At 49.2% G+C, this 70,599-nt stretch overlaps 3 protein-coding genes across 8 annotated transcripts in view; 1 reads left to right on the top strand and 2 right to left on the bottom strand.

The window, feature by feature from the left end:
- C12H1orf159 (chromosome 12 C1orf159 homolog) overlaps positions 1–10,429 on the bottom strand; it is a 22,161-nt gene extending 11,732 nt beyond the window's left edge. Inside the window, exons 1-4 of one of the 4 annotated variants that reach the window (XM_031044317.2) lie at positions 10,398–10,429; positions 6,499–6,676; positions 4,467–4,581; positions 62–152 (exon numbers count right to left, since the gene is read on the bottom strand). In XM_031044317.2, coding sequence (XP_030900177.1) covers positions 62–133 — 72 coding nt within the window. In that variant the 5' untranslated portion in view covers positions 134–152; positions 4,467–4,581; positions 6,499–6,676; positions 10,398–10,429. Of the gene's footprint in view, positions 1–61; positions 153–304; positions 381–4,466; positions 4,582–6,031; positions 6,132–6,498; positions 6,677–10,397 lie in introns of those variants that run through there. The other 3 variants (XM_031044316.2, XM_005143642.3, XM_031044315.2) reach the window with 3 other exon arrangements.
- Positions 10,430–26,273: 15,844 nt separating this feature from the next.
- Positions 26,274–30,814, top strand: RNF223 (ring finger protein 223). 3 transcript variants are annotated; one of them, XM_031044229.2, is made up of 3 exons: positions 26,274–26,439; positions 28,752–28,773; positions 29,116–30,814. In XM_031044229.2, exon 3 carries the CDS (start codon positions 29,154–29,156, stop codon positions 29,961–29,963), a length of 810 nt encoding a protein of 269 aa, XP_030900089.1. In that variant the 5' UTR covers positions 26,274–26,439; positions 28,752–28,773; positions 29,116–29,153; the 3' UTR covers positions 29,964–30,814. The 3 variants fall into 3 exon arrangements, with proteins under 3 accessions (XP_030900089.1, XP_030900088.2, XP_005143700.1); XM_031044228.2 differs by having other exon boundaries at positions 28,642–28,773; XM_005143643.4 differs by lacking the exon at positions 28,752–28,773.
- Positions 30,815–31,850: 1,036 nt separating this feature from the next.
- Positions 31,851–69,715, bottom strand: LOC101878327 (tyrosine-protein phosphatase non-receptor type 11-like). The gene is made up of 16 exons (XM_034068085.1): positions 69,617–69,715; positions 48,248–48,370; positions 41,666–41,860; positions 39,355–39,547; positions 39,153–39,272; positions 38,755–38,868; positions 38,450–38,546; positions 37,853–37,932; positions 37,290–37,445; positions 36,362–36,493; positions 36,023–36,177; positions 35,748–35,815; positions 34,824–34,975; positions 34,529–34,629; positions 33,404–33,516; positions 31,851–33,133 (listed from the first exon to the last, which is right to left on the bottom strand). Exons 1-15 carry the CDS (start codon positions 69,628–69,630, stop codon positions 33,432–33,434), a joined length of 1,785 nt encoding a protein of 594 aa, XP_033923976.1. The 5' UTR covers positions 69,631–69,715; the 3' UTR covers positions 31,851–33,133; positions 33,404–33,431.
- Between the last annotated feature and the right edge of the window lie 884 nt (positions 69,716–70,599).

The following is a 70,599-nucleotide window of genomic DNA, read 5'->3' as shown; positions in this document are numbered from 1 at the left end:
ACTGCAATGTTAGAGGAAAATAATCTGGTTTATAGTACAACAAAAAACATGAAGCACCTACCGAACTTTCAGTAGATTTGCTGGCAACTTCTGCTACAAGTCTAGTTAAGAGAAGCACATATGGCACCTCCATGCCCAGGAAAGACAGAGATCTAAATAAGAACAGGGAAAGAAATCAGAATGTTTTATTAATGACAGAAAAGTTACGCTTGCCCTTTGTTAAGGAACTTTTGCTACCACATTTATTTGAATGCAGAGGCCTTTAAGCTAAATCTGCTGGAGGGGGTGGGGGGGAATGACTTACCTTAGGTTCAAGATACAAATTTGAGGCATTCAGAGTTTTCCCTCCAGCTGCAGAGGGGCAGGTTTCTGGCTATGGCAGACTGTGGTTGCTAAGGAACAAGGAGCCTTATCAGTCTGCTCCAAACTGGGCCATGCAGAGACTACTCCACACCCAGGCTCTAAAAATCAATGTGATTGCAACAGAACGGTTACCGCCTGGCACCGCTGCTGATAAGCCTCCCCACAGCTACAGGCTCCTCTCTGCAGCAGTCAACTGTGATGGATTTGGAGCAGGACAGAGAGCACCCACCCCTCTGAAAAGGCAGTAACTGCAATCATTTTTGTCCATGACAGCACAAGCACGAAGCATTAAAGAAGTCTGTTAATAAGCAGGGTTTCTCAAGTGCCCAAGAACAGCCCTTCTCAACATGGAACAGAGTATCACAGCCAGCCTTGCTCTTTTCCCCCCCTACTTTTGTCATGTAACTCCACACATCACCTAAAGGAAGTCCACGTCCTTAATTAAATTATTTGGATAAACTAAAAAGCACTATTGTTCAGACAATCCCTATGTCAATGTTATATCTGCCTATTCTCTAGTCAATGTAATGCTGGAAGCCACATCCAGTTCTCAGAACTACTGTACCTGCAGCCTGGTAGCTTTAGGAAAACATAGTCTTTCATATGATAACTAAAACATAGGGACAGACAAGACCCTCTAGCCAGGGGTTAATAAGAGGAAAGCATCTGAAAGAAAGGAGGGGGAAAACTCCTTTGGTGACTCATTTCACAAACTGAGATTTGTGGCTATTTTTGTTAACTAAGAATCCAGTGGATGCATTTTAAATGATGGTAAAAGGCGCACCATGACCCTTGGCAACTTGCTTTTCTGAGGAACAAAATCATTGAGCATTTCCTATGATTAATTTCCTTTCACTTTTTTAAACCATAGCCTGTTGCCCCACCCTCAAAACAAGCTTCATGGGGAAACTTCGTCTCATCTTCCACCAGCTCTAAGATCAACAACTGAGATCCTGGAAGCCAAACTCCAGCCTTAGTGCTACAACTAATTTTGACAGTTAGTGCACACTGGAGCAGGGGAGGAAAGGTTTGCACTGTCTAGACATAATGGATGTCGAGTCTGATTTTCTCAGTTTACATTTACATACCCTAATGATACCTATAGTAAAATCAAAAGCAGGAGATCGATGTAAGTGCACTGTGTGCAGTGTTACCTGACGAAGGTTCAGACAGCACCTGATCAGCCATGCTGTTGGAAAGGTAGATTATAGAAACCAAGGAATGTAAGCAGCAAGGAGCCTTTGTACACACAGATTCATCAGAGTGAGATACTAAGAACTAGTCAGCTTCAGGAATGGCACTACCACCACATCCTGGGTGAAAATGAAGATGGATAATGGCAGTTAATACAACTGCTGGAAAGTGATGGCACTGCCAAAACCAGCAGGGAATGTTTAGCTTTGGGAACCTTATACATATGGAAAGATACATTTGTAATCTACAGATAGCTTATACATTGCTGACTAAAAAGCTTTGATGTTATTTTCCAGCAGTACCTGAGGTGACAAGATACCTCAAATACAAACACCTCCTTTAACAGAACGGTGAAATCATCTCAGAAGATGAAAGGAGAGGACATTTCTAGAATGCAGCTCCTACACCCAAAAGCCAAGGACACCCAGCTGAGAGCTTTGATGGTAACCATTTCTTCTTGAGCACATCTGAACACAACAGAAACTACTCACAGCTCAGCAAATGATTGCTGAAGCAGGCACTGCACTTATCTAGTTTGCCAGAGAGCATTCCACTTGTGTCTAAGAGTACTTATACAAAGGCTATGAATAATTCTGGTTTAGATTACATCAGGTGTAAATTCATTTACACATTTAACCTCTCAAAACCAGGGGGTTTCTTTTCATGCCTTTCTTATGCAGTACAAGTTGAGTAGCACAACTTTAAGGTTCTTCAAGGCAGTCCAGTGGAGTCTAATGTTAAATGGATGTATTTTAAAGAAATACACAGTTTGCCTTATTACCTATCAGTTTTCTATAATCTATCTTCAGAAATGAGATACTGCTGCTTGGCTGAGAAAGAGTTCCTCTGGGGAAAACAGAGTTGGTAAAGACATTTGCTGACACATTCTCCATTGTTTTGGATGCTATGCAGGGATTTTTGTCAATACCTGATTATTATAATAGCTGTAAATACTTAGAAAAGGCAGAAGAAAATGGAATTTGTTTAAACAAGTGTATTCTTGTTATGTAGAAAAATACTTATTTGCAGGAACAATTCATACTAAACAAGAAAACATTTGTAAAACTAAACCTTCTAAGCACCTGAACCTTCTCTTTGTAAATGCAAATAGCTGTATAGCAAAAGCTCAATAATGGTTCTATTTCCATTCCTGAAATAAATCAAGACACTAATCAACAATACTGCTGCATTTATGGGCAGATATTTGTTCACAGCCACTGGTGATTCTATCAAAGTAGAACATGTGCCCTGGAGCTGTTCTAAATAGAAATAGGACACAAGATCTATCTGCCCTCGATTCATCAGCCAATATTTTTTATTTCAGTGAGAGAGAGACACTATCTAAGCTTATATGTATAAATATCTCTCTATATATATCTAAGCTTATGTATATACACACACACATATATATGCGTATGTGGCTGTTTGGTTGCTTTTCTGTTTGAACCAATTTTAATCACATGAAATGAAAGCAGAGATGAACAAGCTGCTTTAAAGCTTCCAAACATAGGAGATGTATGTCATATTTCCTCAATTTACATTTTACACCAGGTCCCAAAACCACTTCTTCACATCCTGCTGGATTTGCTCTCTGCCGGTAAAAATTAGAAGCCTATTAACATAATATATAATATTAATATATAATAATATATAAATAGCATCTGTCTGTATGAGACAGAAATTCAAGCTCTTTTTTTAGGCTAATAGCCATGAAAGATATCAGACAAACTTAGGCATCCATATTCTTTATATGTAATCATCATATATATATATGTTATATATATATATAGTGTTCCTAAACATATATAGTGTTCCTAAAGTCTGGTTGTGCCACATCTCAGCAAGGCTGAAAAGAGCTTGTAACTTGTAAGTTCTGCACTTGTTTTGTGCTCTGACTTACAAGACAGCAACCTTAAGTAGGGATTTGTATTGTTAATGAGTCCCTAAAGCCATGGAATTAACACAACCCATTTTACTGCTTTCCAGCCACAAGTCAATCATAACTGTTCTACCAATGATATTTTAGACCATAATTTTAACTTTAGAAAGGAAAAAGCCCTAAACCTCCAAGACATTCAGTATACACAAAGTATGCTTCTGACTGAGGCAGCTGAAGCTTTAGTCTTTAAATTAACTACGTGAATATGATCAGGATCAGACACAGCAAAACCCACACAAATTGTTTTGCACACCCACATCAGAACAATGTATGACCCCTAAAATATGTTTCATGTTTGGCAGCATTTTCTCTTTGGATTCTGACAAAAAATAGGAAGATAAAGGCATGCACAAACGGGAGCCCAGATTAGAAAGTATTTATGCTTGAGATGCCAACACAGTTTTGGGAACACTGACTTTGTAATTAAAACACATATTTCACACCAGAGTTCCACATTTGAAACAAATTTCAAATCACTGTCAACTTGGATCTCAAGTGCCACCACATACAAGCTAAACACATCAAGATTCACTAACGGAATTCTTCCTCTCATTGCTTTTAAAAGGAATTCAATTCATGAGCACTCAGCGCTAGAAGGCATTTTCCTCCCACTCCTGGAATCAAGTGATCTTTAATTCATCTTTCTACCTACATTTTCCATACTAGAGCTGTGTATCTATTATTTCTGTTGTATCATCAGTGTCTTTCTTGCTTAAAGTGCTGCTGGAGGATTGCTTGAGTACAGTCATTTCTTCAGGTACGTGGAAAAGGAAACACTACCTACATTTCAGGTGGTTTTATAATTCACTCAGCAGACCAAAGACTGAAACTCTATCACACTCATTCCGCTGCCAAAGGCTCCTTAACTCTGACGTGACCTTGAATTAGTCACGATGAAACAGCAATACCTGGAAAGTCAAAATGCAGCCTCACAAGCAACAGACTCGTAAAGGCTTGAATTCTCACTCACCAGCTCCTTCAGAGGCATGCACCAGAACACTGCATCTTCCCCAGATAACACCCAACTTGCGGTATGTGGTTTACTGCTAATTTCTCATTGACGCTGCAAGTGTTTCACAATAAACCTGCAAGGAAGAAGAACAGATAAGGTTGTGCTTAGAACAATCTTTTATAAATTAGAGCTGAAGGAGGACTTGTTTTTCCAGCTTTCTTAGCATGCACCCATGCAAAGAATGACTATCCCTCCCCTTACATCCAAACAACTGGGTAACAGGCCAGCAACCAGCAATTAAAACCACAAGCACCTTCTGTTTCAGACAATGAAGATATCTACTTTAAGCTGGGGCTCTGCTTCAAAAGCAGTTATATGCTTAGAGCAAACACCAATTAACACCACCAACAAACTTCTTGTTGTTCTGTCAACAATAAATCTGGCAGTAAGGCATTCTGCTGTTACAACAGTAGTGGCAGCCTCTAAAAACTGAAAGCAGAACTGAATACAAGTGCAATCTGATTGCCAATAGTATAACTATACACTACAGGGAAAGATGCTTTGGAAGCTGAAGAGATGCATGGCCTGAATAGTGCAACAAAACTGTGTTATAAAAGTACATATTTGCTTGTTTATCCAGAAAAATAAAAAGCCAAAACCCCACAACCCTAAAAACTCTCCGATTGACAAAAACTGCTGAACTAAGTTAGTTTATTAGGAAAAAAGTATCAAATGTTTTATTGGACCAAAAGTTTTACTAAAAAGGTTTTATTATGATAAAGTTTTATTATCTCCTACGGAGCCAGGCTGAGAGAGCTGGTCTGGGGAAGCCTGGAGAAGGCTCCTGAAGGGGAGACCTGAGAGCAGCTCCAGTGCCTAAAGGGGCTGCAGGAAACCTGGAGAGGGGCTTGGGACAAGGGCCTGTAGGGACAGGCCAAGGGGAACGGCTTGAACCTGCCCGAGGGGAGGCTGAGCTGAGCTCTGAGGCAGAAGCTGTTCCCTGTGAGGGTGCTGAGGCGCTGGCACAGGGTGCCCAGAGAAGCTGTGGCTGCCCCATCCCTGGCAGTGCTCAAGGCCAGGTTGGACACAGGGGCTTGGAGCAGCTGCTCCAGTGGAAGGGGTCCCTGCCCGTGGAACTGGATGAGCTTTAAGGTCCCTTCCACCCAAACCATGCTGGGATGCTGTGACACGGAGGCGGTTCTCTGCCTCGAGAACGCCGCACCTCAAGGTGACTCCCATCATGAACAAGCGGCCTTGGTACAGGTGGACACGACAGGAGCTGGAGGGGGTCTCTTCCCCAGCCTCCCCCCTCACAGCAGACCCCACCGCCGCTCCCTCAGCCCGGAGCGGGTCTCAGGGGCTCTCCCTCGGCCTGCTCCTCTGGGCCAACACGCTTCACCCGCCCCTTGGCACGCAGCTCTGGGGCCGGCCCCACACCCTCCCCACACCGCCCCCGAACAATGGGGCAACGCCCGGGGACCGGACAGCAGCCGGGGGCTCGCAGCCCTCCTTCCCCTCCACCGAACCCCAACCGCTGCCGCCGCCAGCGGGTCCCCGTCCGCCCGGCCCCGCCGCTTGCTCACCTGAGGAGACAACCTCCGGCAGCACCGGCGGCAGGCTCCCTTTCGTACCCCCCGCCCTCAGGCGGTGCCCTGCCCGCTCCTTCCCGTGGTGACATGGGAGTTGTAGTTCTCTGCTGCCGGACAGCAGCCTGTGTTCAACGTACGGACCGGCCGCTCGGAACTACAAATCCCAGCAGCCCCTGCGCCACGCCCTACCTGAGCCCCCCTCCGCGCAGGTGAGTGCCCTGCCCCGACCAGCACTGCCCGCCTGCGCGCAAAGGATGCTGGGAAAGGGAGTTCCGCGTCCCCGAGCGGGTGCTGGGACTGAAGGGTCCTAGCACTACAACTCCCAGCGTGCCTAGCGCGGCGGCCGCCATTTTAGGCGTTGCTTGGCAACGCGGACGCGCAGGGAGGGCCTGTCCTTCCCTGTCTGACAAGCGGCGATGTCGCGATCAAAGGATTAAATACTTCATTAAAGAATTAAATACCTCATTAAAGAAGTGTCCGGATAGGGAGCGCAGGGGGCTACAGGACGTAGGGACTCCTTCCAAGCCTTTGCACCTTACACAAGCCCCTTGGTACCACCTGACAGCAGCCTCCATCCCGTCTCATGCCAATGAGCAAGTGAAACGTGGTCAAGGGCAGGGTCTTGTGGCAAAGCCAAGGCTGAAACAGGAGGAAGGATAAAAGCGAAATTCACCTTCACACCACAGAAGTTTCCAGGCTCTTGAAAAAGGGAACCGAGATTTGTTCCATTAAAATACAGTAAAATACCAGGTTATGGGCAATGCTCAGCATCACTTGGGTGAAGATCTCAACCCTATAAAATGCTTTTTAGGGGGGAATGATTAAATCCTTTGACAATTGCTCTCTCCTGGACCACGTTTTCTCCACGAAAAACTGAGTGTAATAAGGATAAAAACATTGACCAAGAACACCCAAATTCAGCTTTGCTGAATATTTAAAGCTCTACAGAGAGAAACTAAACACAGCTCTCCAAAGAATTCCTCATCTGAATGCATCCGAGCAAGTGCAATCCACTGTGATTTAACCCTTTCAAAGTGGGCGCAACGCTTCCGAGCAGGAGCTAGAATCCCAAAGAAGGACTGAAGTGCATCACTTACAAAGAACCCAGGGGGAATTGGAATGCAGCAGTCCTAGAGCTGCTCCCGAAGTGTGGAATGATTCAGTTCGCTCTGCTGAAGAGCTGAAGGTGGGTGGTTACATGTGCTGCTGTCTGTGTGCAGCACCCAGTGATAGGATCCTAGAATAGGCAGGGCTGGCAAGGACCTGAAGCTCATCCAGTTCCAACCCCCCTGCCATGGGCAGAGACACCTCACACTAAACCATATCACCCAAGGCTTCATCCAACCTGGTCTTGAACACTGCCAGGGATGGAGCATTCACAACCTCCCTGGGCAACCCATTCCAGTGCCTCAGCACCCTCACAGTAAAGAATTTCTTCCTTATATCCAGTTGAGGACCATATATGATGTTGAGGGCACCAGAACTACACACAATGCTCCAAGTGAGGTTTCATGAGAGAAATACCCAGAGTGCAGCTTCTGATGAGTTACTATGAAGTGCTGAAACTGCAAGTGAATTGTCATCATTGGTTTCGTCTGTGGTTACTGAGCTTAGAGATGCATCATTTGCACATAAGCAGAACAGCTAAAGCAGTTCACAAATACCTTTGGATTCGGTGATTTGCTGCATGTAAAACCACACAGTTATACTATAACAAGGTGTTTGGACTGAAAGCACTACTTCTCGACATCAAATTCATCCTTATCAAAGATTAAGCCTTCTGTTCAGTAGCTTACAATGACTTCATAGCCAGGAAGAACACATCTCCATAGCTGGGTATTGTGGTTTGGCATCACTTTGGATCTGTTCTGCAGCTTGGGAAGTTTGTGTGAGCCCTTCCTGCTACCAGCATTCCACTAAATAGGACACTTGGCTCAGTGCAGAGTGTGACAGCACGACAGGGAATCTTCCTGCCTCCTGGATCCAATGCATGCAAGAGGCTGTGATTTCAATCCTATGAATAGTTTAGTCGTTGACACCCAAACTTATTACATTTCTCCATAACCAGTTATGCTGTGTAGCTCTTCTCTTTCTCTGTAGCATGCCAGTGCAGAACTAGATGAGCTGCTTTCAAGTGTATAGATGGCAGAAGGAAAGGTAGAAACTGTGAGGCTTGAATTTAGAGCTGAATGTCTTAATTCAGAAGGCAGAAAACAGTTCTGCACATAGACAGGCATAGAGAGGACTTTGGTTGGTTGTTTTCCCCCATAATTCAGAGGGCAGCACTTCTATGGGATAAAATAGCTGGGAAAGAATTGTAGATGCTGGCAAAACAAACGATGATGCTAAATATCTTTCTGGTCCCACAGCTATTGCCACTGCAGCACTAAAACTGCAGTCCCTCAAAACTAGGTTGCTGCTCACAAGCACATATTCAAACCAGAACAAAAGAATAAATCAACAGGACGTATGGTCCAAGCAGCTTTCTGCAGTGACCTTTCCAACCTGAGGGGGGGGAAAAATGGGATATGAGAAGTTTCATGGTAAGCAAAAGTGCAAGCTACTATCATGATTAACCACAACCACATAGATAGGCTAATAATACAGATATAGGTTTTCTTAATCTATATAGGTTAGGTTTTATCAATCGATTAGGTTTTATTAATCTATGTATTATAGGATTTATTAATCCTGTTCAAAATGTGTCTACCTCAACAGTGCTTTCAAAATGCTTCTTTCTGCATTGAAGTTTCCCATTCAGCTCTATTTAAGGTTTTTCTCACACAGTAACATGTCCAGACATCTCTTCAGAGTGATGCTGGCAGATGTAACTGCAGTGGTTTTAACTGCTGCACTGTTTGGAGTGCTTGGCAGGAAAGGTGTCAAAATTAACATTCCTTTAGCAAGCAGAGAATTACAAATTGCCTCAAAATAAACAGCTATTATTGTAGGTTACTTGACAGAAAGAGCTCATCTATCAACTCTATTGTCAAGCTGTGAGACAGGAACAAAAATACTCTTTTAGATCACATTATCTGTTTTCTCTGCAGGGTATTTCCAGTATATCTGTGCAAACGGAGTTTGTAATGCTGGGAAGAAACCACACTGCTTCTGCTGTGTTGAGGAGGTTCATCCTGCAAGTGTAAGTCAAGCCTTGTGGTTATATTAGTTAGGTTTCTGTACTCAGGCTCCTGACTCGCCTCTTTCTGTGCACAGAGACCACTACAACGTTCTGGCCCTGTGACTTCCTGACTTGTGGCTTTTAGCAATTGGTTGAGGCAGTTACCAGGATTTCCCCTTAGAGACAAAGCAGAAGCACTCTCGCTTTGCATGTTACAGAGCAGCTCTGAAACAAAGCAGAGAGCACAGGGCAGTTACAGAGGTGATGGTTTTCTTTGGAGATGTTTGTTCTGTGCCACAGCTGCTGTTACAGGAAGATGCTCTGTGAAGCTGCTAAAGGCACCCTAGCAGGTAACCAGAATCCTTTCATCCATGGCACAGCCAACTGCTTTCTGATACTGCCATCTGAAAGGATGCTCTGATAGATTTGACAAAGGGGAGACTGAGCTGAGCTCTTAGGCACAAGCTCTTCCCTATGAGGATGCTGAGGCACTGGCACAGGGTGCCCAGAGAAGCTGTGGCTGCCCCATCCCTGGCAGTGCTCAAGGCCAGGTTGGACACAGGGGCTTGGAGCAGCTGCTCCAGTGGAAGGGGTCCCGGCCTGTGGGGAACTGAAGGAGCTTTAAGGTCCCTTTCAATCCAAACCAGTCTGGGATTCTGTGATTTGGGGAATGGGAAGGAGAATACAGGTTTTTGTAGAAAGCTGGATGCCTCTGAGTAAAGAAATAAGAATTTCTTTGACCATTGCCATTTTTCAGGGAATACTATCTCCTTAAGGAAAAACCTTGGAATATTGCCTCACGTGGAGCATAACACCATCTGCACCAATGCTGACAAGTTTTCCTAGATCTGACCTACTATGCTTCTAATAAATTAAAGCATTAGCTCTTATATGTACTCATTCCCATTCAAACTGCTCCAAGTGAGCCATGTTCATTAATCTTTTACTCTGGAATTCTATCTATTAGGCTGCTTGCCCTGGCAGTGCCTTTAAATGGCATCAACTCAAATATATCCAGGGTTTCTCTTCATTACACAAGCACTGATTTCATCCTGACAGTTTCAAAGGTCTGCTTTGGATCAGAGACGGAATAGGAAAGCTTAAGCCTGTTTCAAACCAGCTTTAACTGGTAAAAATCTATTAGTAGATTTGCATTAAGGAAAAGCTCAAAATCTTTGTTTTAAAGAAGAATAGAAAAGGTATTTGTAAAACCTGCAACAGGACTCAGACAATGCATACAGATGGCAGACGATGCTCCCCTTCGCATACATTTGCTCATCCCATGGTGTTCCTGGAGGAGGACCTGGGTGACACACAGTGAGGCGGTCAAGCAGAAAGTTATTGCTCTTGAGCAGATCTGACCTACATAACACAAGTAAAAACATTGGTTGCCTTGTCAAGAGAAAGCAACTGCTGGTACTGACATAACTTTACGGTCTGCTAATCCAATGGCAATGTTTCTGTTAACCAGGGAAGCATCTTGATGGAATCCTGACACGGAGAACAGCCCTTTAGGAGAACTGCATTTCCAGTGTGACTGGTTTGATTGGGGCAGTTTAACAGTTGTCATTCTGAGACTGCTTAACTGTTTGTTGAGAAGTGTGCGGAGGATTCTCTGACTTCTCATTGTACTATGTGGGAATTTAAGACCTTGAGGAACACCTTTCAGTCAAGCCAAAGGATCTTTCAAATTGAACTGAAACACATGGGTCTACCTACTGCTATGTAGGATGCTCCTATCGAGCAGAAGCCTTTAGCTTAAGATTTTCTGCTCCCTATACACCCTTTTCATCTTTCTTTTGCTAACTTCTTAAGGGAGTAGGCAATGCCAACCCAATTTTCATGGACAGTTTGAAACTCAATATAGTGCCACCAAAGTAACTTGCTCTCCTATTACCATTAAGCTGGGATTTTTTATACTACCATGATGAATATGCACCTCACTTGACTTACCAGCTATATTTTCCCTTTTTTCCCCTTAAAGCAAAGAAAATGAAATCACAGCTGCTTTTTAATGGTAAATCCTGGAAGGTAGCAAGTAGAAGAGAAACGAAGACCAGGCACAGACTTGAGGCACACAGGGGATATTTCCACAGTTCAAAAAGCAAACAACAGATGGACATAATCTCTGTCTGAGCTACAGCAGGGTATGAGATAAACAATTTGCAGGCTACGTGGAGTCTGATAATGAACAAAAGGCGTTCAAAAACAACCAGAAATGATTCTTATGCCCAAGGTTGCTTTAGCTGACAACAGAAGAATGAAAGTCCTTTTCCCCAGGCTGGAATTACTCTATATTACTTTCTTGCCTCTTAATCTCACAGGGCAAACTTAGAAGTACCCTTCCATTGAAACTGTTTTCTGAGACTGTGTTTAAGGTGTACCAGCTGCAATGCAAGTTTTATACTCAGGAATACAACTAGAAAGAACTAAAGATAAAAGCAGAGGAGAACAAAAAGCAGTTCAAGACAATACACCAACACATATTAAGAATATTGCATCAAATCTCAACTTGTTCCTGCTTAAACCCCCCCCAAATCTCAAAAACCTCCAAAACAAGTTTAAATATTGTCCTTGTTGATGGTAAACCTTCTTTCTGTTCAAATATGGAAACCAGTGCTCTGTGTTTAGTGTAAAAGCATTGCCACACTCTCACTGGTAACCTACTGCTCTGCTGTGGCTTTATTGTCACCAGTGTAAAGCAAGGAGTTGCAAATGCACTGCTCATTATGGAGCTAAATGGCTTTGCCTGTGTAATCACACTACTCTTACTGCACTGTACAAGAGGAGCAGCTTGGAAACCTCTGCTTTTGTGCAGTGCTTTCAAACCTGTTCTGATTTTCTAGTCTCTAATGAAGATGTGGAGTCCTTTGTGAAGGATTTCCTCTACAGGAGAAAATACCTTTGTTTTTCTTAGCTAAATACTGATATATAAATCCCTTCAAAGTAACCTACACGTTCTCAGATATCTGCAAGCCACAGATTAGGTACCACAGGCACAGGTTTATTCTGTCATTATTATGCATTGCTTTTATTGTGTGGTTTATTTCCCCCCTCTCTTTAATCAGTTGCTATTTTACATGTGTATAAGGAGGAGCAACTTCCCCAGTTCTAGAGCTCTCCTACCACTTTGCAGCACCTATGTATTTAAATTTGGCATTTCTAAGTCAACTCTCATTTGCCTCAGGTATTTTGCCATTAGGCAAGGGTTGCAGGTTGACAACAGAGTTATGGCATGCAAATAAAAACCTTTTAGGCTTCACCTGGAAGTTAGGCATGCCAGGAATTGCTCAGCACCTTGATCTTGCCTCTGCCCTATAGCTGCACATGCTAATAGTGAGCTTCTGTTTCACATTTCTTACTGCTGTTCCATGCCTTGTCCCTCATTCTGAGCAAAACTAGCATGCTGTAATGTACTGCTCAGTGTATATGACCTTGGCAACCAGAGCCAGGCTGCATGCTGTAACCTCGTGATTTGGATCATTCATTCCTGCAACCAAATGTCATTTGTTAGCTTTGTCTGGATTTGTGATAGACCCTTGGCATATAGTCCTAGGAATTTTATATAAAGCTTTCTCCCATATTGCAATACAATGGTCCCACGTGCTTTTTGACCATATCTTGAGATTCCAACACTCTATAAGTGACAAGGGTAAAATGCAGCTTTAAAAGCATAAAACCCCCTTAATAGTTGAAGGTCAAAACATAACAGGTAACCACTATTGTATTTCCTTTGGTAAGAAACTGTAATTTCTGCTTAGAAACCTAAGGCCGTAAACATCACCTAGTTTAATCAATCTAAACACCTATGAGTAATCAAATGGCCATAACCAAAGCAGATTGTCCCATCTGAAATATTATATGGATGAAAGTATCAATAAGAATCATCCAGGTACAGAACTAGCCTATAGAACCAAGCGATTTGTATAGATTATTCTAATACTGATTGAAAACTCTGTAGATTTCACTGTATTTGAACAAATTCCCTTCCTCCACCAACTATCTGCTGATGTGTAACACGAGGAGAATCTAGTTTTCCATATAAACTCTTTCTATGCGGACATGGAAAAGACTCACAGCAACTTATGGTGTCTGTGACCTAAACCTCCCTCACACTAGAAGTTGTACTCTGCAAACTGCACAACTGTTACTATATATTTGGGGTTCATTTCCCCCCCTCTCTTTAGGTGCTAGTTCTTTGTTAGGAAACAAAACACCATCCTCACATGCAAATATTTGTAAAGCACGCAAGCATAGGATGTGGGAAACCATAAATATTCATCATTCTTAATGAAACGTTTATTTCTGCGTGTTTAGTCGCAGGTAAATTCATCAAATATGATAATTATATGAATTACAGCTAATAAGGTTTAAGTCTTTCCATGCCTTTGCAAACATTAGCTACACCTTTCACACAGGCAGAAGGGGAGGGTAGGAAACCTCACTCGAGGCTCTCGCTGTGAGCACAAAGATTATATATAAGCTTTATAAACACATGTGAAAGTGCATCAAAGTTTTAATGCTGCCAGTAATATGTAGCTCTGCTTGTGGTCCTATTGAAGGAAGATTTTCAGTGATAGATGGACTTCCATTTCAGTTTTATTAAGAAGTAAATTGCTTTCTACATCGGGAGGATTTCTCATTTGGCTTGATAAGCCCCAAAACTGATGGCAGTGAATGTGGATTTTAGCAGTCTGAAGAAATCAGTGTATGCATAGGTGTCCCAGAATGGAATATGTGCCAGCATCCATCCTGTGCTATAAAGTTAACCGGCTTGAGCAGTATTTAGGCAAGGTGGACAGCAGTGGGTTTTACTAAGGTGAGGGCATAATGCTCTCAAGTGATCAGGAGTACTTCTACTGCATTTAAGAAGTATAATAATGTAATTTGTGCAGCTCCTGAAGGCTCTTTGGGCTTGGGGGGGTTGGTTTTTCCTTGGTGACTGATTTACTAGGGAGCTGCTCCATGGAATAGTACTGATTTGAAAGATAAACTGTGATGGTCTTCAGATGGAAGACCTGCATTTATAATTCATTAACCATTCTCAGTGTGACATTATAGATGAGCTTTTGGAGCAGACTGTGTAGAAACCTACAGAGATGTGTAATTCTGTGGCCACTCCTAAAGGCCTGACTGGATTCATTGCATTCACAACATGGCAACACTTGTGTTTGAATGTAAAGCATCCAAAAGCATTGTTAAATATGATCAGTGCAGGGACCCCTTCCACTGGAGCAGCTGCTCCAAGCCCCTGTGTCCAACCTGGCCTTGAACACTGCCAGGGATGGGGCAGCCACAGCTTCTCTGGGCACCCTGTGCCAGCTCCTCAGCACCCTCACAGGGAAGAGCTTGTGCCCAAGAGCTCATCTCAGTATCCCCTTTTCCAGTGAAGGCTATGGTCACATCCACAGGATCAACTCCTCTTTCCTTCTGTGCTCTCAAGGGAAGGAGTCTCAGGCATCCCAGGGACATGTGAGTGATTCTGAGAGCAGCACAGCTTCAAAAGCTGAGGGAAACCTGCTCAGCTCCCCCAAGACCTCCTTTATCTGGGCTGATGTGAACTCAGCCCCTTTGCATTGTCCCAACTCAGTGCACTCCTCCTTTACCAGCAGCACTTTCACAACTGCACCCTGTTCACAGAAGCCTCAGTTGCTGAGGCACAGAAGTACAGCACTCACAAGGTTACAGAGCGAGCACTAGGGCAGCTTGGAGCCGACAAGCTTGGCTTCAGGGACCTTAGAGAATAGCCAAGCACAGAATAAATCAAGCCATGGCAAATCCTCCCTTTCCTCAGCCCACAGCATCCAAGAGATGGATTGTTTCTGATCAAATTTACAGCCCAGGAAGCAACAAGGAACCAGATTTACGCAACAGGATTTCCTGCTGGGAGGCTTCTGGAACTGGGCAATTTGATGCTTCTCCTCCTTAGGGCAGCACAGAGTAAGAGGTTGCTGCCATTTATGAAGCTGTCCCTCAGGGGTTACCTTTCCCGTTCCTGATGCTTTGTAAATACCTTTCTCATCGCCAGGAAATTCCCAGCATCCTTCCAAAGGCACGCCTGGAGCTGCACAAGGAGGAAGGAGTCTTGGCACCTTCGTGATTGCTTTTATGAAAGTAAATAATTCCTTTGGTTTCTGAGAGCAGCAGCACACAAAGCCCAACCTCAGACCTGTATCTATAGAGCTCTCCATTAAAACTCAGGGCAATTTTCTTGTAGCTCTTCTCACAGCTGACAGCATAACAGGGTTTGGGTAGAAGAAAGCTATTACCTTGCCCTCCAAACCCTCCCTTTTCCATTCGCAGCCTGCCACAAATACAGCTTTAAGCTGTTGTCTCGAATAATAGGAGAAATCCATTGCTAGCTTGAAAACCTGTATTTTGATTTTAATCAGTTCAGCTTATGGCAAGAGAGGCTCATAAGAAATCATCTCTTCACTCGGTGTCACTACTCAATGCACTTACTAGAAAGGAAATTCCCTTTGAAGAGCCAGTCATGCCAGCCTTGTGTTACCTGCCATAAGGCTTTGCAGTGACACAGCTTCCATAAGCCACATCTCACTCCCAGTTCCACCCTTCAGGGACATCAAACTGGACATCAAAATTACAACTCACTTTCTTCAAGCTCCTCTTCCAGCACCTCACCAGCACCATCCTGTCCTCAGCCTAGGAGAGAAACACAAGAGAAAGAAGCCAAAACCCTTCCTATTTATACTCCAGCCCTCCCAAATTAACACCTACTCCATGGGCACACCTGCAGCTTGCTGATCAGACCTCTGACCTGAAACCCTTTTAACTCTATGCTTGCCTAATAGTAAGTGAAAGACAAAATGATTTCTCTCTTTTCCTTCCTTTTATTCAACAGCTCTGAAATCCCTCATTCCACAGCTCCACTCTTCTGGCTCCAGAATCAACATGCCATCGCCACATGCAGCAGTATTTAAATGCTACTTTGTCCACAGTAAATACAAGTAAATAAGTAAAAATAAACAGAAAAAATATGTTCTATGAGTATCTTGATGTTGATACAGATCCTACAAGGAATTGTAAATAACTAGGACTACATTTACCAGGGAAAAACAGACATAAGGATATGGCAAATCGTTATAATGCAGGAAAACGCTCAGGAATTCATCTGCCAGTTCATGTGTTCAACCATGGAGCTGGGTTGGATGGGGCTTGGAGCAAGCTGCTCTAGTGGAAGGTGTCCCTGCCCATGGCAAGGGGTTGGAACTGGATCTGCTTTAAGGTCCCTTCCAGCCCAAACCTTCCAGGATTCCATGGTTCTATGAAACCAAATGCTCACCTGAGTGTAAATTATAGCATTTTTGTCTCAAGAAATGGGGTGGGATGAGCAATGGGGAAAACATGTTCTGCTCATGGCTCTCACAAGCTCCTCTGTGCCCAAGGCCACAGCTCCACAGGGGGCTGCACAGGGTTCTGGTGGGCTCAGCACCTTGAGGAGGTCCTGCGAGCTGCTTCATCCCATCCTGGTGCACCAGTGCAGCCCCAGTGATCCTCACGGAGCCCTAAACCAGTCTGCTCCTCCTTTCCCACCATGTCACTCCTTCCCCATCACCTGGGGGCACCGGAGAGGTGAGGCAGCTCCCATTTATCCAGGTCTGGATCCCTGCAGACACAGGACGTGAGCAGAGGAACCAGCAATTTCCCAGACACCCACTCATGGCTTTGCAATCCACACTGTATGATGGGGGAACAGGGCACTTGTGATCTCCTGCTTGCTAGAGGCTACCACGCTCCAAACAGCATCTTCAGGGCAGTAGAAGTTCAAACTGCCTCAACACACGGTCAACAGCTTCTTGTAGCTCACCATCATCACAGATATAAACACTACCTCACTCTCTCTTGGTTACCAGTATAAGAGGAAGCAGGATGTTCCCTAGCTTAAAGAAAAGCCATGGAGATGACCTGTCTCTTCTCTAAATGCTTCACCTGTCTTTCCTGCAGTGCCTCTGAGTGGTGCAGCATCATCTATCCCCTCCTCAGGCAACACCATCGTACTTTTATGACACTGCAGTTGGTTTCCAGGACTGTAATTCTGCCATCAGCTCAACGTTGTGATTGCAGTGCGTTTGGAACAGGAAAGCAGTAGGTATTGTTGGGTGAGGAAGGCAGCCATATGTCATTCAAACTATCTCAGGCGCATTTAAAGTTGAGTGATGCATGAAATAAAAAGTATATGTATAAAAATGGTGCAATATATTTTGCTGTAGAAATCTTGGTTATAGGAAAGAGCAAAAAAGAAATGGGAAGAGAAATCTTCCTTATGGTTGAGAAACTGAAGCCCCAAGATTCTCACTTCCCTTTGGAATGCCAGACCTGCCAGGCTTAATCTTTCCTTCTCGAAAGGGGCTGCAATGAGGTTGATAGGAATAATCCTTGATGTATCCGTTTGCATTGGGGTGTTGATGTGCAAGGGTCAGTTTATGATAAACTGCAGCTAAAAGATGCCATTCAGTATTATTCCAGTCATTTGCAAGTCAGGGAAGGAAAAGATCAGCAACTGCTGCTAGAGCTGGGTTAGTTTTTGTGTCTCCTTTTCTGTGTGGTGTGTGACAGCCTAAGGAGTGCTAACAGAGCAGTGGTTTAGCCTGGCCAGTATGTCCATTGCTGGACCAGTACTGGAGCCATGAAGCAGCCCTGTTTGCAGTGGAGCCCCACTTTCAAGAGCTGTTTTACACCAGGACAAAGACACGTTTCTTATGCCACAGGTCTGAAGAAATCCAGATCCAATGGATTTTAGTGATGTATTTGTTTTCCCCATTTTGTCACCATTGTCCCAGCTCACTGACATTTTCCTTGGTGTTTTCCTCATCTCTGTCTCCCTGATGTCAGTTTTGATCAAAGACCCTTTCATAACACAGAGCCCTATCCCCTCTTGCCACCTGCATCCTTTATTTCCCTGGTGATGACTGTGTAAAGGCTAACTGAAGGTCAGGCAGCATGAGAGGTGGTAAGGAAAGGCACACAGGAGACCCAGGGCAGCTTGATGCTCTTCAACCAGAATCACTTTGTATCAGAAACACTGATCAGGAGCAAGAATTGCAAGGAGGATTAGAGCAGCTTAATGATTTATTCCATGTTGATTGTACAAACGTTTAAGGTTGCACTTAGGCAAAGCAAATTGGGACACAATTAATTTAGCTGTTACTATCACAACCATTGCTAAAACACTGCCTGTCTGCAGTAGGTACATTAAAAATACATCAAAGTCCCTCCAGAGGAGCTCTCCTTTCGTTTCATGTTCTGATCAGTGAGAACTATTTCCTTGAGGACTAACCAGTTCCAGGTGTTGACCTTCCAAAGGGATGTCACCTGGGTAATGCTGGGAGAAGGTCCAGTCAGCAGGATGGGAAGCTTGGAACACTAATTGTGGGAAGGCTGGAGGCCGGTCTGTGTCTGGCCTAACTTCAATCAGCCTCTCTGCTCTGACATTTCCCTTTCACACAAGGTCCACAGCCAAGCAGGAGAGCTTAAATATCATCACTGGTGTGTTATACAGAGATGGAGTAGTGGGAGGAGGAATCTCTAGTTCATGTAGCATCTCAAGGCATGTACATCCCTATGACATCCTGGAAAAGGGAATTCAGCATGAGGTCTGGGGGGTTGCTACCTCGATCCACCATCTAGAACTTGCTCTTTCATTCTGCTAACTAGAGGGAGGTTTTCTATGGAGCATAGGCAGCAATTGCATTTTGGCTTTAAAAGATTTAATTCATTGAGTTTATTACTCAGAGTGAGTGATAGGGCATGGCAATGAGTTTGTGAGAGCCAAAGCTCTGCTCCCGGAGGCTGCTGAGCATCCTCATTCTGCGCTGAACTCACTGCAAGTTGTTATTTAACACAGGATTAGGCTTGAAGGGAGCGTGGAAAAACCACAACCATTTGCATTTCATGTGTAAACTGGAGTTAGGATCCGGATTAACAGGTGGAAAACGTGAACACAAAAACTGGAATGTTCCTCAGCCCTCTTCCAAGCTCCTCCTGCTGCTCTGCTGGGACAGACAGCCCATGTCTGTCCTGTAACTGCACTGCAATATCATTGTCACTAGGACTGAAAGATGCCAATGCTCTGTGTGGTGCAAAGGCTACAGAGCACATAACTGAGAGGATGTGGTGTGGAAGGACCATGCCAGGATGATGCTAACTGCAAGGAGAGCAGCATTTATCTGTGCAACTGTGTGCATGCAGAGAGAAGGTGAGGGACCAAGGCAGCTCATGACTTATAGCTCTGACCCCTGGCTCCTCAGCAATCCCCACTGGGGAGCTCAGGAATAGCCCAGTGTAAAACCCACAAGTATCCACTGATCCCCTCGGTTTGTTCTCTCTAGTCACACACTTTAGGAATACCAGCTTCTGTGACTCCAGTCCCCAGAGCCAACAGCAGTGGCTTGGAGCCTGGGGCAAGGGCTGCAAAGGGCTCTAGTGCCCTACTTTACTAAAGCAGCATAATAAATATGTGTATGGAGAATATAAATGTGTTAGGAGGACATCAGTCATGAGTGCTCTTTCCCTTAGAATCATTAACTGGAATGATGTCTCTTGCTGGAACTCCAAGCAGGAGAGTGTATCTCCAGCACAGATCCAGATGTCAGCGTTTGGGGGACAGAAACCCATGGATGAAGTTATAAATAAACTCCTATGAAGGCACAAAGAACATCCTTATGTTCTTTTTATATCCCCATATAAGGGTAATGGTGATAAATTATCCAAGGCACTAGAAGGGCATTTTACCCTTGTGCCAACACTGGCTGCTTTTCACTTTGCCTTATCCCACTGGAACTCAGTTTCCATCTCTGCATCTACTAATGTGTTTGCATGATCATATGAAGATATGATTTCTGTTCTTGCCTCACCACGTTCTTTAGGATTGAAGTACAAATCGCTCTCTTCAGTACAGACCACTCACTAAAATGTCTTTCTCACTGTACCTCTAGCCAGGCTCACATCTGAGATATTAGCCTGTATGCCTTGAGCAGCTGAATGGTTAACTGTGTATACTAATAACACAAACTAATGTCCAGCTGCAGCTAGAATACAAGAACTGAACCTATCATGGCCATAAGTGAAGTGTCACCCTTGACAAAGCATTTGGCCACTGCATGGAGGAGAACAGCTCTATCAATACTTCAGAAACTCAATGAATGCAAAGCAAATGCAGACACCATATGTAAGAGGGATGGGAAGTGATCAGGGTTTTAAAAAGACAAGCTGTGATGGCATGTGCTAATGGATGGCACATCCATTATTTCTGTATTGAGTAGACAGAGGGTAAAGAAGGAACAATTTCTCTCTGGGGCTTTAAAGAAAGAGAGAAAAGAAAGGAAAAGGATAAGAAACACTTGTTCACTGCACAGTTTTAGGTCTGTAGTATGGCTCAGGGATAATTAAGCTTCCGGGATGGGAAAGGGAAGGAGACAGTAGGTGGAGTCCTGTGCTTGCTCAGTGCAGGAGGAGCACAGTGCCAGTAAGGCTGAAGTGTGCTGGTGTCCTTCCTGCAGCTGGGACTTACAGAGGTTCCCATGCCCACCACTCCCTTTGCTTTGCTGGGCATTATGGAGAAGTGTCCCCACTGGTTCCTCAGTCCCACAGCCCAGATTTCACAGGGGCTGTGGGATTCCATCTGTGGGCGTAAGAGAAGGAAGGCTGTTCATCCTTAGGGATGGGGGAACGTGGTGAGCACGACAGAGAGCCCATGGTCATGCTTGCTGTTTGGGATCCCTGAGGTGTGTCAATGGTCTGATCCTTCTGCAGCTGGTGGGGAGCTTGGCCAGGAGAGGGCAGGTGGCCTGGTGCCTAAGGAAGAGTGTGGGCAGAGGAGAGGTGAGATGGCCCTGCAGCCATTCACTCCTCAGCTCTGACATCACAGGAGCTCAGGCCGGGAAGTGAGTAACCCTGCTGGGACATGGCCTGCATGGGACAGTCATGACAGCAGTGAGCAATGTGCTGGGAGAGCTTCTTAACACTGCTCCTTGCCTTGCTGCTGCTGCTGTCTGCTCCAGCCCTGCTGATAGTATTCCTCATCCAGTGCCTCTGGAAAACGTATTCTAGTGCTGGCAACAAGCTACCTGTGATCCATGGGGAGAGCATCCCGCTTGCGTTTCAACAGAGCAATTACTTGTGTTCCCACGCACTTTGCATAGAACTACATCTCAATTCTAGCTGCACTTGAGCCACTCACAGCACCAAAAGGAGCTCTAATGTCCCTTCCATCAAGCTCACCCCTTTTACAGCCCCCGTTGTGGCTGTCATCTTAAAGAATGCCACACTCACAGAATACCTCCAATGCCTTTATTTCTGGTGGGATTTACTCTTCCTTTGGGCCACTCTTTATGAGTGTTGATCTCCAACTTTCCTTGCAAGCCACTGTAGAAGCACCATAAACATCTGGCAAGCCCACAGTCTCTGAGGCATGGTTTCATGGATCACCAGTGATTTCCAGACCACAGCTTAGCCATTGGTACAAGTCATCCCATCAGAAATAAAGGGCTAGAAAAAGAAACCTGACCTTATGTCGAGGGAATGGATGCTATTCTTGCTATGTGAGAGGCTAGCCGTGAGTGCCTGAATCACACAGCCTCCAGCCACTGAAGAGTAATAGTCACATGAGTGATGGAGTATCAGGTAAATTGCTATGTTGCTGCTGTACTTTGTAATGATTATCTAATCATGGTGCTTTCCTGGTGACTACAGGAAACGAAGAACAGTGCAAGGTTAGGTGCCAGGTGGATCCAGGGTTTGAATGAGATTAAACTACAGAGGCAGATGGCTCCAGAAGGTGGGTTTGGCCTGCCTGGTGAAGATGGGCATCACTTAGAGGACAAGGAGACACCTGAAGGCCACAGTCTGTGGCTCTATTTAACAGGAACAGTTTTACCTATACCTGTATCCAGCTACCTCAATGGACATTCATCAGCAGTGCACAGCCCTGATGGTGTTTCCCACCCCACCTCCTATTGAAAGACCCCTCTGCTCCAGCAAGGCACTGCTGTGAGAAGGGGCACAACTTGTGCCAGCACTGCTGCCTGCACAGAGGTCACAGCAGCATTTCTCAATGCTGTCTGGCCTTCCCATGCCCCTGGCTGTAAAATGAGATAACATCCTCAATCATCATAGTTACTGGAAGGCGCAGCTCTGTGTCTGTGAAGTGTCTGATGGAAACAGAGAAGGGTAAAACAGGATTATATCCCAATTACCCCACAGTGAGCTCCCATCTGCCTTATCTGGTGAGTCACCAGGCTCCTTCCTGACGGAGCAGAATACATGCATTGGAATTCCAATAGCCAGATCTAGCAAACTACTGCAAGGATGATAAGGGAGCACCCGGTTAGGCAGCTAGCTGCAGGTGAAGCCCAGCCAGACAAGAGAGCTCCATGAGTTAGCATTGGAAACATCACTTAATGGTGCTGTAATCACCACAGAGCATTAACTGCATAGAGCATCAGGCCTTCTGACTCTCAGGTGGGATCCCAAAGTGATGCTAAGTTTGAGGCCAGAGGACTGTTTGGCAGGAAAACTCAGGCAGTGCTTGGATCTCACCCCTAATCCTGCATGGGATTTACAGAGGATAACAGTGCAAGGTGGAAAGCTCAGCTACTGAGCTGCACCCATGTCAGAAGTCACAGGAGCTGGGGGTTCTTAGTGTGTGTGTATTTCAGTTGGGAGCATGGATGTGAGAGCTAACAGACAACATAGTCTAAGCAATATCCTCCTGGTGTAAGCATTTAACCATACAGACCCTTCTGTTCCATGTTGCACAAGGGTGTTTGCTTTAGACAGGCTTGTTCTCACCCAGTTAAAACCAGTACATCTGTCCTAAGCAACACCCTTATCTTTTCCTTTTGGAAATGCAGCTCCAAGGACCAAGCAGCTGTGTTTTATAGGCAGGAATAACACTAAAATAGGTGGGAGCTTTGTCCTGCAAAGGCTGAGTCCAAAGCAGTGTGACCCTTGACACTTCCATGCTTCTATAGCAACTGCTCCCTTGGGTTTCTCCCAGCACAAAAGCCCTTCCAGCCTTTACACATGGCCTCAGGATGTGTCTCAACAGATCAGAGCTGCAAACAACACCCAAAACACGGTCAGAAAGGTAAGCACTGCCAGATGTGCTAAACAGCACATGGGAATGAGAAACTAGCCTTGGATGAAGGGAGAAAGAGATCAGAGGAAGCTTGATGCTCATTGCTGGCTGTTTTTCCTTCCACCCCCCTTCATTTGGTGGCTTTATCTACTGAGATGAAGTACACAGGGAGTGAAAAGGGTTATACACTTGGGCAGGGGTGGAGGTAAACACAAGCAAAGGAACAGCCTGAAGCTTTTATCAGCAGTCTGTTTGTACTGCTCTGCAATATACTTTGCTTCTCGTTGCACTCAGAGTTGGTTGTTGCTGTTAGGGAATAACCTTGTTCATTATAAACCTTCCTAAATGCCCCCTGAGAAGAACACATACCTTGAGAAGACCACAGCACTTCTCCAGCAGTCCTCAATGAGGTGGCAGCTGTTGCTGGGAGTGGAGAAACAAGGAGAGAGGATGGTGGGAAGGGTTTGGCTGTTAAAAGTCAAGGTTTCAATCACAGTTATTCACTGCAGGTGGGATCCTCCATCGGATCTCTGGCTGGAGCAACTGTGACCTAAATATCCCAGTTTCCCACTTAAATACACCCTCCAGACAAAGACCATGTCCAAAAAGGAAGGTTTATGATTCATTTTCTTAATCTAATTGTTTTTTCTATTTAGGAAATGAGCCACAGAAATGCAGGGAAATGGTTTTGCTCCAGATCAAAGTGCTTATACCAGAGATCTGCATCTCCTGCATCTCATCCCAGTGTTGCTGTCACATCCTCTTGGCTCCTGCATGGCTTAGCAGGATTGGATTTAAACAAGTGTTTTCAACCTGCTGTTTGCCTACCCCCGTGCCTGTACCCAGAGAATACCTTTGAGAGGCACCTGAGATGTGTAATGCAAGTGCAAGGAACTGTTTCTACTTGGTACTTGAAGGTATGTGCTCCCACAGCTGATGGCTCCCAATCCTCTGGATCCACCCAGGACCAACTGCAGCTCCGGACATGCTCAGTCTATTCTTCCAAGCAGAAGATAAATATAACAGCAAGCCTCCCACTCACTTTTGGAAGCCAAACCCTCCTCGTCATCCCAGTATGGAGCTGGTCTTGGCACACCCACTGTGTCCTTGCAAAGGGAGGAATGTGTGGGTATGTGTGGGGCGGCTCACTTTGCCCCAGGCTCGCACCTTCTGGGTTGGACTCAACCCATTCCATGGTGAAGTTGATGGGAAACCAGCCTCTGAAATGCTGAAACAGCAGTGGTCTGCTCACAGCCCTGGTACTGTCAGTGGGTAAAGGGTTTAAAAGGTGCCTATATCTGTCTTTAGAGCACGACTAAAAAATCCAACAGTGTTCTCCACTACCAGGGCAGAGGATCTCAGCTAGACCCAAAACAAAGACTTTTGTTCCTCAGTGTGTTACTCAATGTAACATAGGACCATAGGATAGTTAGGGCTGGAAAGGACATGAAGATCATCCGGTTTTAACCCCGCCTGCCATGGATCATAGATTAGTTTGGGCTGGAAAGGACCTTCAAAGGTCATTTGGTCCAACCCCCTGATATGTTACTGAAATGCTGATAATTTTGAGCCCAGTTTACCAAAGTGCTTATGCAGGTGACTAAGTGAGCAAGCCTTCTAAAACTGAGTTACATCCATTCATCACACATCCTGCTCTGTCAGCTCTAGGCACTGTTTGCTTCCCAGCCTCACTCATCCCTCAACAGCAACATAAATAGATGGGGAGTACACCGTGCTGGTGTTGCGTGCTCAGCCTAGTGTGTGGGTTGTTATTCCTATGCTGTGTGTGCACTCTGAAGAGGGAACTGTACCATTGGGATGCAGATGTGGGAAAGTTTGGACTTAACTTGTGTTCTCCATTGAGGAGTTTGTTTTCTAGAGTCACCCATGGAACAATGCTTTAGACCAGGTCCTTCTAGCAGTGGATGGGTCATGGAGCATCACTTTTAACCTTAAAACTGATTTAAAACTAGTAATTTCAGCATCCTCAAAAACCTCCTTCTGGCTTTCAGCTCACTGGAACTGAACAGTGGGACCTGAAGCAGAGGAATGTGGAAGCCAAAGTGAATTGTATCCAACTGCCACTAAAGTCCAGGGGATTTAGACACTTCTTTGTCCAAAGTAGAACTTGCAAATACATGAACTATGCTAAGTTCTGATAGTTGGTTATTCCCCCCTCAACACACACACTCTTGTTTCCTTATCTGCACTCCAGTGTGAATCCATTGGTTCTTTTTCCTGGCTCATGGACTGATGCCCTTTCTATATTGAGTAGACAGAGGGTCTAATAATGTTTCTCTATGTCAGTTACTACCAAAAGCTGGAAAGAATGCCATTCCTTCTCCTTCATACACTGTACAGGAGCTTGGAGCAGAGAGATGACTGCATAAAGTGTTACAGCCTCCAAGCTTTCAGATTTATACTGGATTGTACACTGCTCTAGTGGAAGGTATCCCTGCCCGTGGCAGGGGGTTGGAACTGGAGGAGCTTTGAGGCCCCTTCTAACACAAACCATCCTGATCCTATGATTCTATTGCAACAATATCTTCCTCCTCCATCAACCACAAGGAATTTGAGGGTCAGAACCCTGTAAATCTGAGGCACTTTGAGACGATTTGTCCTTCATTAAGTAACAAGAGAACAGCAATCACTGCTTTTAGGTGGTCCTGAAACACGCAGTGCTGCGTCAGTGCCTGCCTGAACCAGACCAGGTTACACAGAGCAATGAAGAAACCACAAAGCCTGTTGGAGAATCACAAGGATTTGAAAGCAAAAGGCCTTCCCCAACTGGAGAGGATGAAGAAGTAAACATTTCCCACATCTCTTCCTCGCAGCCTTATCAGGAGCATTCCAGCCTGCCCTGTTTGTCACAGGAACCGGCCGGAGCGGGAGCGTGCTCGCAGCCGGTGGAGTGATTCAGTGGTGATGGGGAAAGGCAGGTGGAGCAGGTAAGTCACCTCTGGACAGGAAGGTATAAAAGATACCTGAATTACAGCAGCGGGGCCACTTGTACACAGACCTGTGGTGCTGGAAACAAGTCAGGAAGCAACCAGGGAGCTGGGAAACCAGAAGGCAACTCATAATACAAGACACTAAGCCTATCCTCTGGAGAGAAGACTCTTCAGGGGTAGAAATCAAGAGCCTGGAACATGCTTTTCTCCTCCTAAGCAGCACTTTGAACAGGTATTTATAGACTTTAATCTATACACCTCTTAACTCGCTGTGTAGTTGGTGGCTCTAAGATACCATTAGAGAATCATATTACATGGCCACTACCATAAACTGCGTGTTCTTTGTCGGGCTTTATGGTGCGGAAAGAAGTTTCCTAGAAGTTGTTGGGAAGTAAAAAGGTGTCATAGAAGTTCATAGGATCATTTAAGAATCACACTTAGTTTTAAACCTGGGTTTATGGCTCTCACCTGGAGTTATTCACTGCTGTTCCCAAGGGCTTTGGAAAGCCCAGGGAAAAGCTGGGAAAGCAAGGGAAATTGGTGCAGGGCTAAGGAATTGCAGTGTGACAGGGAGGTCTGGATGATTGAAGATACTAGTCTGTATTTAAAATATAAATAAATAAGAATGTGATTGAGTAGTGCAAAACCCACCAAACCAACAGAAAAAGAAGCTGTCAAACCCCCAAATCCTAACTAAGTCTATTGAGATTCCACACTGGATGTCTCCATTCTTTATTTCCTAATAATAAACACATAATAATGTGGCTTTTCCATCCCTGGCAGTGTTCAAGGCCGGGTGGATGGGGCTTGGAGCAACCTGCTCTAGTGGAAGGGGATTGGAAGGTCCTTTCCAACCCAAACCAGTCTGTGCTTGGGACCCTCTGGCTTCAGTGAGCCTTGGCTCTGTACTCTTTGTATCTTCCCACTCTAAGTCTACCTGCATCATCTCTGCTCAGGGAGCCCCATAGCACCAAGATATTGGTAAAAATAACTAGACTCTGCATTTATTAGAACTAAAAAGCATCTGCAGTGTCACGATCACCTTTAGCAGAAGGAAATTGTGAACAAAAGCTGGTATCTTCATTTCAAAGCAAATACTGTGAGTAAACTTCCTCAAGCTTTACTGTCACGATAAGGCTGTTGCTACAGCTGTCAGGTTACAACCCAGGAAAACCCCCAACAGAGCAGCTTTATCAGGCAGGCTATGAAGTTACAGTTCCATAAGCAAAGGCTCTCTCTGAGGTTACCTTCTGCCACTGGTGGTGCTGCTTCTTTTGCACAGCACTCCAAGCTGGGGCACTGCAAAGGGCTGTGTGTAGGGGATGGAGTTCTGCAACCCAGAAGATTTAATGGGGGAAAAACAGCCACAAAACTCAGGGGTTTCCCTTCTTTCTGTGCCAATTGGATGTGGAATTCATCAGCATCTACCAGATAGTGCTAAAACATGCACAGTGATCTGTAGGCAGAGACAAACTGCATTAAAGAAACATCACCACACACTAAAGGGTGCATCTGGGAGTGGGAATTGAACCTGAGGCTTCCTGAGAATGGCTGCATTTAGAATAAGAGAAGGAAGGGTCTTGGAGCTGGTTTCAGCTGTGGCAGTGCGAGCAGTGATGGGAGAATTCTTCATTCCTAAATAATGGAGACGGTTTTTGTGCAACGTAAGGAATACCCAGTCTTTCTGATACCTTAAATTAGCCTTTAACGCAGGGAAGTGGAGTCTCCAGCCCATACTGGTGAGCCACTGCCGGATAATGGAGCCCTATAATTACAGCAGCAATCGGAACCTTCTTGGCTTGTCATGGCTTGATCTCCCAACAGGAAGAATCAAGCCCAGCCTGTTCAGTGATGCAGCCTACAGGAATGCTCCCCAGGCACACAGCACCGGGCTGGGAATTTCCTCCAGCCAAACACTGTCCAGGTAGCAGTGCTCAATAGCAGTCACATATCTGAGCCCCAGAATGCCTGCAGAGCTGCAAGCCTAGCTTAGGATGACTTGAGCTGCTGTATCAGCTATGTAGGGTTCCTACTTGCGTGCCATGACAATGCAGAGTGCACTGCCCCGGGGCTGAGCACAGGGAAGAGCTGTGTTTCCTAAGGGAAACTGGAGCAACAAGGAAATAGTGGAGAATTCCCCTTATTCCTGGACCAGGGCCGTTGCTTTTCTTGCTGTGTCATTGTGATAAGGATTGATGCTCTTTGTGCCGCTTGGGGCCAAGGATGCGCTAAACTGTGTCCTCCCTTCCCTTGGGTTCTCCTGTGAGATGAGGGAGCTCAATCCCACTATGAATTCACAAAGCCAGGCAGCATCACAATGGTGCCTCCCCTCCCAGAGCCATGCTCCAAGGCACAACCCCTGTGAGCACACCCCAGAGAAGATGTTCACCCCGCTCACACCCTCCACAACTGAACAGTGTTATCTGTCTCTTAGGCTTTGCCCATGCTGCCACCATAATATCTGAGTGCCTCCCAGCCTCATAGGCTGCCATAGCGAGGTCCCTACTTGACCTCATGGAGTCTTCTGCTCTCCTCCCTGCGCAGGTATCGGGGAGCACCAGCCGGGGTAGGTTCTTGTTGTGTTCTTATCTGCGCAGAGGGAGGCATGGATGGGGAAAGGCTGAGCCCATCTCTCATTCCATGGTGGTTCTGGTGGAAAGGCTTTGGCTGGATGGTGGAGCTCTGCTGGTTGCTTGCTTCTGTGCAGGATGTTTAACCTCACCTTCGGTATCAGCTTGGACCAGGCTGCCTGGGTCATTTTCACCTCTAGAAGGGATCTATGCCAGGCTCAGGATGCATTGGAAGTCACAAACTCGCTCTTGGTTTCTTTGAAGGGGTTAAACGCAGGTGTGGTGATGGGTGTCTTCACATTGGTTAAAATGGAGGCTGTGGTTTTCTTCTCTCCTAGAGTCTCCCAGGGCTCTCTTTATTGCCCCGGGCACCATCATGTCGTGCTTCACACACCTATGGCATTCCAACACTGCGGAGTCTCCCACCAGCCCGGTCCCTGCCTCTCCAAATGAAATCCCCATCCCCATCAGCCCCATTGTTGTCACCTCCCCAGGAGATAGCAAGAGGAAGGTGAGATCCCCAACCGACAAGCCTGGCTCTCCGAACCCAACCTCTCCAAAGCCAGCCTCTCCTGTTGAGTGTTCCATTTGCTTCAACACCTATGACAACACCTTCAAGACACCCAAACTGCTCCAATGCTCCCATGTGTTCTGCCTGGAATGTGTGGCCCGTCTGAGCACGGGGCTGCCCCCGAACCAACCAGAGGACCAGCTCCCCTGCCCCTTCTGCAGGCAGTTGACCAGCATCCCTCTGGAAGGTGCCCCAGCACTGGAAACCAGTAAGGAGCTCCTTGCCACACTGCCCCCCGAGCTCCAGCAGGAGAAGGTGCTGTGGATGGAAGGGACCAAGCTGTGCTGCCGTCAGTCATCCGACGACCCCGAGGATCCAGACTCCTGTATCTCCATCGATGTTGCCATGAGCAAGCCAGAGAGCTCAGAGGCCCCCCCAACAGGGTTAGCAGGGAGGCTGTCCCGCTGTGACATGTGTGATGACTGGAAGCGCATAGTCCTCCTCTCTGCCTTGATCATCATCCTCTTCTGCATCATTCTGTGGCCGGTGCAGTGTGCCCTGAAGACTGGGAACCTCCGGTGCTTCACAAGGACTGTTGCCATGAGCAGACCCGAGTATCTTCCCCCTAAACACACCACGGCAGCGACCCCAGTGACACAACTCCCTTTCCAGTAGCAGCAAAGCAGCTCCTCGCTCCCACTATGGAGGTGGGAACAGGGCTGCTGCTCCAACAGCATTCCTTGGTCCTGGAAGACCTCATGGCCCACTCCCCATGCTCCAAAATCCCTATGGAAAGCAGAGCTCTGAGGGTTCCTGGGACTGTTTGCCCTCTGTGCCATCCTCACTGGGTACCGGATGACACTGGGTGCAATTCCTCTAACTCCCTCAGGGAATAAAGGGCTATTTCTGCTGATTGAAGGATCTACATGATTATTCCTAAGAGGAGCTGGGATTGGGAGGGTAAAGACGTGTCAAAGGCATAGAAACAGATGAAAATCATCCTTATGCCACCCGCTTGGAACATTTCCCATGTGTTATTCCATGTTGGGGGTGTAAATGCTGCCTCCTGCTGACCAAACATGGATGTGCCACCGCTACCCATCACCCTGATGAGCTCGGGAATGGAACAGAGAGCCCATTCTACTTGCTTTCCCTTAAGAAGATGCTTAAAAATCCCTCATTCCTACCTGGAAAGCAACTCTGAACACAGGGGGGGAGTTTTAGGCACTACACATAGCAGTATAACCCTCCCTCAAGGTAATTCATCAGCAAACTTCATTCATGCTTCTCACAGGCAAACTGCTGCCAACAGGACAGCTTTACCCTCCCAGTCATCACATGTGTCAGTGTTCAGACACAGGCCAGTTGCTTACACTATATCTGTACTCAATGCAGTGATCTGACAGTGATCAGAGTCTTCATGATGAAGGCAACTTGCAGTTATGTTTTCTATTCCAGCACACGGATGTAAGACAGTATTGTATGCCAGTACCATACATGTATGTATTAAATTATGTTTTATACAATGCAAGGTGTCAATTTGTGGCCATTACTCCACATTTCCCTTCTTACCTGCAGCTGGAGGTGGGCATGTTGTAGTCCTGAGTCCAGCAGCATTCCCAGACCATGGAGCTACACAGCCTGTCTGTGCCAGTGTTGCACAACCCTGTACATTCACACTTACCATCTCCATGGTGTTATCCCAGGTTCCACATCCCTCTGTGCTTACCTGATTCCACCTAGAAGATGAGAAGCTGCAAAGACTGCTCATGTTCTGCTTCTTCCCAGCTGGGGGACAGATGCTTCCAGTCTCCCTTCCCTGGAAACCTGATTTGGAGCAGAAGAGGCTGGAGCAGACTCAAGCAGCTCAAGTCTGTTGCTATGCGAACCCTCTGTGGGAAGCTGGATCTGCAGCACCTCTGTTGTTCACTCCAGGTGTGATCTGTGTCTGCAGGAACTGCTCCAGGCACCGGCACAGCTTCTGCCAAAGGCATTGTTGGCCTTGACAGGGATACTTACTTGGATCCTGCTGTCCATTGCCACGGAAAGGATGCTTCCCAGCACTGCTTTATGTGTGTTCTTGGCATAAAGTGACTCAAGGCTTAAGGCAGGGAAGGCACTTCCAGCTTCCCCAGGTGTATTTGGTACCAAGCCCAGCAAACAGACACTAAAGAGATTAAATGCTTTGTCACTACATCTTTGTACCATTCAGCTCCCACTGATGAGGCAGGGGAGAGGGAAATAACATCTCCAGCCTCCTAACATCTCTTGTTGTGATGGTGAATGGGCCAGAGGGATGTTCTCACAGTACAATGTTCCTAGTAGCTTGTCAGAGCATCCTTATGGATGTCTCTTTGCACTTCCCCTTCTCCCCATATACTCAGAAGCCAAGGGTGAAGGTTTAGCTCACAGGCAGCTTAACCTCTGAGGTTAACAGTCCAAAGGAAGAGTCAAAAGAAGTGAAGTGAAAACAGGGCCCTCAACAGCAGCATTTGGTGACAGGAGCCATTGGAATGCCCTCCCCATCCACAGCAAGCATCAGTCACATCCCCACAAGAGAAAAAGGCCTCGAGAATCTTCAACATTTATTCAAAGTGCAATAAGAAGGAACAGCTCTCCTGTCCCTGTGCCAAGGGAGCAGGAAGTACAGCCAAGGGATGTCCCTGTGCTCTGCTTCAGCACTCCAGGCACTACCACCCCAGCCACGCAGCGAGCCCACCCAGCTCCGGATCAGGACATCAACAGCAGCCCCATGCATGCTCTGGAGGCTCAGGCCCCAGCACTCAGCCCCAGAGCTCCCCACACTGAGGAATCCTATGGGAAGGGGCTCTTTGGCAGGACTATCTGCTGGCCTTAGGGCTGGAAGCACTGGCAGTCGCAAGCCAAGACTTATCAGCAAGGGCTGGAATCCTGCACTCAGTAACACACTCATCTTCATGGCACTGCTCAAGTCACAAGCACTCCTACAACACCCCTACTCAGCAGACACAACACTTGCCTTGTCATATAGATAAGGGGGGGAAAGAGGTCATGCAGCAAGGTAATGCAGAGCTGCATCAAGCTCAGAGGGGCCCAGCTCGGATCAGCACCCTAGGGATGGCTGACAGCTCAGCACCCTTCAGCTAGGTGGGATCTCACATTCGGAGCCCCCTAAGGATGGGGATGCTCACCTCTGCCTCTGAGCTCGCTATAAAACCCAGTGCAGAGCAGCTTGTGGGCTCTCAGGCACACACACACGTGCAACAGCAGGGGCTGCTCGGTGTGCTTTGGCAGGGTTGCATAGACATCTACAACTGGTACAGCCAAAAGGAAGTGTGAGAAGGGGAATCCACAGAGGTGCAAGCACCCAGGTCTATGCAGGGCTCTCTGTTTCAATCCCTTTCTCACAGGCAGCAAAGTTACCCCAGGATTTAGTCTAAGAACACTTCTAAGCTTAGAAATGCCTGACCTAATGAAAACATTACAGTGTACTAACGTTTTACTAATGCCCTAACTGGGCGACCCTGGGAAAGCTCCAAAGCAAACGGCTCTTTCCATTCCTTTGAACGGTCTCTGTGTGAAAAACAAGGATCTTCAATTAAACCCCAAAGAACTAAAACTGAGCCTTGATGCCCAATGAATGTCCAGAGGCACTTCCATATAAACCTCAACCTCCTGCTCCCGGGGGGAGTGGGACAAGGTCCTCCTCATCAGTCAGTTAAGTCAAGGCATGTTGGTGGGTGCAGACTCCGCTTGCTTCTCCCTCAGCTTCTTGCTTCCTTGCTGAATCCAAGGTGCTCGGGAAGGCAAAAGGAAGCGTCTGCAGTGGCAGGGCTTGGAAAGGGTGGACGTAAACACTGTGAAACCTGCATCCAAAGGAAGGGAGAAGGATGGGATGGGCTGGGATGGGGAGAGGAGTGTGGGGTAGGTGACAGTGAGGTCTCTCCTGGGCATCTGACAGCTTCTGCCTAACAGCCCAGCAGCAGCTCCCCCCTCCCATGGATGTCCATGTGCTTCCCTATGAGATCTCACATTCCCCCATTCCCATTGGACCACAGACACATCTTCAGGCTCTATGGCAGTTCAGCTGCCTCCCTCCGCAGTGGCACTGGGTTAAGCAGGGCAAGTGCTCCTACCTGTAGAGCCCGCACGCAGCTCAGGCTTCTATCGCCCCGTGTTACTCATCCCTGAAACCTTTGGGCTCTTGATGTTCAGGTTCTCATAGACGGAAGCTGACTCATCATCCACCCTGCAAGAAACAAAGCCTTCACATGAGAGCCTCCAGGTAATGGCCCAGCCAAGCTCCCTTTGGCCCTCCCCATCCTCGTGGATAGGATGACATCAAGCTTCCTGCTGTTTTCAATCCCTGTTTTCCTCTCCCTCCAGCTGAGACACCCCCCACTTAGGTTCAAATACAGCCTGGGGATAGAGCTTTGCACCTTCCTCTGCATCAGCCTTCTGTGGATGCAGTTTCTGTTGCATCGGTGGATACAGATCCTGGTATTTCCTACTCTTACTTTCTCTACATATCCACTTTGTCTGGATCTAAGGGAAGAGCTACTTTAAAGGCCGGATCCAAGTACCTCTAAAGAGGTTTGATGCCCAAAGCTGGACTCATAGGACAGATTACATGACATCCGTCTTCTCAGTTGGATCTTTCATTCTGCATGAGATCAGTGACAGCTTTTCTGCCTCCACTTCAACACCCACCCCTGCTCCTGCCCAGCCACCTCTCCCTTCAAAACCAACCCTGCAACGTGCCCCGAAGCTCTGATTTTATAGAGCTGACACATGTCCCTGCCCACTCTCCTTCATCTTATGACCCCTCTCCATCACTTACTGCTGTCCCATCACTTGGGCCAAGAGGAAAACGCATAATCTGGGGTATTTTCTCTCTGCTTACATAAGGAACTCATGCTACTTAGCACATGGGTGTGAATCCACCCCCCTCTGCTCTCATCTTCCTTCCCATTCTGCTGTAAGAGATGCTCAGTGGCAGTAGCACAGCTTTCAGCCAAGGATATGGGGCTCTGCTCACTAAAGGCTGGGACCTGTTTCCTCCTCTCCTTTCCCAACGCATAGCACACAAGCAAGATGCTACCACCACCGTGCTGGGATCATCTGGTTGGATTTAACCATTCCCATAGGATGCCAGCAACTGGTTAAGTGTCAGGTATGGGAGAGACAGGCTGGCAAAGGATAAATACTTCACTCAGGCTGTTCTTTTTAGGGATCAAGTTCTGATCCGTGGCAGAGCTTACACAGTGTGGGTCCGGGGGGAAGGGGGTTGTCCCTTGGCTCTGCCCTTGTCCATGGGAGAGTAGCCAATATTCAAGTAGTCCCGCTCTTTCCTTTTATTCCTCTGAAAGAGAAAGCAAAGACCATAGCATCCCATTCCTAGAAGAAAGCCTTACAATATCCCATATATGCCAGCAGGAAGCAGGGCTATGGGCTTATTCCCATGTGTTTAGGGCAGGATTTGAGCTCCACAGAAGTGATGCTCGGTACAAGCCAAGCTCTGCCCTGGCTTTCCCAGTCCAGCTGAATGGGATGTACCTGCTCTTCCTCCAGCCTCTTCTGCTCAGCCTCAATGTACTGCTGCACAGCCATGTAAACAAACTTGTACTGGGCCTCTGTCTGCACCATCCCCGAGCGCTGCCTCCGCACCATCTGGATGGTCTTGGGGATGTCGATGTCGCAGTCCAGCCCTGCTCGGGAGGGAGGAGAGCACAGTCAGGGGGTGGGAATTCCACTGGAAAACCATTCCCTGAGGAGAACTGGGAAAAGCTTTCCAACAAATCAAAAGGATCTGGAGCATCTCAGTGCCTTGGAGATGCTTTTTAGCCTTGGATTGTGGTGGCTGAGGCATAAGGAAGGGAGGACTTGCTTGGAGAAAGGGAAAGGGGAATTAGGTCTGTTCTACAGCAGCTTCCCACTGATCCAGACTTAGCACATGGTTTAGGAACTAGATAGGAGCAGTGATGAAGGTAGAGCACCCACCTGCCTCAAGGCTCCTGACCCATGCACAGAGATCCCACAGAGAGCTCCAGAACATCTCCAGGCTTTCAGGAGAGGGTGACAGCCCTTGTACACAGAAGAGTCCAGGGGACTCACTTCTAAATGGGCTCCTGGAGTTACAGCCTTACAGACCCTGAAATCCTGGCCCCATTGATGCCAATGGGAAGACTCCCCTGTGTGTGCTGCTGAAAGCTACCCCTGCTACAGTGCTGTCCCATTTGGAGAGGGTTCCTGTTTCATTATGACAGAGCTCCATTTCCTCTCCTATAGAGAAACAGGGAACTGGGCATCACACAAAAGCCCTTCTCACCCTGCATTCAGGCTAAGCCTATGCCCACTGTCTCCCAGAGGAGTCAAACCCACTGCTTGGAGACCCTGTATCCACAAGAGCACGGTTACCCCATAACCAGCCAGAGCAAGGCAAACAGGGAAAGCCATGGGATAGCCATAAGGAAGACATACCTTGCCTGTGAATAATATCCACCAGAATATCTATCACTATGATGGTGCCCGTGCGTCCTATTCCAGCACTGGGGAGGGAGAAGAATAAGATCAATGGAAGGCATCCCTGCCTTTGGGAGGGGGTTGGAGCTGGATGAGCTTTAAGGTCCCTTCCAACACAAACCAGGCTGGGATTCTATGATAAGCCCAGCAAAAGGCTGGCTCTTAGAAGAGAAGACATGTGTTTATCACCCATCCCCACTGCAGTGCCCCACTGCCAGCCCCCTGCTCCATACCTGCAGTGCACTATGATCGGCCCCGTGTCCGGAATGCTTCTCTGTGCCCGATTCACTTGGTCCAGAAAGCTCAGAACCCCTCCAGGCTCGTTGGGCACCCCATGGTCTGGCCAGCTGAAGTACTGATAGTGCTTCACCAGCCTCGGGCGCTCATCCTGCAGGGAACAGACATCCACCACATCCACAAACCCTCCCATTACACCTCTCCATCCTTTCCCTGTACCAAAGCTGGGCAGTGTGGCCCAGCAATGGGACCATTGTAAACACCCAGCAAGCCAACAGCAGAGCCTCATCTCCCTCCCCATGGGTGCCCATTGGGCCGGCAGCAGCAGGACTCACCCTGTCGGTCCTGAGGATCTCCAGCTCCCGCAGGTAATAGCCCTGGGCCTCCCTCTCGCTCACGTTCCGCACGCAGATGCACCCGTACTCCTTGGTGCAGCCCTTGTCCGGCCAGTAACGGAAGCACTTGTTCTGCACCAGCACCAGGGCACACCGTTAGTGATGGGGACATGAAGGGTGCAGCCCCAAGCACCTTGCTCAGGGATGCTGCTGCTGCATTCCAATGGTGGGGAGCCCCAGTGCAGAGGTTTAAAGGGGACCACACATACACAGGTTTCCTGTGTACCAGAAAGCCCTGTTCCTATAGGAAGGACATGATGCCGAGGGGAATCTCCCTCCTTAGCTAGCCCCAGTCTCAGGTATTGCTTTGGCAAGAGTAAAGACTTAGAGCACTGAGCTGTTGATCTGGTCTTTGCCTAACTCCTGAGCCATCTCTCATCTCTGCACGGGGCTGCTGCAATCACAGCCTCCCTCTCATTGCAAAGCAAAGCCACTGGTGCCAACCATAATGAAGTACAGAAGGCAGTGTCCATAACGGGCTCTACATGGAATTTCACTGTATTCCTTGGCCTCTAGCACCCCACTCCTGGTGAAACACATATAGGTGGTACACAGGTTGTATAATTGCTTTCATGTTTCACACAGCTTACAGCCCCCCTCTTTGCTCTCCAGCTTGCTGCAACAAGCACGATGCTTTCTCTCTGCAACCTGCAATAGCCCTGAAGACAGAGGAATAAACCCCTACCCACTTGAAGCAAGTCATGAGGGACACCCCATTGGTACTTATGGGGCTGGGGTACATTTCTTTCACGAGGAAGAGCTAAAACAACCTCATAAGAGAGAGGAGAAACTAAATGCAAGCTAACGGGAGACAACTCAGCACTGTTAGTACCAGGTAACTTGGTGACAGCAGCCTGCAAGTGCTCACCCTGCCCCGCTCCACCTCCTTGGTTGTCATTACAATGACATGACTGTTCTCTTGGTACACCATGGTCCAGAAGTCGTTCACTGTTGTCTGCAGGCAGCCCTGGGTGGCTATATAGATCTTGCAGTGCTCCGAGTTCCTTCCGTCTTCAGGGATGCTCTGAGGAGCAGAGAGGAGGCACAATGAAGCCAGTGATGCTGGAGTGAGGAATGAGAACTGCTTTAATGCACCTGCAGGTGGATGCAGCTGGAATAAGGCTTCCCAAAGGTTGGTGTTTAAGTGCCAGAGCAGCCCAGCTGGAAATACAGCTTCAAGCAGCTCTTAGCTTACAGATAACAGTTATAATTTGACCTCAGAGATAAGGCTCAATAACAGAAAGCCTGGGTCAGGACCTCTTTAAGACATGTACGAAAGGAGATAAAGGGGGCCAACAGGACATGATAGAATGATGCGATCCCTTGCGATACGGTAGAAAACCACAGTCTGGACCCAGTGAAAGACACTGGTCCTGATGGGACTTAAACCCCCAGGACAACCCCAAATGATGTCCTCCCTTTCCCAAGTACCTTGATGTAGTTGGCATTGATGTAGTCCGACCCGGGCACACTCTCATCCACGTCTCGGAGCGCCACTCGTGTGGTATCAACTGCAGAGAGGCCCAATGGGCACAGGAGGGTCACACACACAGGACAGTCACTGCTGGCCAGCATGGGCTCAGCCATGCAGACACATGGGCAACTACTGCAGGACAGGGGTAAGATGCTCTCTGCTAACACTTAGTGGCACCTCAACACTGTTTGGCTCCCAGTGCTGGTGCCAATGCAGTGACCTGGGTGAGCATCAATGATCCGCAGGGTTGCAACCAGCCTGAGCCCAAGTTTGCCACTATTGCCTTTAGAAGCCCTGGCTCTGTGACTTATGAGCTGCTCTGAAGCGTGTTTGGGCTCGTAGAACAGAGAGGAGAGCAACCCACTAATTCCCCATGCAAAAGGGTTAGAAAGGGGATGGAGAACACTGTGAACTGGACCACTGCACTAGGACAGTGTGCATCTCTGCCCAGCTCAATCAGCAAGCTCTGCAGGGTTAACTAACCCCAGAAAGACCAGGTTTTGCCATTAGAAACCGTGATAAAACCCCCAAACCACCACTCAGTGCCTCCTTACAGGGAAGGATGTTCTTATAGCGGTTCTTAGCCTTGTTCTCCGGTCGCTGTCCCTCCTTCCTGGGGTAGAGGAGCTTGCACTCTTGCTGCTGCAGCATCTGTGGGGCAGAACACAACAGAACAGGGTGTTCTGGGCAGACAAGGGGAGTCAGAGGCAAAGAAAGGGCCCTTTGGATGAGCTGCTTGGGGATGAGCAGAGGGAGCGGGGGCAGGAAGAGGACTTCAGTGCTGGGAAACCAGGACATTCCCATGCAGCTGTGATGCTCTTCACCCACAGAAGGGACAGGACACAGGAGCATCTGGTACCTCAAACTCCTCCCAGAACCCTTGCTTGGCCTTCTCACTGTGGTCTGCCATCTTGTTGAGCTCCTTCACTCTGTTCTCAATGTTGGCTGCATTGATGCGAGTGGCGTTGAACGGCTGAAAGAGATGGAGACAGAGCAGAAACCTCTTTCAATGACACAAACACAGACAAAATTCCCCTTGAACAGACCCAGCTCCTGCCAGTGCCTCCAGGGATTCCCATAGGCAGGAATCGGGTCCATTCTTGATGCAGGGCCAGGGATGTCTGTAGCCAATGTGAGGCTGGACAAGCAGAGCAAGCAGCCCATGGGATGCTGTGGGAGCAGGGAGCTCCCGAAGTGCAGATCCCCAGGAGCATGGGCAAGCAAGAACCCACAGACAGGTGCTGGAGCAGCTGTTACCTGCTTCAGGTGAACCACAGCTCCTGACTTCTCCACCATGGGGTTCTTCTTATAGTGCTCCACCAGGTCCGTGAGTGTGTCGAACCTCTCTCCTCCCCCTACATCATACTTCCCATCTGGCTGCAGGAGACAGGGTAAAGCCACAGTGAGATGGGAACACTCAGATCCCATCCGTCTATGACAGGGATAGCCCATTCCCAACCTGGTAGTGGATCATGACGTGGGTCACGTGTGGTTTCCGGTCCCCGGTCTCCATCTTATCCTCATTTGTCAGCACGGACAGGACAAAGTCTCCTGGTTTGCTCTGGCTCTCCCGCACCAGGAAGCTCCCTGGTTTCCCCTTCTCCGTCAGGAGCTTCTCTGCCTCCTTGCCAGTGAGGTGCCCATGGTACCACCTATGGAGGTGATGGAGGGCAAGGTCAGCTCAGAAGTGTACAGATCACTGCCAGGGCAGACCCATGTTAGGCTCCCAGTTTGACTGCTCAACCCACTGGCACGAATCCTGGAATGGTTTGGGTTGGGAGGGACCTTAAAGCTCCTCCAGCTCCAACCCATTGCCATGAACAGGGACCCCTTCCACTGGAGCAGCTGCTCCAAGCCCCTGTGTCCAACCTGGCCTTGAGCACTGCCAGGGATGGGGCAGCCACAGCTTCTCTGGGCACCCTGTGCCAGCGCCTCAGCACCCTCACAGGGAAGAGCTTCTGCCTTATATCCAGGTCCTTACTGTGGTGCCGGACACAGGACTGCAGGGGGGGTATCCCCAGAGTGAAGGAGAGGAGGAGAATCCCCCCTTCAAGCTGCTGGCCATGTTCCTGTTGGATATCACACATCCAGACATGGGCACTGTGGTGCCAGCTCCATGGCCTGGCTGTGCCGGTGAGCTGCCATCAGTGCACAGCAGCACATCCCACCCAGCCAGCAGCCAGCCATGGCTCAGGGACCATCACAGACACCAAGCACAGCTTGGAGAGAAGCAGAGCTTCAATCCCCAGCGCTCAGCAGTGGCTCTGGCAGATGCCACAGGTCCCATTCTGAAGGTGCTGGCTCCTGGCCCAGCAGCCAAGCTGCCAGGAACTGAGAGAGGCTCAAAATAACCTTCCCAGGTCCACGTGATGGGATCACGTCACGTCTGGGAAGCCTCTTCCCAGGGGATGAAGCTTATGGAACACCAGTCAGTGATGCTTTGATGCCTCCGAGCCCCGACTCAGCATTCTGCATGGGCAGGTGGTACAAAGCTGGCTGGGAAGACCTCTAAAGAACAAGATTCCTTCTTGCAGGCTTGGGAAGGCATTGGGATCATGGTGCTGTGGGAGTTGTGCAGTTATACTTCTCCTCCACTGAAGTACATCAGTGCCTGCTTACAGCACTGCTGCCATTCACAGCCAGGGCTGGAAACAGGCCACCCTGACGTGTCCTGCTATATTCTGACACCATCGTCATTCCATATATTTAGAGGAGTTGGCCCCTTTCCCTTCCCTTCCTCTTGATGGCACCAGATGTGTGGTCTGGAGCCGGAATCCTTCTGGAGCTTCCATGCCAAGGCAGACTTTGTTTGGCAGGAGAAGAGGGGGAAACCCTGTTAAAGGGGGTTTCCACTTTTCCAGAGGTTCTGTAACGTGCTCCTTGCACCAGGGGTTGGGAATGAGCAAAGAAACCTCTGTTGGGAGCACAGCAGCTGGAGGGACTTCCCATTGCCTCACATGATGGTGTGGACGGGAGCACCTCTGCACTGGTTTGGGAAGTGAGACCAGGCTCCACCAGCAGCTGGGAGCCTGAGCATCACGAGGGATTCCCCTCTTCACCCACTGGGTCAGTGCGTGTGACACTGGGGACATGAGGGGACAGGGAAACTGGGGTCACTGGAGTGTCCCAGAGCAAAGGGGGGAAAGGGCAGGCTGGTGGGAGCATCCCCCATCATCCGGTCCCATCCCTGCAAAGCAACAGTGTGGTGCTACTGGGATGAATGGAGGCTACGGAGTGAGGTGGGATGGGGAAGGCTTCCTGCAGGGCATTTCTACCCAGGGATCTGCACTCGCAAGGTCTCTCTTTTAAAACCAAAGCTGTCCTGAAGGGTAGAGCTGTAAAACCCTTTCCACACAGGGCTCTGGGCAACCTGGTTGAGTTGAATATGTCCCTGCTTATAGAACAGTTAGGGTTGGGAAGGACATTAAGATCATTGAATAGGGAAGGTTGGACTAGATGAGCTTTGAAGGGCATTCTAATCCAAACTACTCTATGGTTCTATGTTCCCATTTGATAGAATAAGAGAAACAGAGAAAGCTTATTGGCACATGGTGACATTAGCACTAGCTCCTGGGCCTTGCTACTATCCAGCCAGCTCCTGGTCATGCCTGCAAGCAGCACAGCTCAGGAACCACAGCCCAGCGATGTGCATCTTTTGGGCTGCAAAAGCAGCATCACATCCCATAACATAACATCCCCTAACATAACACCCATTAGGCTCCTGTTCAAGCCCAAGCCCGGTACAGGGAGGCTGTTAGGAGGTGCTGTACCTCTCCGAGGTGGGGTCCTGGCAGTTGAGGGGGTATTTGAGCTCGATGACGTTGCTGTTCTTCTCCCGCAGCAGCCCATGCTGCTCTGTGTAGTACTGCACCAGCTCCGCCAGCGTGGCAAACTTCTCCCCTCCATATAGGTCATAGTAATCCCCCGTGTTCTGGATCTTGATGTGTGTCACCTCATCGTTCCTCCTGAGGCAGGAAAGGAGACGAGGCTGTAAAGGATGAGGGAATGGAAACCCTGCGCTGCTGCTCAGATGCTGCCTGCCCATCACTTCTCCAGCAGGGAAGGGATGGATGCTCCTTGGCCAAGGACTGACTGTACCTCACACGCATCCAGCCCACTCTGCTTCCCAGATAACCTCATGCAAAGGAGATGAGTAACTCCTCCTTTGCCATCCCTGCCACTTCCTATGCTCTTTACCCTCTCCATTGGATGAGGCTCTGACCTCACTGCTTTACAGGGAGCAGTTTTCTATGCAGAAGGGTTCTCACTATCATGTAATCACTTAAGAAGAGGAAAAACGTCACCCAAACCAATATATTGCCTATTTGCAATAGGAAGGGTTAATGCTTTCCCCTCTCCAGTGGTGCCCTCAGGGCTCAAGGGAATCTGGAGCCTTTATCAGCCTGCTCCAAGAGCCTCCTCAACCAAAGCTCTTCTCCTTCCTCAGAAGGCCCCAGTGACCTGGGAGAGGCAGATTAATTGCATCTTAACCACACTCAGCAGCAGGTCCTGTTCTGGGTGGATGAGCCTTATTGGAGAGATCTGGAAACCTGGACACATCTCTCATGCTTTAACAGCAGCATCTCTCGGTTTGTTGCCAAAGCAACCGTGACAGTGAGATGCAGGAGGCCTGAGGTGGTGTAAGCAGCATTCCAGGTAAGAAAAGCCATTTCATGGAGCAGGGAATTAGAAATGCTACAGTGGTCTGAGCTTGGGGGTAAATGGAAGGAAGAACTGGACCACATAGGGGGGCTCTGTAGTGTTACTTCCCCCCATGCCTGCTGCCTTTCTGCAGCAGGATACAGCCCCCATAGCAGTGAAAGATGAGGTTTCAGGATGGTATTGGGTATCCAGCCAAGCTCCACAAGATCATAGGATCATGGAATGATTGGGGTTTGAAGGGACCTTAAAGATCATCGAGTTCCAATGCTGCTGCTGTGTACTCCAGCACAGCCCACTGAGCAGTCAGTGCTTAACCTGCTTGTGACCATGGGCTGGTTCTATGAACACAATGAGGCCAAGCTGGGACTTGGCAATGAGATCTCTGTTTTAAGCCCTGAAGAGCCCCCAGAAACATTAATAGCACTGTGCTAGCACAGCACCGTGTGCTCCTCCTCCAGACCTACCCTTATTAGCACTGTTTATGATGAGACAGCAGCATTCAAGCCACAATCACCTCATGCCATGTGCTCTCCCTAAAACACAGCCCTGATAGACGGCCACATTCCCTTTTCCTTCATCCCAGCTGCTAAAGAGGAATTTGTCAATGCAGTTTATGCTTTGTCTGGCATTGAGGTGATTCCCACAACAACAGAGACAGCATCCGCACCATTGCCATCATCCCACATTAACAGCAAAACCAAGCCAATGGAAGACCAACAAACAGGCTTGAGGTGTGAATATCTGCATCTGGATCCTGCTACATCTTCACAACAAGGTCTTGGAGGTAGAACCATCCATCTGCATTACAGGGAACTGAGGAGCAGCACCCCATGGTATTTAGAGGCTTCAGAGCCTGGCAGTGTCTGCGTCAAGGGTTCAAGCACATATCCCTGGGTGGAAATGAGAACTGGCTGTGCAATTCCCATCCCATCCAATGACAATGCCTCTTATCCCAAAGGAGCTGGCACATGGCTTCTGTCTTCCACGCCAGCAGCAGGACCTGAAGGGCCTTTGTGCAGCACAGAAGACAACAGATGAAGCTGTGGTCTGGTCACTTGGCCCAAGGCTCAAAAGCTCCCTTCTTTCCACAGCTCCATTCCCACACCCCAACCCCATTAGGGACCTACAAAGGCTCAGTTCACAGACCCACCCCCATCCCAAGGCCTTTGAGGGATGAAAAGCAGAGAGAGAATCAGGGTCATTTATCCCATGAGCCCTCCAGGTCACGCTAAACACAAAGGGCATTGATGAACCCCCATTTCCTTCCCTTTTTCCCCTCTCAAAGCTTGCGTCAGCTCTGCAGCTCCAATCTGGGCAGCACAACTGGCCTGCACAGTAGCAGCATCCATCAGAGTGTGTCCTCCCCATGCTGGCTAGGGAAAGAAAGCACAAAGGAGATGCCCAAAGTACTCAGCTGCAGGGCATGGCTACTTCCATCAGACACACGGCTCTCTCATAGGGATGCAGCACTGTTTAATAGCAGAATCAGGCTGTTTTGGCAGGGTCAGCAGTTAGACAAGTGAGAGCTGCTCTATTCCAAGTCAAGCTTCTTTGAGCTATTAGTACAACTAATAGATATTAGTTATATAGATACTAGTTACATAGATATTAGATATACAGATATTAGTTATGCAGATATTATTTCTGAAGATATTAAAGAGATATTATAGAGATATTAGTTATATAGATATTATATATATTAGTTATATAGACATTAGTTATAGAGATATTAGTTATATAGATATTAGCCATATAGATATCAGTTAAACCCTCCAGATATCCAAGAGGGTTTCTAGATCCCAGCTAGATCCCAAGTGTTCCAGCTTGTGAATCTGTATCCCTATGCAGTGCCCACCAGCGCAGACCCACTCTGCTCTTCTTCACACACACAGTCAGTAAGAAGAGGACTCACAAACCACCCAAACAGACCCTTTCTTGTCACTGAAAGCAATAGAAGCCCTTTAAATGGCACAAACACCTTGGCCTGATGCACCCCCAGAAGTCTTTCTTGGTCATGTGTGTGTTTCCTGCCTGTGTCAGGCACACAAAGCCTGGAACCTCACAGATAGGAGCCCATTGACAAGCTGCAGAAAGCAACCCAAACCCACCTCTGTGTGGATAAAGAAAGGTGATTCTGCCACAGGGTTTAGAAACTTGGCTGTTTGCTTTCAATTACATCAGAGTTTGGGCTCAGAGAAACCCCCTGCTCAATACAGCACAACAGAACACACATTCGCCTGCACTTCCAGAGACACAGATGTGGGAATTCTAGACATTAGGTATGGAGTTTGAATTCCTCATTCCCAGTTCCTAGGATGAAGCTGCCTTCTGCAGCCCTACTGCTCGCTTACAGTGTTAGAAGCTCCAGAAGGTGCTTATGGACCAAAGACATCCAACTGCACAGTGATCTCACACATTGGCACTGCTTCCCTGTGCTTTTTGCGCTCCCAAAGGTGCTCCCTGCTCCATAGACACTCAGCCTTTTGCCCTGGGAAGGGATGGGAAGCGCAGACCACTTGCCAACCATCTGCCATCAAAAGGATGCTTTCAGACTCTTCTGCTTTGCCAAACATGAGCACAAGAGAGCCAAAGGCGTCCATCCGTTTGCATTACATCTCTCAGTGAACTATCTCCTTCCAAATGAATCCAAGCCACTCAGGACAGAAATAAGACATCCCAAGGAGGAGTTGAGAAGAGGAAGGAGCCAGGTTTAGATCATGACAGATGCAGAGCTGAGGTTGGTTTGAAGACCAGGACAAGCATCATCCATTCATTAACCATATCCTATCCTCTCCATGTGGTTTGCCTCTTAAGAGCAAGAAAACAAAGCCCTATGAATACTTGTTGCTGTAATGGTAAAGGCTGAAGAGTGCACAGAGGGAAGAAAGGAATAAAGGGAAAACAGGCTCAGAACTTCATGGAAACATCATAACTTCACTATTGTTTCCTTGCCTCTCTTTAGGGACACGTATCTGGATTCACAGCAGCACAGGGTGTGTGGTCTGGTCAGCCCGAGCTCCATCTCCTGCTGTCTGCTCAGCCCACATCCTCTCTGTAATTAAAAGGAGCTGCATTTCCCCCCAGTGCTGTTCAAAAAGCCTTGAAGAAGCTAAAAGGGGGTTGAAAGGAGGAGGAAAAGGGTTTGGTTGCTTTCCTCACGGTGCTTTCTCCTCCTGACACCTTTATTTTAGGTACTTTTCCAAAGACATCTGTGATGTTTCCTTTGAAAACCTTTTATTCCTCAGAAAGGGGGAAAATGCAGAGATCTGTCCAGTTCAGAGGTATAAAATAAAGCTCTTTCAGGGTATAATTCTAGGTGAGGATAATAATGTGTTGTTCCATCTGTATGTGTAATGTAGCAAGGGAAAGGAGACAGGGGAAAGACAGCAGCCCAAGCTTTCACAGCACAAAGCTACTCATTCACTACTCCATTAGGTGTTGCAGTTCTAACTCCCAACAGCATTTATGCACATGTTTTTTGCCATCATCAGTGGGAGAAGAGCATATCACTTAGATGAGGCATAAGCAGAACTGCTCTACTGGATAGTGACCATGTCCAGGCAAGTTTTCCATAGCCAAACATTCCAAATCATGGGATAGAGACAGGATGCACCAGGAAGGAGCATGGACTTGCAGGTCAAAGTAGTGAATGGAAGAATTCTTCCCTTGTCGTCAACCCATGATGCCTCAAAGCTCAACAGGCTGCTCGTGTGCCGTGTTTAATGTGATTCCTGGAAGCATGGGATGTGTCAGAGCTTTGGGTTACTCACAACTTGGTCAGACTTTCCCCTGGGTTCCAACCAGCCAGTGGGTTGTGGTGGGTATTGTTCAATGCTATGACAGCAAGGCTCTGCTCTTAACTGGCAGCTCATTACTGCAGGGCATCATTGATGCACTCAGGGCATGAATTAGCTTGATCTTACGGCCAAAAGAATGGTGCTGTTCCATGGGATGCTCAGCTGGGAATGCATGAGGAAAGGTGGAAGATGACAACAGCAGAAACACACCTCATCTTTGAGGAACAAGGACAGAGTGAAGGGAAGAACATGGACACAGCACAAAGCATCACTGCAGTGGATGGGCTGGGATCTGGCTTCTCCATCGAAGCCATTCACCCTGCTATTGCTATTGGAGGGTCATGGTGCTGCTTGCTGGGTGTCTTTCCACATCAGGGCACTGCTGCATCTGCTTGCACACTGCCTGGCCAAGCTGGTGCTGTCAGTGCTTCCCTTCACTATGAGACAACAGCCTGACTCACAAAGCTACACTGAGAGAGACACTGAGCTCACATGAAGATAACCCCTGTGTTACGCATATACCTTGCTCAAGGCAGCTCTTGTCAGCTTGTTTTCCATCCCAATTAGAAGCACTTCCTGCCTCTCTCATTAACCCACAGCTATATCTGAGGGCAACATCACTGGGGAGCTGGTGAGGACCAAATGCTCCCATCCAGCCAATGAATGGGAAAAGATGGAGTTTTCCCTTCTGTTGGGTTGCTCCACAGGGTGAGAAGCTGTGGTCGGTCAGAGCCAAAGAGAGGCAAAGGATGTATTCCCCAAGACAAAAAGAAGCATTGAGATTGATAAGGGAGCTGTAAACCCTTCCTGTATTATTATACAGTTTATATATATGTAATCATTATATAGTTTATATATGTATAGAGGGCAGCAAGAATGCAGCTCCAAGTGTTGTGACAGTGGTAAAGAGAAAGGAATAAGGCTGAGGAGGGTTTCATCTCAGTGGTTAAGGCAACAAGAAGAGGGTAAAGCCCCACCAGAGCTGGTTAGCATCACCACACTGCCCTGACCAGCAGTGAGAGGTGATGGGGAGGGACTGAGGCTCCAACCACACTGGGATTGCTTATGTCCTGTTAGATTCAATGCCCTGCCAGGAGGGAATGCTGGGTCCATTCCATCCTTTGCACAAGGTTTCTCTAAACACAGCCTTGGCCAAAGGGTTTACAAACTCCCTGGGGTGTCCTAAACAAAACGAGGGGTGTTTAAGCTCAGCAGAAGCCACCCAAACCCAGGGTCTGTGCCACCAGCACCTGGAGAAACCTTTGCTGTTTCCCTGTGTGGAAGGCTCCTGTTGAACCTACATGGGGTCAATGCAACCTTCTGCCTCTCTAGTTCACCTTCAGAGCGTTCCACCCACTGTGTCTGCCCCATAGCATCATAAGGGGCCACAATAACCATGGATAACTTTCCTTTCCACAACTGCCCTTGATCCCAAAGAACGCAGGAGCACTTTAAAGGTGATGCACATGATGCTGTCTAACACAGCCACCCTGAGGCTGGTCGGGAAGCTCAGCCTCCCATGGAGCTGCTCCTGGGATCCCTTACAGACACAGAAAACAAGGCTCTCGTGCAGGCAACTGCATTAAGTTCCTTTGGAACTGGAGTGAGATGATTCATTCCTGCTGGGATTGAACAGATCTCCACAACATAGAAGTGGGTTTGTTACCTTCCTCCCTCTGGCCACACATCCATAAGCACAGAACTGACCCTGGCAGCACAGGGATAAAGGAACCAGGGGGGAAGCAGCGCGTGGCTTTTAACACATCCTCTGCAACAGGGATTGTTCCAACACCCTTTTACATTGAGTGGTACCACATCCCTGTGCAGCTCCACTCCCACTGCACATCATCCATCCGAGCAGGCACCCGGAACAGCCCCTTCCCTTGTGCTTACCTGACAGAGAGAGTGAAGTCTCCTGGGTTGCTCTTACTGGGTCGAGCCAGAAAGCTGCCATGGACACCCCTGGTCAGGAGCAGCTTCTCGGCCTCAATCCCGCTGATGTTGGGATGAAACCACCTGCAAAGTGCAAATGTGGCATGTGAAATGGGGGTTAGGTAGGGTCATGGAATGGGAATGGGTTGGGAAGGACCTTAGGGTCATCCAGCACCTTCCATGCTCATACCCAATGGCAAATGTCCTGGGCCCAAGACCCGCATCCCTGAGGGCACTTAAGGCTTTTCTTTAAGGGTTTCCCAGCACACTTCATGACTGATAAACCCAGGAAAAGCTCCAATATCAGTGGCACTAAACCTGTTCTCCCCAGCAAGAACGCAAGGCTCAAGTCTTTGGTCTCTCCCATTCGGTACAACAAGAGGATGCTCAGTGCTGGAGAGGAGAAAGTCCCCAACCCACAACTGCTGTGTCAAAAGCAAACCAGGGTGCCCAGAGAAGCTGTGGCTGCCCCATCCCTGGCAGTGCTCAAGGCCAGGTTGGACACAGGGGCTTGGAGCAGCTGCTCCAGTAGAAGGGGTCCCTGCCTGTGGCAGGGGTTGGGGATGGAGGAGCTTTAAGGTCCCTTCCAACCCAAACCATTCCAGGATTCTCCTCACAGGACCAGCAATGGTCCCAAAGCAAAGGAAACGCTGCTTTGGATGGTGAACAGGACACAGCAGAGAAGGGAAAAAGAGACAGTCACCCTAAGGGGAAAAGTGTTTCATCATATTGTGTGCTGCTTTAATGCAACCTTTGTATTTTCAGTGTCACTTCTGGTGCTATCAGTCTTGATCAAGCTTTTATGATGGAATCACAAGAACTGGTGTTTCTCCAGGCTCTACCGCACACTCGGTGCATACCAGACCTATGATTTCCCATGTGGCACCAGCATTATGGCTTCATGTCATAGAAGCCACTGAGAAACCACTTTCTAAATGCCAGGCTCTTTTGAGTAATCTCAAGTCACCCAAAGTGAGAGTCACCCAGCATTGAAAGCATTGCTCAGCTTTAGATCATGCTCCCATTGACGTTTCTGCATGGGATGCTGCAATACTTTCCATGAGGAAAGAGGGGAAGATGAGCCACAACTGACACAGAACAGACTGCACACTCAAGAGTCCCGTATGAGTAAAGGGTAATGGTGTAGGAGCTCCTGCACTCAACACTGCAGCTTCCTAAGCCAAACAGGTCCTCAATGAAGCATCCCTGGGTGCATTTAGGGAGCTTGGGCACTGGTGTCTGTGGATTGGGTGAGTGAACCCAATGTCCCCCCAAAGGGGTTGTAAGTTCAATCACCACCTTGCGTCAGGAAATGCTCCCAAAGACAACCCACAAGCACACACCCCCTCCTTGCTGTGTTTGTCTCCGAGATACACACAGAAAAGGGCAAGAAATGTCACCATCTCCTCCCCAGTTTGGGATTTCCTCCCTCCCACCACAAGCCAAACAGTTTTGATTAAAGAGCCTTGAATCCTGGAGGAGGAGAAGGCTATTAGGGAAGAGCCATGGAAACAGATGGTAAACAGGAATCCCAGTGTTTCCAAGCCTTGTATTCCTGACATCACGAGCGTGACATCCTTCCATAAACGCACTCTGCAGGGCCAGCACTTCTCTGTGCCACAAAACTGCTACCAGCATGGGAATGGATGCTCCTAATGGGCCTTAATGGAGCTCAGGGACAACACGAAGCTGACAAAGGCCACTTGTAATGCTTCCACTGAATACCTCCTGGCCATAAGGCCATGAGTCCTAGCCAGCAGGCAGCAGGAACCCTAAGGTTATCTCTGGTGTAACAGTGGGATGGGAGCTCCTGCAGCCTGCACCCATAGCTGTGAGTACATATGGGTTCTGAGAGTCCCGGCATGGTTTGGGTTGGAGGGACATTAAAGCTCCTCCAGCTCCATGGGCAGGGACCCCTTCCACTGGAGCAGCTGCTCCAAGCCCCTGTGTCCAACCTGGCCTTGAGCACTGCCAGGGATGGGGCAGCCACAGCTTCTCTGGGCACCCTGTGCCAGCGCCTCAGCACCCTCACAGGGAAGAGCTTCTGCCTAAGAGCTCAGCTCAGCCTCCCCTCAGGCAGGTTCAAGCCATTCCCCTTGGCCTATCCCTACATCCCTTGTCCCAGGCCCCTCTCCAGGCTTCCTGCAGCCCTCTTAGACTTAAACTCTGCAAACACCCTAGAGCAGGACAGCTCTGCAGCAAGAGATAGGGAAGGAGCCTGTTGGGGGTCAGCCTGGTGCTCTGTTTGCTTTGATGTTGCCTTTTGTGTCACCAAAACCCAAATGCTCAATGCCCTTTTGTTTAACACCTCCCACTGCTTGGACAGGAACCAGATCGCTCACGTAGCCACCATCAGCTTGGTCTTTAGCCTGCAAGGAGCACAAGCAACACGCCAAGGAGGAAACCTTCACAAACAGAAGGGGAGGGAAGGCAAGATCCGAATGCAGCAGCAGAAAGAGGAAGACAGGAAAGCAGGGAAAAGGCCCTCTGCAAGCGTAGGCTCCTCTCCCATGTGCTTCCAGAACAAAGGAAAGCTCATCTTTGGAGGGATGCATATGGACGGGAACATACTGCTCGGCAGTAGCACACACAGGCTGCCTTCCTGAGCCAAGGATGCTACAAGTGGTACAAAAGGGGTATTTTCAAATGCAAGGTCACATCCACGTGGGAATTCTGGTCCTGGAACAGAGCACTTGCTTCCCAGAGGCTTTTGTACCTGGATTACAAAGGGTTTCACAAAGCCTATGAGGTTTTGCAGTGCACATCCTCAACCCCTTGTGTAGACTCAAACCCACCTCTCCCACATTCCCAGCTCCCACCTCCAGCCCCATTCCAACGGGACAAGAAAGCCAACAGCAAAACCAGCCAAACCTGAACTCAAGTCTGATGTTTAATGGTTAATCTTTGATGTGTGATGGTCGCCCCATCCTACTCAGCACTCACCATGAGCTGCCTGCTCTAAAGCTCCCTGCCTTCATCCTGTGGGTGAAGGCACAACTGCTGTGACCACTGCATAGCCCAAAGTGCTTTCATCAACTGCCCTGTACAAAGCCTCTCCTGGAGGTGTTTTTCATTATGGTCTTTACTGGAGTGCATTTGTTGGGAAGCAAACCCAACCCACAACAGAGCAGGCAAGAAGGAAGCACCAACCCACACATCACACACTGAATGGTGATGCTAAAACCTGCAAACAGCCCCACAGGCTGCATCAATGGAGCAACCACCACTTGCTTGCAGGAGCATTGGGTTATACACACAGTGTTTAGAGCAAGATCTGCAGTATTCCAAGGAAGAGGAACAGTTCAAGGCCTGCCCATGGTAGGGGTTGGAACTGGATGAGCTTTAAGGTCCATTCCAACCCAAACCATTCCATGATTCTATGAAACTGTATCTCCAGCACAGGGGAAAGACAAGCGCATCATGAACATCACACCAAGCATCACTGAGGCAACCACCCAACTACTGGTGTTTGTTGTAGAACTGACTCACACCTAAAGAACTGCTTTCAATAAGAGGGGGCATCGCACAACTTCCCATCCCTGCACGTGAACCCACTGCGTGTGCTTCAGGCAATGCAGAGCACCGCGTTTCCCTGGCACCTGAAATCAGACTGAGATTACAAAGCCACCTGTGACTGCCCTACAGGAGCCAAGGCTACCAGAGGAATTGGTTTAAAGGAACAGAGAGAGGATGGAGAGGCTAGTGCTGAAGTGCTAAGTCCCCAGCTCAGCCAAGTGCTGGTAGGGACCTGGCGCTGGTAGGGACCTCTGAAGCAGAAAGGTCTGGTAGCCATGAAAACACCAGGAAGCCCATTGTAAGACACCTGTAACCCATAAAGGTGCCACAGGGGTAGCAGTCAGCAATGTGGTGAGCCCTCAACAGCCCTTTGCTGGTAGACAGCTCCTCAAAACACCATCTCCAGCTCTGAACACCTCACACTGCAGCAGCTCATCACCAGCTCTCGCGCCCCTATGCTCCCTATGGCACCAAAGCCTCCTGCACACCAAGGCATAGATAGCCCTATTCAAGCCCTCAGGGGCCAGCACAAGCAAATGTGGGCACGGGTCAGGCAAAGGCAGATTGGTTTCTCCATGTGGGATCTACCCACTTACACCAAAGGCAGGTGCCATCCATCCCCCATCCATGTACCTCACTGGTGCAATGGCCACAGACCCTTCCCAACCCTGTGGGTACCAAGGAATGGCAGTGGCACAGCTCCCCAAGCCCAGGTAAATCACATATAGGGATCTCTAGCTTCAAAACAGGCCCTTGAGTAGCAGCAACATTCCAGCAGGAGCTCTGGAAAAGGAAACCTTTCTCTGTGTATAATATAATTCAATAACTTCTCTTTAATTACTAAAGAGTCATCACTTCCATAGGGGATTACTCATTTCCTCCCGAACATGAGCAGGAATGCTTTCTTCTGTTGGAATGCGTCCTTGTGCACCCTGTCTTGGGATAGAACAGGACTAATGGTTGAGCAACACCCTCAGCAATCTATGATAAAACAAAGCAGTCTTAAAGCCTCGCTGGGAATCCCAAACAGCTCCAGCAACAATCCCATGGATAAAAGGCACTGTGCCTGAAATGATTCCAATGCTGGGGCAATAGAATCCTTTAACCTATAGGTAAAGGATAAAGCTCCGAAGTGAGGTCCCAATGGAGATGGAAGCAAGTTATTCCACATCACCTTTTCTTTTCCCCTTCTCCCACAGCTCATGGAAGGCACAATGAGCATCCTGCCAAGCGCCCACCCACTGCATCCCCATGTACCCCCGTTTAGCCCAACCTCAGCAAGAAAACGTGTTTGCAATGGTAGAACTTGCCTTTGTTAGGCTTGGAGAGGATCAAAGCAAAAGTGGCTCAAGAGACACAACACCCACAGCTTTGTGTGTGGTTTGGTCTGGTTCAAACCAACCCCAGCCCAGCAAGCTGAGGTGGTTTCAAACTGGAAAAGGAGGAGGAGGGGACCAACAACCACCAGGCCTCCTTTCTGCTATGCTACAGCCCCGCAACAGCAGCAAGGGGCAGTGTAAGAGATGCTGTTGGTACAGGGTAGATGGAGCCCTGGTTCCCCAGTTAGAGTCACGCTGCATCCCACCACAGTGATGAAGGGCAGGATGTGGGATGTGGAGCCTGCCCCTGGATGCAGCCAAACAATAAAGCACTGAGGATTCTTCTGGCACTAAAAGGAGGAGGGTGACTTGTGCAGCAGGAGTAACCTGGGGCAATGCAGTGCTTGGCAAGGATGAGTTTCCTATTGGGCACATAGGAAGAAACCTTCAGAGCTGCTCAAAGTATCCCAAACCTTATTATCCATTTATAAAGATGCATCAGTTGTGTTTGCACTCAGGATCATTCCTTTCAGTGCTAAACAGCAAACGAATCCCACTAACTAAGCTCTCCCAATGTAGCTGAAGTGGGGCTGATGCTGTAACATTGGGTTATAGCAGCACAAACCCACAGCGAGGTGCTTGCACAGCACAGCATGGCATTACCCACACCTCCTGGGGGGGAAAGAAGGTAAACCAGAGGACAGGCTTCCTAAAGAGATGGATATTCCATGTTGGAGTGAGGAGAAATCATTCTTGTCCTGTAACCCCTCATTCAGCAAACCACACATGTGCCATAGAGCAAGGCTGCTGGTGGCTTCATGATGCTTCCATACTGAACTATGAGAGTTCACATCTTCATTAAAAGCTGTTCTACCCAGGCCTGGCTGCATAGGAATCATTTCTCAAGCCTGACAGAGCTGCAGCAACCTCCTTTGTTGGTTCTGGTCTGGTTCCATTCAAACCCCATCAGAAGGCTCATTAGATCAAGCATAGCCTCAAGGGAGCGCATTAAACAAATACACCCTGCAAATCTATGTGGTTCTGCACACAGGTAAATGTTTCCCTTTTCCTAAAGCAATTAGCATCATGACAGCCAACGGTGTCAGTGCACATCATCTAACATCCCCCAAGACTCCTGCAAGCAACCTGAAAGCAAACAAACCCATTTCTAAACCAGCAGCCCCATTTCCATAGCAGGTACACCAGTCCTCTGGGGTCCAAGAGCCACTTTGACAGAAGCCAGCTTCTTTCCGTTCTATGCTTTACAGAGCATTTTCCTAATGCATCTCACACTCTGATGGGAATGGTTAATAATGTCTCTGAGAAGGTACACGTCTGATTCCCACTGAATTCCATGAGAATCACACCACAGCTAGGGTTGGAAAGGACCTTAAGATCATCTGAGCTCAAATCCAGATGTCTGACACGCTTGGGCTCATGTAGAGCCCAGCTATGGCACAGCCCAAGTTCAGCACCAGCACAAGCAGCCAGCTCAAAGCAATTACAACCCATTTCCTCCAATGCTTAAGGGACAGCATCAGAAATGGGGAATATTATATACCCTTATAGTAAAGAATGTACTGCTATGATTTAGCCAGTCCCACCGCCCTTCTGCAGGCTCTACCGCTGCTGCTTGTGCAATACCAGTGTGAAACAGCCTTGGCTGCAATGGAAACTTCAGCCCACACCTCTGCTTATTAGGTGATGACCTTCATGAACAGCAAAGCGGAGCTGCTTTGATCTGCAGAGCAGCACATACCCAACGCTCCCCTGTACCACGTGCAGGTTGAATTCACCACCCACATCTGGGTCGAAACTCATACTACAGTCAGAAAGGTTTCACAGGCAGGAGCTTTTCCATAGACAGCACTTAGAGGACAGTGGGTTTGGTGGCTAAGATCAGCTTTATCACTGTCACTTAACCCCATTCCTGGAGACCTGGTGGCTGCACAGACCCACACATCCTAGGAGAGAGGGTGGCTCTTGCTGCAATGGGATGCCAACAGGACACATAGAAACCCCAGGGACAGCAGTAAAAGCACTCCAGGAGCAACTTTGGGCAGGCCCTACAATAACAGAGGCAGACAACACCCTCCTGGCAGGCAGCTGGTGCAGACAGATCCCATTTACCGGCTCTGGAGCCTCCGCTGGCATTAACTGTTAATGAAGATCAACTCACATCTGGCCTGTCTCCCTGGTGCCAGGTTCTGCTCTCATTCACTCCCTATGACTCAGGCCCTTGATTCCAGTTACTCCAGCCCATGCTTGCCATTGGCACATCTTCCCCCCTTCACGTGTGCCCCACTCATTCAGCTTCTCCCTATCTCCCTCCTAAAAGCAGCAACACATTCATGATCTGTCACAGGCTCTTAGCAAAGCGTTTCAAGTCGGGTGTCTAAAGCAATGATTTTGCCTATGAAATTAGGCAGCTTGTTTCTCAGAACAGAGAAATCAGAACAGAAACACAGGAACAGGACAAACACCATGAAAAACTGCTGTCACATAAATAGTAAGGCTGCTGCCTGGGATGGATGCACAGGCAAACGCATCACCCAGAGGACCCAGCATCTCTCTGTGGTCCCAGGGTCTCTGCTTTGTGAGGGTTCATGCTGCTTTAAGGTGAAACTGCTAAAATCAGCGTTTTGACTGATGCTTTTTCCACTTCAGGAAACAGAGCCCAGTCCTCTCTCATCTCTCACTAATACAAAGCAAAGCACACAGCTACAGCACATCCTCCTTCATCTCTAGAGCCACTGACTGGCCGCTTAACCATGGAGGTGCAGCAGCTTCTCCATCCAAGGCAGCGTTACTCCAGCTGTGTGCAGGAACAACATTCTCCTTCACTACCATATAGCCAAGACACAGTCTGCACTGATGAAGGTGTAGCCACGTGCCCCTCTGAGCTGTCTTCAGGTTCAAAGCCTGCAGTGACAGGGACCCCTCATTCAAATGTGTTTCTACATCTTAACCCCCTTTATAGCATGGTCACGATGAGGAGCAAAGCCCCACTGTGACAGAGACTGCAGAAAGGACTGTAAAGAGCTAAAAGACTCATTCATATACTCCGTTTTGACTCAAACAAGCATGTGCCAAGCAGGAGGCTGTGACACAAAGCACCTCAACTGAGTACCCTCCTATGGACTGTGCTCTGCGGATGCTCTTTGTCCCAGGCACACACAGCAGCCATGGACAAGGACACAGCTGCTGCAGAACAGGCTGTCAGCACATCTCTTCTGCATCCATATGCAGCTCCTTGCAGGAAAGCTTGGATGGTTTCCTGCTGACAGCTCAGCAATGGCCTTTAGCACACAGGCTGCCCATTCCTGGCACTTGCTTAGGGACACATCTGTCTCAATGGCATTTCTGATGGGGTATTTCAGCTCTAATTTCAGGGAAGAAGAGGATGAGCCGGTCTGAAGGGGTGGGCAGCTCATGGGAGATGCTGATTTCACAGCTTCCAGCAGCCAAGGTTAGTCCAGGCTATACTCAAGCGGCTGCAGAGCCTGATCTCCTGCACACCCATTAAGCCAGAGCATCTGAAGGCTCTTCCTATCGCATTGACTTCCTCACAGCCCATTCCACGCTGCCTATATGGAAAACCTCTTTCACTGTCATGTCTTGCACCCCACAGATAAAGACTCTGTAATGACAAGGAAAGGAAGCCATGGACAAAATTAAGATCCAGGACACACACATACATCATCTGCAGGCAAACAGGACTGGAGCAAAGAGCAGGGCACCAGAGCATGAGTGTGTGTCCTTCAGCTGCAGCGTGAAGATGAGTTGCATTACATGGGTGCACATAAAGGATGTGAAAGAGACTGGCAGCTGCCTGCTGTCCCCTCCTCATCTCATTGAGCATCCGCTGCCCATGCTGCAGTTAGGGCTCCCACCATTTCACCCTGCCATGCCGAGGGGCTTGTGCATATCTACAAGAGATGAGAGGATTATGAAGGTCTATCATCCCTCATGGCCCATCATTCTGGCCTAGACCTCTGGTCCTTAGAGCATCAGCTTGTGAAAACTCAAGCACTTCCATTGCTCAAGCTCTCCCCTGAACCAACATCCTAACACCCAGCATGCCTTCATTCCCACTAGATGGTTTGGCTCGTGCAGCCAGGACAGTCTATCCAAAGGGTGCAGAGTGAGCATTAGTGCTGGTACAGGGGGCATTTCCCATACACCATTGAAAAGTCTGACTGACCATTACACCCTGCCATAGATCAGTGCAAAGTGGAGTGTCTATTTGCCTTTATGCTTGGATATTCTCACACCTGCATTGCCTTGTGGCTACCACTTACTATAGCCACAAAAGGCTATAGGACGCTGTCAAACATGGGGCTCAAGCTGGTCCTTTCTAGCCACAGGATGGGATGCTGCAAACGCAGAACTGAAGGCAGGAAGGAAGGAGGAGTTGCTCGAGAGCTTGGCCTCCCACCACAAATGCAAACTTACATCTTTGCTTCCAAAATAAGACATTACATGCTCTTGGTTGGATGCAAAAGTTCCTTCTTTAGAGCATCACAGTTATCATAGACTCAACTGGGCTTCATCATGGGTGAAGTAGATGGGGCATCTCCAGTGGAATCCCAAAGATACCCCTGCAAACCCAACTGCTACCTCAGCACGTGGCTTTTCCACATGCTGCACCAAGGGAGAGGACAGGAAGCACAGCACAAGACCAAAACCAGGGATAAAAAGACATAGGTTTTGCCTGGCAGCTCAGTTTCCATGGAATGGGAGAGGCAGAGCTAGTTTTATCAGGCCACTGTGCTTTCAACGCCCAGCTCCACTCACCTGCACCAGCAGGAACCAGGGAGCTGGGGCTCTTCCAAGTTGCCCTGAAGGATTTACACCCATGTTCTCTTAATGAAAGCAGGTGTAGTGAAGCCCCTGAGGCTGTTCTGAGCACAGAGAGGGATGTGAGGGTGTTATTTCCAGCTGCAGCCTTCATATTGACTGATTTATTTCTCCGAATGGAACTTATAATTGAATCATTCTTGGCTATTCCACCATTGGTACCACTACAAGCACCGAGTTACACTTCAGCCTCACCAAGTAGACCCAAAAGGTTGAATGGAGAAATCTCTTCTGGACGCCCTCCATTCACAGATGATCTCAAGGTCCTATCCAACCCTAACTATGCTGTGACCTGTGGTGGTTCACTGGCCTCAACAGCACAAATACAGCAAGTTAAACTGCAAACCCAGCAGCCAGACACTAACACCTAGCACCAGCCAGCACCGAAACCAGCCCAGCTGCTGTGCAGAACAGGATCTGTTTCACTGCTTTGCTATGATCCAGTGAAGCAGAACACACCCAAAGAAGAGACCAGAAAGGCAGAAACCAACGCGAGAGAGCAGCTTTGCAATGAGGCTCGTGCCAAAGCCTTGGGATGCTCTAGGGATACAAGGGAATGTAAACCACCACCAGGCTGCTGCAGCTTCCATCCCCCGAGTCCCTGCAGAGGGCTCAAACCAGCCCACACCCTCTGCACACCCATGGAAGGAAGGAGGGAAGGAAAACCCAAGGCATGCTCCACATTACGCTCCATGGCAAAGTGCCATAGCCACTTGCACAACGATCCCAACACATTTAACAACCTCAAACACAGGCTCAGGCAGCCCAGTTCCTGCTCCAGATCCATTCCCTGTGCTTCCAGCAGACAGGATTGCTTTCCTCACACATGCACTTGCTGCTTTGCCTCCTGGCCTGGTGAACACATCCCTCCCCTACACTAATAGACCCTTTCCCATAGAGCTCCCTGTACAGTTCATACCCCATCTATAACCCTCGTTCCTTTACAAGCTCTTGTGACTCCATATTGTCATTCCATGCTGGGTGTAAGGTGCTACACAAGTCCAACACCTTCAAATTACAGCCCTCCGACACAGGCATGGCTAGTTATCAGTGCAGGGAAGCGTGCTCAGCTAGAGACACGGCAAGGCGAGCAAGAGATAAGCAAGTCCCCATCGTTAGCAATGCAATGTTAACAGCAACCCCAGATAACAATCTAATACCAGCACAAAATCACAGGCTGCAGTCAGCACCGAGAGCCTCCCCAGCAATCCCATTCACAGTAATGGCAGTAATCACACAAACGAAACTGCTAACGCACCATTCTGAAGCCAGCACAAGGAGAACGTTACCACCAGCCCCATGCTGCAGAAGGGTGGTTTCCACTGGAGAATCCCCCTCTTCTGCACAGGATCTGGTGAATGAGCATTATTAATCACTACTCCCACCCTAATAGCACCCACACCTCCATGGGTGCTCTCTGACCCTTATGAGCTCCCATCCTCCCATAGCACAAGTGGAAGCTTGCTGTGCCATCTCAATGACAGAGATGACATCCAGGCCTTCTCCCCTTTGCCGTGTTCCCACTCTGAAATATCAGCTTTGTTAAAAATAGAAGCTGGACACACACGGAGCAGATCTCCTACCTCACCATAACCGGTCAAGGCTCCTGACCCGCTGGAGCAGGCAAAGAGACGTGGTAGTCCACACAAACCACAGGGCAGCTCAATGAGGCTGTTGGAGATGGGAGGTGGGGGAAGCTTGCTCTAGGATGTAGCAGACAGTTTGCTGCTCAACAGCAACATTCCAGCCTTCAGGAGGATGGGCCAAGGTGGTGGAGCCTGAGAGGTTTCAAGCCAAGAAGTGACAGCCTTGGGTGATTTACCCCAAAGCAGCTTCACGTGGCAGGGAGCAGGGGTGGGGAGACCAAGAGGAAGTCATCTCCTTCTGTTATCAGTGTGAAGCCAGCAGCTGTGAACTGAGTGTTGAGAAGGGGACCGGGGAGGGTAACCACCACCACCACACACACATGGTACTGACGACATCCGTCTGCCAGCCCATGGCAGCAAAGGCTAAAGAGAAAGGAAAATGAAGGGCTAATGGGCAAAGTCAGGTATTCCATGAGGTTCTGAACAGCTCTTCCTACGCAAGCATCCTCCTCCCTGCAAAGCTCCAGGCCTGCAATGGAGCAGCCATCAACGCAGCTACAGGTGGAGAGCATCAGCTCACGGGTCCATGTTCTGCCCCTCTTGGGGACAGAACCATCATGGGATGGTTTGGGACATACCCCAGAACATCTCTGCATCCCTGTTGCTTTGTTGGGGTTCCCAATTTCAGCTTTAAAAGCAGCCCCTTTGGCTCCAACTCAGTTCCTCTGCTCTCCAAAGCAGCGTTCATACCCCTGACGTGTGCAGCTTATCTCTGTGTGCTATGAGCTCTTTGGGGAAACACACTGCATGTGAAACAGCACGTACTGGTGAGCCCCAAAGCCAACTGTACCTCAAGGAGAAGCATTCCTACACAGCTCTTTTGATCCCTCTGTCCTGGTTTGAGGACAGGAGCATACATGGCTAGAAGGCACCCAAGTCAGAGTCCAGTCCCCTTGTGCAGGCAGGGAGAGAAAGAGGGTGATGCAGAGGGTGATGCAGAGCAGAACCCAGCTCTCTCCCTTTGCTAGATGAGGATGCTCAGTCACTCAATGCAGGTGCCTGCAGTTAAACAGCCCAAGCACCTCAGCATGTCCAGGTTCAGGATTTAACACAGTGATAGCAAGGTTACAGGGAGAGAGAACCTGTTATTACATGGGATGATACCACTGGAGAACACAGGCAAGCTTTCAGGCACACAGACCTTCCTTCAGGCCACTCGTGGGCAGGAAGAACTTGGGTTCTCAGGCCTGAAAGAAGCCAAAAGCTGTGGTGACAGAGGACAACTCCACTATTCCAGACAGAGCCCAAACCCACCATTGATCTCCCTATCTTGGCTTTGCAAGCAAGGCAGGCAGAATGCTTCTGGCAGTGTTGGAGCAAGCTGCTCCAGTGGAAGGTGCCCCATGCCCATGGGACTGGATGAGCTTTAAGGTCCCTTCCAACCCAAACCATTCCATGTCTCTAAGATCACAGCACCCAGCCCTGATCATTACATCCCTGCCACCGCATGACTGGCCGAATATGTCACTCCTGCATCCTTCTTTCACATCCTTGCATCACCAGCTTGATGGAAACAAGAGCTCGGAAGGCTGTCCTGTGGTCTGGCAAACAACTCACCCTCCATCAATCAAGGTATTAAATAGCTGGGAATGCGGCCGCCTCTGCAATCCGGAGTATTTAGTCCATTATCCCACAGACACTTAGTACAATTATGGTTGCTTTGTGGCTAGCCTTTAATGTGCCAACAGAGCAGCTGAGGCACAGAGGAGATTAGAGAGCAGCAACAGGCTCAGCCACAGAGCGAAGCCTGGGCTCACTGCAGTGAGCTTGGGAACACTGGGAAGGACTGGGAACTGATGGAGAGGGGAGCAGCACAGAGCTCTGTGTGCTCCCAGGGGCTGTTCCCAGGAGCCGGGCTCCTCATCCTGCTAAAGGAGGCAGAGATGCCCTTGCTGTCCAGAAGGATGCTCACTTTGCAAGCAGGAAAAGCTGACAGCTCCAAAGGGAGATTGGGAGCAACTCAGGGCTGTAATTGCTGCTAATGGAGCCCTCCAACAGTGCCAAGCTTCCCCTGAGTGCAGCATGGGTTTCCTACAGTGATCACCCTCACAGCCACCAGGCAAACACTTCCAAAGACACTCAGCAAAACACCCAAGGAATATAAACACATCCTATCTGTGTGTGTGTCATCATTCCAAGGCTGAAAGCAACACTGGAAAACAAGCCATGAGCTGTCAAGGAAGAGCTGAACTGGCGTCTGGCAAGCAAGGGCATCAGGGATTTCACAACCAAAGCTGGGCTTTCTTTTGTCTACTGCCAGCACTTCCCTGGGCTTTAAAGTACCAGTTTCCTACTGGATACTCCTCTTCCCTCTGCTCACGCAGGCAGACAGCACTACCTGCCAATGGTCAGCCATGGGAGATGCAGTGATGACAGCTGCAATGATACAGCAGCAAGGGGGGGAAGAAGTGGGTTACACCAGGTCTTGTCACAACACATACAGCCTCATGTCTTCAGATATACAGTCACAGAGCTCTGCTGTCACTGTGGCCTTGGAGAGCTGCTCTAGAAGCAATCTCATGAAGTTCAGTCATGTCTAAGCTGTGTCAGTCCCATAGACACAGACTAGGCTTTCATTCCCTGCCTTTGTGAATGGTGTAATAGCAAAGTCTGTGTGTTGGAGACCTGCATCTTCATAAAAGGGTTTGGATTGAAGGGACCTTAAGGATAATCCAGCTCCAACCCCTACCACAGGCAGGGACCCCTTCCACTGGAGCAGCTGCTCCAAGCCCGTGTCCAACCCGGCCTGCACGCATGAGGGACCGGATGCAAAGAGCTTCTGCTTGTCCCAGCATCACAGCTGGCTGCTTGCATCTGAAAACCACAACTATGGGGACTTCCAGCCTGCTTCTGCTGGCCTGAAGACCCTGAGTTCTGCGGCTTATGTCCAGCTTTGCTAACCACCAACTGGAGGAGATGCACTGCATCCCTCTTCTTCCATAGGTCATGAGTAACACCAAACCCAGGCAGCTCCAACCCAGTCAGACTCTTTAGGACCATGCCCCCTCACTAAACTGCGCTTGTTGGAGTACACCAGTTCCTCTTGCTTTGACCACTGAGATGAGAACACCCAAAGTTTCCATTGCTTCAAAGCCACAGCAGAAATAGCTACTGACACCCCCAGAGCAGCACTGAAACTGGTCCCAGATGCAGCTGGTTCAACACAGAGCATTGCCACTGCAGCACATCCTTCCCTTGCATAGGCTGGAATGAGCCCTAAGGATGTGCCTGGGAGTGGGAGCTGCAGCCCATAGGGCAGGTTATGACCAAAGGGCAAGGAGCAAGGTTGCAATGCACATTCTCTGCCTGCTGTCTTGCCAAGGGGAGGCTGGAGAGGAGGAGTTCAACTCAATGCCAGCTGATGTGCAGGCACAGCAATGGCCCATAGGGCAGTGCTGACACCCCAGTGTCCCACAGCAGCCCCTGACCCCAGTGTTACAAAGGGTTGATGTAAGTTCCTTTGCTCCATCTGGTGGTTAGAAAGCTTTGAAAGCTGCATAGAGGGAGCATGTGCTGCCTCTGATGGGCAGGGACCCCTTCCACTGGAGCAGCTGCTCCAAGCCCCTGTGTCCAACCTGGCCTTGAGCACTGCCAGGGATGGGGCAGCCACAGCCTCTCCATCCCTGGAAGGATAACGCTTCAGCATTCAGAGCCGGTCTATGGGAAAGCAGGATCAGAACCACTCATCATCAGGATGTACCAAGGGCAGACAAACCCTGACCCATTCTCCTGGGCACAGAGGGAAACCAAACCCAGCCCCAGGCTCCTTCCTCATGGCGCAGGTTCCTCTCCGGGTCCCACAGTGACATCGATCAAGCAATGAGGAAGCAAGGCAAGAGCAGAGCCTGCTGTACAGCACCTCAGCTTCCTTGGGCTCCCTCCCACTTGGCACTAGGGCCAGGAGGAGGAGAGGAGATTCCTTGTGCACTGCCCCAGCATCCCGAGCCCACAGCATCACGTGCACCCAGGAACTCTCAGCTTTCAGGATTATCTAACCTGGGGAGCTAAATAAAACTGGGGGGGTTATTTTGGCCCCGGGCAGGGTGACAAGACAAGAATATAGCCCAGAGCGGGCCCATGGTCCCTTTGAAGAGTCGCCAAGGCTATTTTTTACCTAGATACATCACGAAGAATGGGAGAGGGGAAGAAATACCAGGGTTATATATAGAGCTTAATCAGTGGCAGGGCTTGCTGTGCTTCTTCGAGAGGAGACGGATGGGAGTGCTTCAGGAGGGTGGGGGGAAGAAGGGGAACAAACAAACAACCAACAGAGCTGCCCCCCAGAACCCAGCCCAAGGGCAAACATAGCAGGGATGCTGCTCATGGGTGTGAAGGGGGTTTTAGTTGGTCTGAAACGAAATCCTTGTCACCTTCCCACCCTCTGGACATCCCCAAGGCCAAGGAACACAACCCAAGGGATGGCTTCATTCTGCCCATGGCAGGTATTCATGGTTACCCCAACCCTGAGCCTGGCCAAGCATCCGGATCCCTGTGTCACATGTGCCCAGTGTGACAGGGTGAGGAACTGAGCCCTTGCCTGTGAGTAACCACATGGTTACCCTGGAGGTAGCATCTAGCACAAGGGCTTGTGACAGTGCCAATTGCTTACACCCCTGTCACTGCAACCAGGCACATCCAGATGAATATAATGACTGTATATTGGGAATGAGAGGGATTTCCAGGCCTTATTATCCCTAAGGTTCTTGCTCTGATGGATAGGAAAAAGGAAGGGATGGGGTCGCACAAAAGACCCTTGTGCATCAACAACACAGATGCCTTCTCCACAGAGACACCAAGGCATGAAGATCACCTGGACCATAGGAGGAAACTGAGATCTCAGCCTTCCCCAGCACGGCAGTGGGAGATGCTGCTGAAGATGCTAAGACCTGTCCAGCGGCCCCATCTCCATGCATGAGAAGGGACCACGTGGAGGTGGACACTGAGATGTGGCCTTTCCCCCAGGCCAGCGAAGCTCAGCTGCCCCTCTCCTCCCGCAGTGCTGCTTTTGACACCAGAACCCTGCAAGGAGCAAGATAAACCCCATTGCTCCCTGTGGTTGGAGGCTCCCCCAGCCCTGGGCCCTCACAAGGGGCACTGGAGGGAATGCTGTGATTCCCCTGCATATCCCATGGCACGAGATGTGCACCCACGGCCACATCTGCACTGGGTGACCTCCTCTTGAAGGCACTGAGTAAGGAACCTGCTCAGTGCCCCTGGTGATGGGGCAGAACAGAGCTCATTTGTGTCACAGGCAGGGTCCATGGCTGCCCTGCAGCACAGATTGAGGGCACAGACAGAGCACAAGGGCTGCAGTATAGAGACACTGATGCTTTGAAACGCTCATCATTGACAACCATGAGGCCACTTTAAAGACCAAGACCAGGAGCTGGAACTGGATGAGCTTTAAGGTCCCTTCCAACCCAAACGAGTCTGGGATTCTATGGCTCCCAGAACAACTGCGATGCTTTCACTGCAGCTGGATCACAGCAGCATCCTTTCCACATGGACCTGCCTGGGACAGCATCTGCTACAGGAGATGCTGGAGTGCGCATCCCCAAGGGTCCCCCAGCAGGCAGAGCTCTTTGGAGACCATTACTGATACAAGCAGCAGCAGGAGCCATGTGCAGCAAGCACTGCATACACAGGAAGCACACAGTTCCTGATCTCCAGCTTGGTTTAATGGGAAGAATTTCCTCCTTCCCTTCAGACCCATGCAGGAAGCCTGCAAACAGACCGGCCCCAGCCTCGGATTAGACCCCATCCTACGCACACTTCCTGGACCATGCAATTGGATTGCGGGAGCTGCTTTCCATCCCTCCCCACCACTCACGTCATGGGGCAGCAAGTGCAGCTCTGCCCGAGCCACTGCTTTGGGTCAAGGCAGGGAACAGCCATAGAATAAACCCATTCCTACTGCAGGAGAAGGAATAATGCTTGAAGAAGTGAAGCCTTTGGAGTGCTTCTCCCTAATACACACCCCAGAGGGTATGGGCCTGGTTTTAGCTTGGGAATAGGTGTCAGCTTTATTCATCATTTTGGGATGGAAACCCAAATACCAGCATGTGGGAAGTTAGTTTTTAGATGCCCTGATTCCCAAATGGCTCACTACAGTGCAATGGTGGGAGGGCAGACACCACAAGGATGCTATGGGAATAGGTAATGAAAGATGGTAGGTGCTAAAACAGTGATCCAGGTGGGAAAGAAAAGCTGCCAGCTCTGGGTTCTCTACTCACAGGACCCTTTGAAGAGGGACCTGGTTTGCACATGGAGTGATGAAGGTGATGGGCACAAGGGATGAAGGAACCCTGGGGCTAGTGAAAGCCAAGGAATAACCCAAAGCCCCTGTTACAGAATACAAACTTTCCCTCTAACTGCCTTGAGTGGCCTCCATCAGAGCTCTGGTACAGAGCAGTCAATGTGAAAAGCCTGGAAAATCCTTGGGAGCATGGGAAAAGCTCCATGAGAGCAGAGGCAAACTCCAATGCCCACCTTTTTGCATACCCAGAAGCATCTCCAGCTGGATGACACAGAAGCCAGGTTTCCCATGGTGATTCCATTCCCCTTCCCAAGGAGCAGCGCGGCTACAGGCACACTTCTGTGGGACTCCATCATATGCCATAGGGGAGTAAAGCTCTTGCTAGGGATGCACTGGGATCCAGCATGCGGGAGGCTGCTCAGCTCCATGCCAAGCAAGACCCGGATACCTGGGAGCATCCATCTGGATACTGCTGCTCCTCTGGCACAGCTCCACTGCAGCACAAAGCCCCAATTCATCCATCAGGTGCCTCCAAGGAGAATCACCTCCTAGAAACCCAGTGAACTGGAACCCTGCTGGAAGCAGCTCCAGTACCACCCAGCCACAAAGGGAACTCACCCTGGATACAGCTCTGGAGGAGCAGGAAGGCTGGCTTCCATTCCGTGTGCTTTCCTTACCCAGACAGGGAGGAATCCTCCTTGGCAGCCCGCAAAAGAGATGCAGCTGCATCCCAGCAATGGGTTCCAGGGCTGAGAGTGATTCAGTTGCCTTGGGACTACAATGGGAGCGGCTCACAGTGCCTTGGGAAGCCAGAGGATGCTGGAAAATCACCGAGGGCCTCAGTTGAACACCTCTCCTTAGGCAAGGCAACTTCCCTCTTGGAGCTAGGGCATTAACCATTCTTATTCCCTCATTGAATTTATGGATTCCATGACCTGCAGTAAGGAACAAGCCCTATCTGGGAATAAACAGTAGGCTAGGGCTTGCAATTGAAGTGTAATTTAAGCTGCTAATGTCCTCACCCTCATTTATCACAGTAAAGCCTAACGAAGCAGCACCAGGAGCTCATTCCACTGCATTTCCCATCTCTTAGCCCCTCACTTGTCCATTTGCAAGCATTTGAGCCCTGAATCCCCCATCCTGCTACTAACACAGCCTGTGCTCAAAGACAACTTCATACAGTTACCAGAGAGGAAAAGCAGGGAGCATCCGAGAGGAGGTTCAGGGGCAGCAATGGCAAAGGTGGGAAGCAAAAGGCATTGGCTTCCCTTGCTGGGAAGGTCTCATGACATGAACAGATCACTGCAGGGGCCAGAGTGGGAATCCAAGCTGCTGCTGGGAGCTTACAGCTTGGGATCTGTGCTCAGAGACACAGCAGCCACAGGCTTGATCCACAAGCATCCCGGTTCCAATCCGAAGCTCTGGCCATAAGGAATATCCAAGATGCCAAAACACTGACCTGGTTTTGCTTCCTGGACCAGAAATTAGCACCTCCCCATTGCCACCCAAGCTGCCAAAGCAAGCAGCTACTGCAAACACTCCAGGTTCATATTTACATTGGGATTCAGCACAGGAAGCATGTGTTTTCCCACTGGGAAAGCTGGCACTGCAGCTGATGCTCAAGGTGGGACATCGAGCAAGGTTTAAGGATACAGCTGGGTGTATTCAATGCCTTGGATGCACACAGTGCAGCCTGCACAAGCATCATGAAGAAAGCACATGCAGGACTTGGGGCATTCCCAGCTTGGAAGTGATGCTGGAGCAGCCACAGGGGTGGGAAGTGGTGGTTACTCCAGCCCTGCTTATGCTTGTAATTACAAGAGATCCACAGCTTCAAAGGGAACCACCCACTGCTGACAAAGCTGAGCAGTGAAGGAGATGTGAGAGGGGATCAGCTGAATGCAAGGGGAATGTTGTCAAACAAACCTGCTCAGCTCTGCACCAGCAGCTCTCAGTCAGGTCTCACCACAGTATCTTCACCATTATCCTGCTTATTCATCACCCTGAAAGCTGGAAACCTGGTCTCTGTGTTCCCTTTTCAGTGCTGTGAGATGCTACCTTGTGTTTCACTCTTCTGGACAGGAGGGATGCAGGGCAGCATCTCTCCAGGCTGCTCTGATGCAGGGCACCTGTGACCATAGCCCTCAGCACTCAGTCCTGATGAATGTGGAGGCACAACCAGGCTCTGGAAGCTGGAATTTACTCACTCCCTCCACGCTTTCCCTTCCTCCCAACCACAGCATCCCAAGGCCTTGCAGTGACCACCCCTTGTGAGGGATGTCTTGAACCTCCCACCACTCCATCAGCACAAGTCATGGTCTCTGTAGATCCACCTGAACATGCTTGGAGCCAGAGGGAGAGCAGGCAAAGGAGAAGGATGCCACACAGATCTGGTAGCATCCTACACGTAGCTAGGCAAGAGAAGAAAGGCTGGAGCCAAGCCAGTCCTGCCTCAACATGAGGACAAAGACCTGAGCACCATTAAAGATCGAGAAGCAGCAAATCCAATGCACAGATGGAAAGGATGGGAGCAATCAGCAACCCTTTGGCTGTCTCTAGCAGGCCCAACAGGGAGGAGTTAGCAAGGTATGGGCAGTGTGGACAAACATTGCCTTGCCTGTGGGCACAGAGAGCACTGCCAGAGCCGAGAGCGGAAGCCATGGGCCCCACATCCCAGCCTTCTGCTTCCTACTCCATCACCCATCAGTGTTTCGCAATCACAAGGCACAACCATTGCCTCTTCCTAAAGCTCTTCTGCATGCCTCGAACCAGACACCCATGGACCACAGCTCAGCTCTGGCACAGGGACACGCAGCTAGTGCTGGAGGGCACAGAGAGACCGGAGCCACCATCAACCAACCACAGCATTACAGGAACAGGCAGGAGAGCATGGAGGTGCTGAGGAGGTGGCTGTGGGAGCCGTGCTCAGGACCTGCCCTGCTGGGTGCTGCACCAACACCAAACCAGCACTGTAAGCGATCCCTGTCCCTGCTGAAGCGGGTGTCAGCTGTAGGCTGCTCCCAACCACCACCCTCCTTCAGGACACACTTGACTCCCAACGGCAACAAAAGCCTTTCCAGGTCACCTTAAGGCACCGGAACACAGACCACAAGAACCCCCAGACCAGCTCTGAGGAAGCCCTCCCACAGCACAGCATGGGGAGCTGTGCGTTGGGTCCGGCATCCCGAGCAAACAGGGATGGGAAGAGCCCATCCATCAGCTGTTTACCCCTTTTGAAGCCATCACAGAGGAGGAGGAACCCAGGAGGCACCACGTCCTTTCCAACCCTCCCCATTCTATGTCCCTAAGTCACACATGCTCCTGCCTCTACCAAGAGACTGAAGCTTCGTTACCAACAACACACTGCATGTGCTCAAGGGTCCTTCTATCAGCTCACAGCCCACAAAACGCATTTCAAGCAAGTTTTAAAACTCGGTCCCGTTCTGACATCCCCTCTTAGCACCTTTAACTACTACGAGAAGCCCAGAGAAGCTGTGGCTGCCCCATCCCTGGCAGTGCTCACGGCCAGGTTGGACACAGGGGCTTGGAGCACCCTGCTCTAGCAGAGGGTGTCCCTGCCCGTGGCAGGCTCCCGTCCAACCCAAACCCATCCGTGACTCTCAGCCCGGATGCTTTAAGGCAGCACCGAACCGAACCGGGGCAAGGGCTCAGCTGCATCCGACGGCACCGAGCCCCGAACCCCCGGGGGCAGCTCCGGTACCGCAGCACTTACCTGCGGGAGGTCATGGCTCCGAGGAGCTCCGGCCCCGGCCCCGCACCGACTGCGCGCAGCACCGCACCCCGCGGGGCGCTGGGCCCCGGCCGCCGGGGAAACCCCTCCCAGTGACGTGAGGGAATCCCCGCCCTCCGCCCCGCCCCGTCGGGCACCGGGCGCGGCTCCGATCCCGTCCGTGGGGACGGGGCCTTTCCCCCCCCAGCGCCCCGGGCTCGGCAGTGGCTGCAGACGGAGCTCGGTGCCCAAAGCTGGAGAGGGGCTTGGGACAAGGGGTGTAGGGACAGGGCAAGGGGAATGGCTTGAACCTGCCCGAGGGGAGACTGAGCTGAGCTCTGAGGCAGAAGCTGTTCCCTGTGAGGGTGCTGAGGCGCTGGCACAGGGTGCCCAGAGAAGCTGTGGCTGCCCCATCCCTGGCAGTGCTCAAGGCCAGGTTGGACACAGGGGCTTGGAGCAAGCTGCTCTAGTGGAAGGGGTCCCTGCCCGTGGAACTGGAGGAGTTTTCAGGTCCCTTCAACCCAAACCAGTCTGGGATGCTCTGGTGATTCTATGAAAGGCTGAGGGAGCTGTTGTCTGTTCAGCCTGGAGAAAGGAAAGCTCAGGGGAGACCTTGTCCCTGTGTTCCAGTGTTTAAAGTGTGGCCACAAAGAAGATGGAGCCTCCCTTTTCACAAGGACATGGAAAAGGCAAGGCCTGATGGGCACAAGTTAGTGCTGGGGAGATTCCAGACACAAGAGGAAATGTTTCCCAATGAGGACAACCATTGGAATAACCTCCCCAGGGAAGTGGTGACTCCCCAGCATTGGGCCCTGTTAAGATTGGGCTGGACAGGATGCTGGGACATGTAACCCTTTGCTAGAAAGGTTGGACCAAATGATCCTTGAGGTCCCTTCCAACTTGGCTTTTAGTGCTGGGTTCACAAGGACTGAGCTCCTGAGCCTGGTGAGGCTAAGCCATGTTTGCTCTTATCCCTGGATACCCTC

This window comes from Melopsittacus undulatus, chromosome 12, assembly GCF_012275295.1.
Source record: "Melopsittacus undulatus isolate bMelUnd1 chromosome 12, bMelUnd1.mat.Z, whole genome shotgun sequence".
Lineage (NCBI taxonomy): Eukaryota > Metazoa > Chordata > Aves > Psittaciformes > Psittaculidae > Melopsittacus > Melopsittacus undulatus.
The sequence above is the reverse complement of the archived record's forward strand: the minus strand, read 5'-3'. Positions and strand labels throughout refer to the sequence as shown.

Excerpts from the sequence above, each read along its gene's own strand:
- LOC101878327 (XM_034068085.1), bottom strand. Across the intron at positions 36,494-37,289 it reads AGGAGGTGGAGCGGGGCAGG|AACAAGTGCTTCCGTTACTG; the intron begins GTGAGCACTTGC and ends GTGCTGGTGCAG. Across the intron at positions 34,630-34,823 it reads AGAGGCTGGAGGAAGAGCAG|AGGAATAAAAGGAAAGAGCG; the intron begins GTACATCCCATT and ends TTTCTCTTTCAG.
- RNF223 (XM_031044228.2), top strand. The coding sequence starts at position 28,722 with ATGGAGTCTTCTGCTCTCCTCCCTGCGCAGGTATCGGGGAGCACCAGC. Across the intron at positions 28,774-29,115 it reads ATCGGGGAGCACCAGCCGGG|AGTCTCCCAGGGCTCTCTTT; the intron begins GTAGGTTCTTGT and ends CTTCTCTCCTAG.